At 49.6% G+C, this 71449-nt stretch overlaps 1 protein-coding gene across 1 annotated transcript; it reads right to left on the reverse strand.

Annotated features, from left to right (window-relative positions):
* Window positions 1-942: 942 nt before the first annotated feature.
* On the reverse strand, window positions 943-32184 carry LOC128831288 (interleukin-1 receptor antagonist protein-like). Its single transcript, XM_054017607.1, has 5 exons — window positions 32138-32184; window positions 17098-17312; window positions 14702-14881; window positions 3064-3215; window positions 943-1185 (listed from the first exon to the last, which is right to left on the reverse strand). The coding sequence occupies exons 1-5, from the start codon at window positions 32182-32184 to the stop codon at window positions 976-978; spliced, it is 804 nt and encodes a 267-aa protein (XP_053873582.1). The 3' UTR covers window positions 943-975.
* Between the last annotated feature and the right edge of the window lie 39265 nt (window positions 32185-71449).

The following is a 71449-nucleotide window of genomic DNA, read 5'->3' on the forward strand; positions in this document are numbered from 1 at the left end:
TTAACAATTTTTAAATACCAACTTTATAAAAAAATAAAGAAACAATAATAAATAATAATATAATTACTTATAATTATAGTTATAGTTATAATTACCGTAACTTAATTTCTACAAGATAACATGGCTACTTTATAACCCACATACTGTTGGGATTGACAATTTTGTAATAAATATATCACTACCTTAGAGTACTCAACCTGCAAGAAACTGTAAAAGAGTCCAACTTCCTATTCATGCTATTTACTTTCTCTTTGCATTTCAGTTCAGATAATAAGAAAAGACTAGTCAGTTACACATTAGTAACAAATCAGTTTCAAGCCAATTGCTTCTTCAGGTTTTCAATTCCCTAGACACCAGTTCTGGTTGCAAATACTGCAGGAGCTGGTTTATTTGCTTATAAGTACCCTCCCAAAAAACCTGTTTCCACTGGAATTTTAAAAGACAATTTTTTTTTCTGTTGATATTTTGTAAAAAAATATTTAAAACCCCACAAAACCTAACAATATTAGAGGCAGGAGTTGATCTAACAGCATCACTATAAATGATCAGGGAATAAAACTAATATGTATAGTGCCTAAAGTAATGAGACATCCCATTGTGGCTGGTGCCTCTAGATGCTACCGTAATAATAATAATAATAATAATAATAATAATAAATAAAACTGAATTAATATGGAATTAATGCTAATGTTTAAAATCAAATTTACACAAGTTAAGAAGGAAGGTACTGTACATCTGGGGTCAGGCTTGAGTTATGAGAGATTACAAGTATTGGTTACAAGGTTCACAAGATACATATAGTACAATTCAATTCATTAATTTAAATTAATAATTTAATTAATAAATTAACTTTAAAAACAGAATTAATAAAACTGAATTAATATGGAATTGCTGAGATCCCATAAATAGTTATGCTCCTACTGTATGTAGTACCTACAAGCATTTAGTTCTAAACCAGTAACTGCTGGCTAGGGATTAGATTTCAATGAAATAAAAATCAGTGATGGCCCGCTCTCCGGTTTGATTCACCATCCTGACAGGTTTGTCGTTCAGTTTTGAGGTGCTGAGGAACCAGCCTGGATGGGCAGCTGATTCAAAGCTGCAAGTGGAACCAGAAATGGTCTTGAAAAAGATGAAACGCTTCTGATCCTCGGTCCTGATGTCTTTCATAGGCCCCTTCACCTTCTGTGAGAAATAAGAGAGGCCAGTTAGAAACAGGGATGCTCTTTGGAAGGCTTCCATCCTGCAATGGGATGAATATGAGAAGGGGCTTCTAATTAGGACACAGAGCTAGTGTCCACTCTCATTTGTGCCTGTGCAACTGTTATGTGGGTATCTATCCCTGAGCAGAATTTGCTCCAAGGAAGCACTGAGCTTGACTCTCCCCTGCCTTCCACTTTGGGCTGTCATTTATACCAGTGAAAAGTGGGTGTGAAATGCTGGCCCTCTGATGGTAGTGAAAACACCTGGTGCACACAGACAGGAGAATCTGGCCCAGACACCACAGGTGTTCCATACACCTGAGAAAGACTGTCCACCAAACAAGGAACCTATTCCTGCTCCTATTGAATGGGATTTCAATGTAATAGGGATCAGGCCCAATGGTAGACAATAACTACATGGAAGCTGCAAAAGCATGGCTGCAGTTTTAATCCTTGATCACTAACGATACGTTTTCACTGCAGCTGGGAGCAAGCCCACCAGTACGGTAGACAGGCTTGCACTAGCTCTGCTCAAACTACCACTTTAAAAATAACTGTGTGGACATGGCAGCACCTCAGAGACTTGGGCTAGCCACTGTTGAGATGAGTTCCTGTCTGCATCCTGTAAAACTTGCCCATACCGGTATTGCCCTGGCCTCTTCTTATGTCATTCAGTGTTCCATGCATTCTAAAACAATATGCATTTCCTCACCTTTTGGGGGCGAAGCCAGACTTTGAGGCACCTGCTCCCCTACTTGGTGTACACTTTGCTTGTGCCAATCAGAAACGAACACAAACAGGTTTTGGGCCCCGTCACCTATGACACTTCTATGATGTCATAGTTGGTACTTTATGGGCCTGCCTGCCATGTGCAGGCAGGGAGAGGAGAAAGAAAAACGAATCCTGTGTATCCCGTGTACACCCGTAATCGAGCCTCATCACCTTGAAGCCTCTCTCTCAGCTCACGTGTTTCAAACAGAGTGTCTACGTTTGCCGGTCGTTATGTGTTGGTTTGTATTTGTAAGTATCAGTTATTACTAAATGCTGCATCTTTGTTTATAAATATTGTTAGTAGATATTTTAGTCATTGTGTGTTTTAAGTTTCATTAACTCTATTATCTAATCAAACACTGCTCCCTTACCCCTTGTAATTATCCCCAATAAAACTTTAAATTGATTAATTTTAGTTGTTTGTGTGTGTGTGTGTGTCTGCAGTTTGCATCGTGACCCATACTCTCCTTGCATCCCTTACCAATATAGTCTATTGCCACGTGCAGCCTGGTAAATAACAGGCCTGCATTTTCTTTCGTCCCTGTGTGCCCGTGGCAATCCACAGCCACCTGGGCTCAGAACCAGGGGGGCAGCTGGGTTTGGAGGCCCGAGCTCCCTTTTTTAGCGGAGTAGCTCAAACCCTGCTTGGGCAAGTCTGTCTACTCACACAAGGAGGCTCGCTGCCAGCTGCAGTATAGACATACCCCAAAGGCACAAGAGACAACATGATCTAATGAATTAGTGTGGTGCGATGGCCTGGGATTCAGGAGACCTGGGTTCCTGGGCAAGTCACTTCTTATCTCTGCTTCTCCTTCCACTCTTTGTCTTCTGTATTTAGATGATAAAATCTTTGAGGAAGGAACCTTCTTATTACGTGACTGCACAGTGCCTACCACAACAGGGCCTTGATCTTGAATGAAGAATCAAGGTGCTACTGTGATAGCACTAAATGATAATAGTAATCATAAACCGTATCGGGGGGAAAACAGTGACTCCCATGTAAAGGTATCAATAAAAACCAGAGATGTGGATTGAATTTCAGTCACTGTGGAGTTTGTGATGATGCTAAAGGTCTGCTAATCCCACTCACCTCCAGCTGCAGCACAGGGCTGCCTTTATCCTTCACACAGCACAGATACAGATTGTTTTCCGAAGCGTTGCTTTCCACAATGTTCATAGCAACAGGACTGATGCGCTTTGGGGAGATGTGTGGGGAGCGATATAAATCCAGGTTTAATTTCACTAGGAAGAGAAAAGCAAGAGGAAATCCAGACTCAATTACAATAAAAAAGGCAGCCCGTCTGTCTGTGAAGATCTGGGAAGCACCATCACTTATAAATAGTGAGTGAGGAACCTGAAATCCATGCACAATAGCTGCCATATCACTTTATCGGTGACATTGATGGCTCTTTTAAAAATAACTGCACATCAGAGATTCAGTTGTGCACTTTTACTCATCTGAGTAATGCCATCCACTTCAGTGGGACTGTGCCTGAAGACAAAATACTCCCAAGAAATAGGGGTTGGAAAATCAGATCTTAATAATTACGTGCAGAAAGTGACATTAAAAGAACATTAGAGGTGGCAAAGTCAAGCACTCCAAAGGTAGGAAATGCCAGAATGCCTGTTGCAATCTTAATTCGACCCCTGTGCCCATATCCATTATGACAGGCTTTAATTACCGGATCACATACTATTTTTTCCACAGGAGTCTTGCCTCATTCAGTACACAGGATGGACCTACTCTGAAGATTAATCAGGGCTGTGAATGACCCTTGTCCAGCCAGACCTTACTTTCCCACAGGAGACTGCTGCTCAGATAGAAGCTGATCAGAGAGCAGCTGTGCAGCAACCAGGAGGTGTCTGAGCACCAGGTTGTTATGGACTGGGATATAGGCTGTCTGGCCTAGGAGTCAGAGCAGGAGTCAGGTTCGGTGGGCAGAGCAGCCACACAGGCTGGGGAATAAAGCCAAGGGCACCAGAGTCAACTGCCAGTTATCAAAACCAGGGGGTCAAGCCTGAGTCAGAACTGGACATCGAAGTTGAGGGTCAGAGCCGGGGTCAGATACCAAATGTCAGAAGTCAGAGGCCAGAGCCAGGACTGGTCACCGAGGATTGGAGGCGAGGTGTGAGGGCAGGAACTGGAGGATAGGTGAGGATCGAGTGTGCAGCAGCCCGGCTGGGGAGCCAGGAGCAGGGCTTTCTTGTCAATTTCACGGCTCGGAGCCCATGTAAGGAACACAGTGTCTACACAGACACTGCGTCGCCCTAACGACACCAACATAAGCCCTACGCCTCTCGTGGAGGTGGAGTTATGTCGGTGTAGTAGGGCACTTACATCGGCGGGATCAAGGCTGTAGTGTAGACACTGACATAATTAGGTCAACCTAAGGCCTGGTCTACACTACACAGTTAGGTTGACATAAGGCAGGAGCAAAGGTAGGAGCCAGGAGCAGTGCAGGAGAAAGGCACAAGCAGTGTCCAATGTAGCCACAACAGGAAACCACCTTGTTTCTCAGACAAGCTTCCTGTGCTTCCTTCTGGCTTAGCATGGTTGGACCAAATGGTGGAGCCAGCCGAGCCTCCAATCAGGGCTCCCATGGGTGGAGTCTTGGCTGAGGTTATAGCCCTAGTAGCTCCTTGGCCCACGTGGGTTCAGTAGACTCTGGGTGGAGGCCAGGATGCAGCAGCTGTCTGGGCCTCCCAGGCCCGGCTTTGAGACCCGGCACATCATGCATTGCTCCTTCATCAATTTGGAGGTGAAGTTCTCCCTTGCTCTCTTAGGATTTCTCTGGGGAGCCCCACTTGGGCAAATACTTCTGTGAGTTCATTAGCATTGACAGCCACCATTGCTGGGAATGGGAATGGCCTCAGGGTAGCTGGTAGCATAGTCTAAAATTACAAGGCTATATTTGTGCTCCACTGCAGATTTCTCTAATGGGCCCCCCAAATCAGAGGGTACCCTACAATGGGTAGTGGTACTGGGGGGAACCTTTTTCTGACCTGTCCACTGGCACTCAGGGAATGATGCATAATAGTCCCACACCTCTGGATGGACGCCCAGCCAGAAGAACCTCATGGTCACTCTGTTACGAGTCTTCTCCCACCCCAATGACCCCCACATGGTGCTGCATGGCCAGCTGAAGCACCCCTCTTTGAAATTTCCTTGTCCCTCAGAGCTGCATTCTTACCTCCCCCATCTTGGGATCTTTCAATACCCGATACCCCCCTTCCTCTACCAGTTCGAAATGGGGCCACTGAACTTGGGTGAACTGCTGCATGACGCTCTTCCCTGCTACCTGAACTCCTAGGCATCCCTTGGGCTGGAGCCAGCGCCAGCCAAGATCCTTCAGATTATGGGCGACAGTCCGGGGTCCGGCTTTGGCTGGGAATTTCTCGCTGCAGAACTGCTACTGGTAGGTTTCAGGTGAGATGTTAAGGGTGTCTAGGATGGCTGCCTTGACATGAGTGTAGTCCTGTGCAGCTGCCGCACTGAGGCCCCAGTATGCTGCCTGGCCCAGCATGCTGTCAAGTAGTAGGCCAATAGGTTGGCCCAATTTCCCTTGAGGCATCGGGCTCTCGAATGTGGCAAGGAATGCCTCTGGGTTGTCTCTGGGACCCATTGTTGTCAGCTTTACTGGGATGGCTGGTACTGGGTCAGCAGCTCCCGCTCCCATGGTTAGACTCCATGGCTGTAGGAGTGTCGCCATCTGCTGGATGAGCCACTGCTGTGCTTCTACCATTTCCTTAATCAGCTGCTCCTCCCACTGCTGGGTCACCTGCTGCTGATGGTTCAGGAAAGCCCACTTCAGCAGTTTCTCAAAAACCTCTGGTTTTCGGTTTTTATCTCCCTCTTTCTCTGGCCTACCATCAGTGCCTAGTGTGCCTGCATTCTCCACCAGATGTAACAGAGTCCCCAGAAGACTAGGTGGCCTAGTGGGTAGCACACCCAGTTTCCAGTCTCAAACCTCCCAGCAGGAAGGGGTTTCAGTCCAGTTCCTTACTGTGGATGTGGCTTCACTTCAGGGTTTTCAACGTCCTCACCCTCCCCTTTCTTGGCGGGGGTAGAAATGAGATTTATGCACCAAATGCAGTTGGCAGGGGAGCCCAGGCCCTCCCACTCCCAGAGCCCCATGAGAGACAACAATGTCCAGAACTCTGGAGTGCCCTTGGAGCTGCCTGACTGGGTCACTTCCATCTCCTCCACACCTCCAAGTCCAATATAGGATAGCAAAAGAAAAGGAAAGATAACTAAAGCTTCAGCCCCAATGGGCTCAGCGTGCAGTTGTCTCTCTCATGGGTGGCTTCTTTGGTACCCTCAGAGTAGGTCCATCTTCCTCCCCAGCCTCCCCCTTCTGAGCTAGGTTGCGCCCTTGTACGTTTCCTCTCCAGTCGGCCCGTGCTCTGGGCCCAGTATTGCCCTTTAACCCCTTCTGGTCCAGCATGGGGTATGTACACCTTGTCACATACCCCAATGGGAGAACAAGAGGGCTGAACCCTAAAGAATAAGCAATTGAATCAACTGGTTGTGTGCAATGACATTGTGTGTAAATATATGTCAAGCAAGATCTTTTATGAAAGCCTGTAATGTTCCTAACTTGGTGGTCATTAAGAGATCTATAGCCAGGTTATGGCTGTGAATGTAACTGTGGTGCAGCTACAGCATCACCTCACCCCAGGCAGTGAAGCAATCAAGCAGGGCAGGGCACAGGGCCGGCGCTTCCATTAGGCCACCCTAGGTGGTCGCCTAGGGCGGTACGATTTGGGGGGCGGCATTTTGCCGTCCTTGGCGGAAATTCAGCGGTGGGGGGCTCCTTCCGCTCCGGGTCTTCAGCGGAAATTCGGTGGTGGGTCCTTCGCTTACTCTGGGAACCGCCACCGAAGTGCCCTGAAGACGCGGAGCAGAAGGACCCCTGCCGCTGAATGCTCAGAGGAGGAGTGCTGCCGCCTAGAGCGGCAAAAACCCTGGCGCCGCTCCTGGCAGGGCACCCCCCCCCCCCCCGGCTAGTTGTTTACACAAAACCAATATCAAGTACCCATCCATTGTCCAGCCAGGAAGACACAATGATGGGCCATTAAAGTAAATGGAAAGTCATTGAAGCCGAAAAGAAAATCATAGAATCATAGGGTTGGAAGGGACCTCAGGAGGTCATCTAGTCCAACTCCCTGCTCAAAGCAGGACCAATTCCCAACTAAATCATCCCAGCCAGGGCTTTGTCAAGCCTGACCTTAAAAACCTCTAAGGAAGGAGATTCCACCACCTCTCTAGGGGACTCATTCCTGTGCTTCACCACCCTCCTAGTGAAAAAGTTTTTCCTAATATCCAACCTAAACCTCCCCCACTGCAACTTGAGATCATTACTCCTTGTTCTGTCATCTGGTACCACTGAGAACAGTCTAGATCCATCCTCTTTGGAACCCCCTTTCAGGTAGTTGAAAGCAGCTATCAAATGCCCCCTCACTCTTCTCTTCTGCAGACTAAACAATCCCAGTTCCCTCAGCCTCTCCTCATAAGTCATGTGCCCCAGCCCCCTAATCATTTTCGTTGACCTCCGCTGGACTCTCTCCTATTTGTCCACATCCTTCTTGTAGTGGGGGGACCAAAACTGGACACAATACTCCAGATGTGGCCTCACCAATGCCGAATAGTGGGGAATAATCACTTCCCTTGATCTGCTGGCAATGCTCCTACTAATGCAGCCCAATGTGCCGTTAGCCTTCTTGGCCACAAGGGCACACTGTTGACTCATATCCAGCTTCTCGTCCACTGTAACCCCTAGGTCCTTTTCAGCAGCACTTCTGCCTAGCCATTCGGTCCCTAGTCTGTAGCAGTGCATGGGATTCTTCCGTCCTAAGTGCAGGACTCTGCACTTGTCCTTGTTGAACCTCATCAGGTTTCTTTTGGCCCAATCCTCTAATTTGTCTAGGTCCCTCTGTATCCTATCCCTACCCTCCAGCTTTAGCATCATCTGAAAACTTGCTGAGAGTGCAGTCCATGCCATCCTCCAGATCATTAATGAAGATATTGAACAAAACCGGCCCCAGGACCGACCCTTGGGGCACTCCGCTTGATACCGGCTGCCAACTAGACATGGAGCCATTGATCACTACCCGTTGAGCCCGACGATCTAGCCAGCTTTCTATCCACCTTATAGTCCATTCATCCAGCCCATACTTCTTTAAGTTACCGGCAAGAATACTGTGGGAGACCGTATCAAAAGCTTTGCTAAAGTCAAGGAATAACACGTCCACTGCTTTCCCCTCATCCACAGAGCCAGTAACCTAATTGCCTTCTAGGAGGAGATAAGTCAGGCATGACTTGCCCTTGGTGAATCCATGCTGACTGTTCCTGATCACTTTCCTCTCCTCTAAGTGCTTCAGAATTGATTCCTTGAGGTGAGACTGACTGGCCTGTAGTCCCCAGGCCTTGTCTACACTGCCATTTTACAGCGCTGCAACTTTCTCGCTCAGGGGGGTGAAAAAACACCCCCCTGAGCGCTGCAAGTTTCAGCACTGTAAAGTGCCAGTGTAGACCATGCACCAGCGCTGGGGGCAACTCCCCTCGTGTGGGTGTTTTTTTTACAGCGCTGGGAGAGAAATGGCTGGTGCTGCGATTACATACCCATGCGCTGCCATGGCAGCGCTTTAATGTTGCTAGTGAAAACATTCCCTCAGTCTTGGAAAACTGAGAAAGCAGTTATTTCACGCTGAATAACCATGAGTCATGCCAGAAGGAAGAGAAAAAATGCGGGGGAAAGAGAAAAGACTGGGCTGCATTACACAGTTAGGTCAGCGTAAGGCAGCTTAGGGCATGTCTATATTAGAAACTTAAGTTGACCTATATTAGGTTGATTTACAGCCAGCACACTACCCTCCTTGGGTCAGGGGTGTGCGTCCTCACCAGGAGCTCTTCCACCAGCTGAAGAGGGGCAGTGTGAGGAGCTGAAAGCATGGTCTCTCAGCTCCACTGGCAGCTCCCTGCCAGGAGCCTGGCTGACCTACAGGCTCCTGGGCTCCTGCCCTCTTCCCTCTCCATCCCTGCACTTGCTCCCACTGGGAGCCAGGCAGCCATGTCAATTTCAGGAAGCAGGGTCTGTGATGTTCTGTACCTCGTGGGAACACCCTGCACCCCATGTTCATCCTTATAAAGTGATTGTGGGATCCACCTAACAAAGAGAAGGAAGAGCTAGTGAGGAGGGCTTTAAACTAGGTTCGCCGGGTGATGGTGGCCCTGAGGTAAGGGGGGAAGAGGGATACCGGGAGGAAACACAAGGAGGAGCGTACAGGACAGGAAGCCTCCTGATTCATACTGAGAAAGCAGGGCAATCGACTAGTTATCTGAGGTGCATGTACATGAATGCAAGAAGCCTGGGAAACAAGCAGGAAGAATTGGAAGTCCTGGCACAGTGAAGGAACTATGATGTGATTGGAATAACAGAAACTTGGTGGGATAACTCACATGACTGGAGCACTGTCATGGATGGATATAAACTCTTCAGGAAGGACAGGCATGGGAGGAAAGGTGGAGGAGTTGCATTGTATGTAAGAATCATAGAAACATAGAATCATAGAATATCAGGGTTGGAAGGGACCTCAAGAGGTCATCTAGTCCAACCCCCTGCTCAAAGCAGGACCAACACCCAACTAAATCATCCCAGCCAGGGCGTTGTCAAGCCTGACCTTAAAAACCTCCAAGGAAGGAGACTCCACCTCCACAGGTAACCCATTCCAGTGCTTTACCACCCTCCTAGTGAAATAGTGTTTCCTAATATCCAACCTAGACCTCCCCCACTGCAACTTGAGACCATTGCTCCTTGTTCTGTCATCTGCCACCACTGAGAACAGCCGAGCTCCATCCTCTTTGGAACCCCCCTTCAGATAGTTGAAGGCTGCTATTAAATCCCCCCTCATTCTTCTCTTCTGGAGACTAAACAATTCCAGTTCCCTCAGCCTCTCCTCATAAGTCATGTGCTCCAGCCCCCTAATCATTTTTGTTGCCCTCCGCTGCACTCTTTCCAATTTTTCCACATCCTTCTTGTAGTGTGGGGCCCAAAACTGGACACAGGACTCCAGATGAGGCCTCACCAGTGTCGAATAGAGGGGAACGATCATGTCCCTTGATCTGCTGGCAATGCCCCTACTTATACAGCCCAAAATGCCGTTAGCCTTCTTGGCAACAAGAGCACACTGTTCACTCATATCCAGCTTCTCATCCACTGTGACCCTTAGGTCCTTTTCTGCATGGACACTTTTCAAAGACACCATAATAGAAGCCCAACTTAAATGTATACCCCAAATTAAAAATCACAGTAAAAGAACTAAAAAAGAGCCACCGTGTCTTAACAACCATGTAAAAGAAGCAGAGAGAGATAAAAAGGTATCTTTTCAAAAGTGGAAGTCAAATCTTAGTGAGGTAAATAGAAAGGAGCATAAACACTGCCAAATTAAGTGTAAAAAATGTAATAAGAAAAGCCAAAAAGGAGTTTGAAGAACAGCTAGCCAAAAATTCAAAAGGTAATAACAAAATGTTTTTTAAGTACATCAGAAGCAGGAAGCCTGTTAAACAACCAGTGGGGCTCCTGGATGATTGAGATACAAAAGGAGCACTTAAAGACGATAAAGTCATTGCAGAGAAACTAAATTAATTCTTTGCTTCAGTCTTCATGGCTGAGGATGTTAGGGAGATTCCCAAACCTGAGCCATCCTTTGTAGGTGACAAATCTGAGGAATTGTCACAGATTGAAGTGTCATTACAGGAGGTTTTGGAATTAATTGATAAATTTAACATTAACAAGTCACCGGGACCAGATGGCATTCACCCAAGAGTTCTGAAAGAACTCAAATGTGAAATTGCGGAACTATTAACTATGGTTTGTAACCTGTCCTTTAAATCGGCTTCTGTACCCAATGACTGGAAGATAGCTAATGTAATGCCAATATTTAAAAAGGGCTCTATAGGTGATCTCAGCAATTACAGACCGGTAAGTCTAACGTCAGTACCGGGCAAATTAGTTGAAACAATAGTAAAGAATAAAATTGTCAGACACATAGAAGAACATATAGTGTTGGGCAAAAGTCAACATGGTTTCTGTAAAGGGAAATCATGTCTTACTAATCTATTAGAGTTCTTTGAAGGGGTCAACAAACATGTGGACAAGGGGGAATCCAGTGGACATAGTGTACTTAGATTTCCAGAAAGCCTTTGACAAGGTTTCTCACCAAAGGCTCTTAAGTAAATTAAGTTGTCATGGGATAAGAGGGAAGATCCTTTCATGGATTTAGAACTGGTTAAAAGACAGGGAACAAAGGATAGGAATAAATGGTAAATTTTCAGAATGAAGAGGGGTAACTAGTGGTGTTCCCCAAGGGTCAGTCCTAGGACCAATGCTATTCAACTTATTCATAAATGATCTGGAGAAAGGGGTAAACAGTGAGGTGGCAAAGTTTGCAGATGATACTAAAGTGCTCAAGATAGTTAAGACCAAAGCAGACTGTGAAGAACTTCAAAAAGATCTCCCAAAACTAAGTGATTGGGCAACAAAATGGCAAATGAAATTTAATGTGGATAAATGTAAAGTAATGCACATTGGAAAAAATAACCCCAACTATACATACAATATGATGGGGGCTAATTTAGCTACAACTAATCAAGAAAGAGATCTTGGAGTCATCGTGGATAGTTCTCTGAAGACGTCCACGCAGTGTGCAGCGGCAGTCAAAAAAGCAAACAGGATGTTAGGCATCATTAAAAAAGGGATAGAGAATAAGACGGAGAATATCTTATTGCCCTTCTATAAATCAATGGTACGCCCACATCTCGAATACTGCGTACAGATGTGGTCTTCAAATCTCAAAAAAGATATACTGGCATTAGAAAAGGTTCAAAGAAGGGCAACTAAAATAATTAGGGGTTTGGAATGGGTCCCATATGAGGAGAGATTAGAGGCTAGGACTTTTCAGCTTGGAAAAGAGGAGACTAAGGGGGGATATGATAGAGGTATATAAAATCATGAGTGGTGTGGAGAAAGTGAATAAGGAAAAGTTATTTACTTGTTCCCATAATATAAGAACTAGAGGCCACCAAATGAAATTAATGGGCAGCAGGTTTAAAACAAATAAAAGGAAGTTCTTCTTCACACAGTGCAGAGTCAACCTGTGGAACTCCATGCCTGAGGAGGTTGTGAAGGCTAGGACTATAACAGGGTTTAAAAGAGAACTGGATAAATTCATGGAGGTTAAGTCCATTAATGGCTATTAGCAAGGATGGGTAAGGAATAGTGTCCCTAGCCTCAGTTTGTCAGAGGGTGGAGATGGAGCATTATTGTTATAGTAATGTTGTAGTAACTGTTGTTGTTATAGTAATGTTATAGGTTGTAATTTCATGTATCTAGTTATGAGGCTGAAAATGTGTCCTCATGGCTTAAAAACAGCCCAGGCAAAACTCTCCAAGAGCAGAGAGCAGTTCAGACCTCATCAGGGCATGGATGGGACAAACCCAGCCCAGCCTCACAGGAACAAAGGACACTGGCCTAGGCAGCAACAAAGGATCTGTTGGACTCTCAAGTGAGTCACCCCCCCACACCTTCCTTTGGTTAGTTTGGGACTACAATGAGGTAATGCTCACCTGACTCTGAAGGGGGCGGGGGGTGGGGGGCAAAGCCAAGAGGGAAGAAAGAACATGATAAAAGGGAGAGATGTTTTCCATGCTCTCTCTCTTCCACCTACATGTACAGACACCACACAAAGCGACTGAAGCGCTGATCAAAGGGGAGAGCCTGGCTGAAGGGCAACCAGCCAGCCTGTGGTGAGAAGCATCTAAGTTCGTAAGGGCACAGAAAATGTTAAGATCAGCTTAGAATGAGTTTTGCTTTTATTTCATTTGACCAAATCTGACTTCTTGTGCTTTGACTTAAAAATCACTTAAATCTACCTTTATAGTTAATAAATCTGTTTGTTTATTCTACCGGAAGCAGTGCGTTTGGTTTGAAGCATGTCAGAGACTCCCCTTGGGATAACAAGCCTGGTACAGATCAATTTCTTTGTTAAATTGACGAACTCATATAAGCTTGCAGCGTCCAGCGGGCATAACTGGGCACTGCAAGACGGAAGTTCCTAGGGGTTGTGTCTGGAACCGGAGATATTGACTAGTGTCATTCGGTTGCAAGTAGCTGGGAACAGCTTACATGCCAGAGGCTGTGTGTGAACAGCCCAGGAGTGGGGGTCTCACAGCAGAGCAGGGTAAGGCTGGCTCCCAGAGTCAAGGATTGGGGTGACCTAGCAGATCATCGGTCCAGATAACACCAGGGGAACGTCACATGGTCCTACTAGAGCAACTGGGTTCTAGCTGCCCCACTTCCTTGTCAGTTTCAGGGCTCCTGCTGTGAAATTGACAAGACGACCAACAGCCAATTTAAGGCTGTCTTGAAGACACTGACATAATTAGGTCCACATAAGCTGCCGAGAGGTGTAGGGCTTATGTCGGTGTCGTTAGTGCGACGCAGTGTCTGTGTAGACACTGTGTTCCTTACATGGGCTTGGAGCCATGAAATTGACAAGAAAGCCCTGCTCCTGGCTCCCACTGCTGGGTCTCTGCTCCAAGCCAGGCTGCCACCTAGGGTCCCGGTTTGGGCTGCCGGCCAGGCTCCCCACTGGGAGCCCTGCTGAGCACTGGGCTCTCGGCTCCCCGCCAGGAGCATGGCAGCCAACTGGACTCTGGATGCAGATCTCCCCACTGGAGGCGAGAAGCCCTGAGCAACTACCCCCCAGTTCCCGGCTGGGAGCAGGGAGGCAAGAAACCCAGGGAGCAGCTGGGCTCCCAGTGGGGAGCTGCATGGAGCTGACAGCTCTGGATCTCAACCCCTCCCCCATTGCCCCTTTTCAGTCAGTGAAAGTGCTCCTGGTGAGGATGAACACCACCAACAGAAGGAAGGTAGTGTGGATATCAGCCACCACAACTGAAGGTAACATAGGTTGACTTAAGATTGTAGTGTAGACATGCCCTTTTTATAAACAGGCTTGGGTTTGAGGTTTTTTATCCCGAAAGGGAGGGCTAACATTTAAGTGGGGTGCTGTCCACGAAACACTGTATCCTTTCTAGGACAGAGGGCACACTGTGAAAATGTTCAGAGGCACCAGGTAACTTGGATTAGAAAAGGGAATTGAGCCAATGTAGAAGTATAAAGCCCGAGACTGCGTCTTTACGTTTGTTTTCTGTGTAACTTGTCTGTGTTTGCTTTTCCGCACTATTCCATCTAGAAAGCTATGATTTTTCTATTCCATAAGCTGTTTGTTTATTTCTACCCCAGGCAGGTCTCTGGTGTCCAAACTGTGTGGAGTGTGGGTGTCCCAGAGTGAACTGATAATTGGGGGCAAGTTTTCACTGGTTGATGAACCAGAGTGGAAAAGTCCAAGTGCCTGTATTTAAGAACTCAGGGAGATGGATGTGGGGAAACTTGGGATCAGAAGGGGTTGCTGAGGTCACCCCGCAAGGAGTAAGTAGGCTGGTGGAAGTGAGTAACTAGGCTTGTGCTTGCAGGCCAGCTACTGGTGTCAGACTTCTCACCCATAGCAGCCAGCATTAAGGCCCCCAAAATTACCCAGGCAGGCGGTGACTGACTCCCTCGCTGGTCTGAGTGATCCCCAGAACCTCACACGTATATCAGCAGGTAACTGAGCAAGAGGAGATAAACTGGGGGGGGCCCAGAGGAAAGAACTATTTTGTAATTGACCTGCTTCACTGCTATTGGGGCCTTGTAAATGCACCGCCATCAGCTGGGCCTGGCCGGTGTGACGCCACAGGACAAAACTCTTGTGTTCCTCATCTTGGACTGTGTACAGCTTGGAGCGGGTGTATTTGTAGATGAAGGTCTCTGCATGCGTGAAGGAGTTGTTGCTGAAGGATACGGGATCTGAAAACATCAAACATCAAACCCGTTGGCAGTACCGGGTTTACCATGGCGCTGGGCCCAGAGTCAGAAGGGGCCCCGGCCAGCCAGATCCCCCGGCCAGCAGAGCCGGCCAGGAAAGCTTGGGCGAGGTCGCTCCACTTCCCACCGCTGGTGAGTGCTGGGGGGCGGTTTCCCCCTCCCCCAAAGTCCGGGAGCCAGGGGAGCAGAGCAGAGCGGGCTGGGGTTGGGTCACTCCACTTCCTGCCGTCCTATGAGTGCAGGGTCGGGACCACTCTGCAATCACCTGGCGGCAGGAAGTGGAGCGACCCGGCCCCAACCCGCTCCACTCCACCAGATCGTGCTGAGGGGTGGTTTCCCCGCTGGTCCCCAAACCTGGGGAGGAGATGGACCGGTGAGGAAGGGGCATGGGATGGGGAAGAGAAGGGGATGGAGGGAAGTGGGAGTGGTGGGAAGCAGGGGCGGGGGAAAGGAAGGGGGTAGGGTGGGGAGGAGATGGAGCGGTGGGGAAGGGGCATGGGATGGGGAAGAGAAGGGGGCTGGGGGAAGCGGGGGTTGGGGGAAAGAGGCAGTGGGGACAAAGGGGATGAGAAGGGGATGGGGGAAGTGGGGGCAGGAGCGAAGCTGGAGCCCAGCATGTGGCATCCCCTTGGCAGAAGCTGGGGCTCCCCTGTTAAGCAGGCCCATTGAACCCTCACCCTGACAAGCCCCACCTCCCCTGCAGCTGTACCTTCCTGATGAGCCCCCCCAGACACCCTCCCCACTGAGTCCCAACCACCTGCACCTGGACCCCCACCCAAATGAACCCCACCTCTCCTGCATCTAGACCCTGCTGAGCCCCAAACACCTTCACCTGGATCCCCTGCAGAGTCCCATTGCCCCTGCACCTGGAACCCCGCAATGAGCTTCTATGCATCCAGATCTCCCACTGAGCCACCCACACCCAGACTGCCCCACAGAGAACTCTCTTACCCCCACCTGGATCCCCCCCCCACACTAAGTCCCTCTGCACTTGGATCCTGCTGCCGGGCTGAGCCTGCTCACCCACACCTGGTGTGCCTGGCACAGGGGGGCAGAGCCCCAGGGTGTTTCTGGTGCAGGCCCAGCCCTTGCACTGTGTCAGGGTCGGGTGCCGCCTCACTGCCGAGTCCCTGTCCCAGGGTGGAGTGGGGGGAGGCTGCAGAGTGATCTCCCACCTCCATGCAACCAGTGGCCTGTGCTCCCCACTGCCATGTTGGAGCATCCACATTTATTTATTTACAAATAAAATTTGCAGAATTTTAAAATATTGTGCACAGAATTTTTAATTTTTTGGTGCAGAATCCCCTCAGGAATATGGGGTGCTGTGCCGCTGTGATGGTGGGACAGTGAGGAAGTTGGTGGGCAGTGGGGAGGTCTCTGGGCGGGGGGTGCTGGGCGAGCGGTGTGGTGTGTAGGGTACTATGCAGTTGCGGTGGGAGGCCAGTACAGGAGGTCTCTGGGAGGAGTGGGGGCTGGGCATAGAGATATGGGGTGGAGGTCTCTGGGCGATGGGGCACTGGGCATAAGGGTGGGGCACTGGGCAGGAGGGTGGTGTGGTGCGGACCCACCCTCAAGGGGCTGGCAGCACAGGGCTGGGCAGGCCAGTGTGTGTCTGACAGCTGCAGGTTTGTAAACAGTGCCCTCCTGCTGGGCTGCGCAGAGTGGGGCTGCTCCCGCCGCGCTGTGCCTTATTGCCCCCAGCCCGCCCTTCACTCTGGAGACTGACCAGCCTGCCCCCCGGCACCTTGCCCCCTGGGGGCCCACAAATATGTTTGGCGCCGGGCCCACAAAAAGTTATTCCGCCCCTGAATGTATGAGGACCAAGATCACAGAGTCACACGGACAGCAACTGCCAGATTCAGAGTTTACATCTGGCAAGAGGCACTTGTATCTGCTGCAGGGGCCCCAGGTTTCAAACTTGGGAGGCCCAATTCTTATCCCACTTAGCCCGGTAGGAATCTAGGAGCAGCTTGACTGAAGTCCATGGAGTTTGCATCGGTGTAAAATAGGTTTGAGGAGAGAATCAGGCCCTCCCCCTGGTTACCCATAGCACAAGAGCTGCAGAATTCCACACTTCTTCGGTCAGTAACAAAATCAGTGGAGTCTGAGTTTAGATCGAAGCTTCTCTGAGGCCTGGGAGTGCACAGATTATCTCTACTCAAACAGCGCGCAGAAAAGGAAGCAGTCTATATCCGTACCTTCCACCAGGGCACTGTTCAGCATCCTCATAAAGTCAATGTCCGTGAACGATTTGGCAAGCCGGTTCATCCCCCTTCTTGTCTCCCCTTGAGGCACCTCTGCAGCCCACCTTAAAGCCACTGAGTCGACTTCGTCAATGGCCTTCCAATGGCTGTCCAACTCCGGCAGAGAACGATTCCTGGGGAAGGGACAAGGGCTGGAGCCATAGAAGGAGCTTTGTGGGGCAATGAAGGAGTGATTTGAACAGCTAGAAAACAAGACACATCCCCTCACTTCTCTTGTGTGTGCGCTCATTCCGCTGCCTATGTGAGCTCCAACTAAATTTAATCTAGACATGCCCCAAGCCTCCCAGTCTGATCCACTATTTAGAGCCTTCCTTGCCTTTGATATCCACAGGGACAACCGACCTTCATCCGCAACAGCCTGCAGGGCTGAGACTGTCCCAGAGATGGGCCAGCAGAGCACCTTAACCTCTGCCACCAGGGGACCAGGATGACTGTGATCACTGCAAAGCTAACTGGCTACCCCGGTTAACCCTTTCATAGAATCCAAGACCAGAAGGGACCATTGTGAGTGTGACAGCGTACCCCATAAGGCTTTATGGGGGGACGTTTATAAATGTATGTATGATATAACTGGCCGCTGGTTAGGAAAGATAGAAAATGTGGCAAAAGACCACCTTGGCTTAACCACGAGATCTTGCACGATCTAAAAAATAAAAAGGAGTCATATAAAAAAATGGAAACTAGGACAGATTACAAAGGATGAATATAGGCAAACAACACAGGAATGCAGGGGCAAGATTAGAAAGGCAAAGGCACAAAATGAGCTCAAACTAGCTACGGGAATAAAAGGAAACAAGAAGACTTTTTATCAATACATTAGAAGCAAGAGGAAGACCAAAGACAGGGTAGGCCCACTGCTTAGTGAAGAGGGAGAAACAGTAACAGGAAACTTGGAAATGGCAGAGATGCTTAATGACTTCTTTGTTTCGGTCTTCACCGAGAAGTCTGAAGGAATGCCTAACATAGTGAATGCTAATGGGAAGGGGGTAGGTTTAGCGGATAAAATAAAAAAAGAACAAGTTAAAAATCACTTAGAAAAGTTAGATGCCTGCAAGTCACCCGGGCCTGATGAAATGCATCCTAGAATACTCAAGGAGCTAATAGAGGAGGTATCTGAGCCTCTAGCTATTATCTTTGGAAAGTCATGGGAGACGGGAGAGATTCCAGAAGACTGGAAAAGGGCAAATATAGTGCCCATCTATAAAAAGGGAACTAAAAACAACCCAGGTAACTACAGACCAGTTAGTTTAACTTCTGTGCCAGGGAAGATAATGGAGCAAGTAATTAAGGAAATCATCTGCCAACACTTGGAAGGTGGTAAGGTGATAGGGAATAGCCAGCATGGATTTGTGAAGAACAAATCATGTCAAACCAATCTGATAGCTTTCTTTGATAGGATAACGAGCCTTGTGGATAAGGGTGAAGCGGTGGATGTGGTATACCTAGACTTTAGTAAGGCATTTGATACGGTCTCGCATGATATTCTTATCGATAAACTAGGCAAATACAAATTAGATGGGGCTACTATAAGGTGGGTGCATAACTGGCTGGATAATCGTACTCAGAGAGTTGTTATTAATGGTTCCCAATCCTGCTGGAAAGGCGTAACGAGTGGGGTACCGCAGGGGTCTGTTTTGGGACCGGCTCTGTTCAATATCTTCATCAACGACTTAGATATTGGCATAGAAAGTACGCTTATTAAGTTTGCGGATGATACCAAACTGGGAGGGATTGCAACTGCTTTGGAGGACAGGGTCATAATTCAAAATGATCTGGACAAATTGGAGAAATGGTCTGAGTTAAACAGGATGAAGTTTAACAAAGACAAATGCAAAGTGCTCCACTTAGGAAGGAAAAATCAATTTCACACATACAGAATGGGAAAAGACTGTCTAGGAAGGAGTACGGCAGAAAGGGATCTAGGGGTTATAGTGGACCACAAGCTAAATATGAGTCAACAGTGTGATGCTGTTGCAAAAAAAGCAAACATGATTCTGGGATGCATTAACAGGTGTGTTGTGAGCAAGACACGAGAAGTCATTCTTCCGCTCTACTCTGCTCTGGTTAGGCCTCAGCTGGAGTATTGTGTCCAGTTCTGGGCGCCGCATTTTAAAAAAGATGTGGAGAAACTGGAAAGGGTCCAAAGAAGAGCAACAAGAATGATTAAAGGTCTTGAGAACATGACCTATGAAGGAAGGCTGAAAGAATTGGGTTTGTTTAGTTTGGAAAAGAGAAGACTGAGAGGGGACATGATAGCAGTTTTCAGGTATATAAAAGGGTGTCATAAGGAGGAGGGAGAGAACTTGTTCACCTTAGCCTCTAAGGATAGAACCAGAAACAATGGGTTTAAACTGCAGCAAGGGAGGTCTAGATTGGACATTAGGAAAAAGTTCCTAACTGTCAGGGTGGTTAAACACTGGAACAAATTGCCTAGGGAGGTTGTGGAATCTCCGTCTCTGGAGATATTTAAGGGTAGGTTAGATAAATGTCTACTAGGGATGGTCTAGGCAGTATTTGGTCCTGCCATGCGGGCAGGGGACTGGACTCGATGACCTCTCGAGGTCCCTTCCAGTCCTAGAATCTATGAATCTATGAATGAATCTATGGTTGCTTGATTTCTAAGTAAGCTCTGTGAGGCATTTGGTCAGCTTCTTTAGGAAGGAATTCACCAGGTTAAGTACCTGATCAGGAAACACTTGGGGAACAATGCATCTTGGAATGCTCCAATCCACATGAGAAGTCTTCCTGGAGACATGCAAGATGCCATGTGGACAATGGCGTCGGCCTGCAAAGACTGAGTCATGCAGGGGCATGTGACTTGCCCAGGTGACTCCAAAACTCCATCTTGGAGCTGGACTTTGCAGAGGAGGGAGGAGGGGGGTCTCCACCCACAAGAGAGAGTCTATTTAAACCCAGGGGAGACCCCTCCATTTTGTCTTCAGCTGGCTAAAGAAGGAGCCTCTCCACCCCCCCCCCCAGGATACTTGAAGGAGACTGAAACAAAGGACAGTAACTACAGGGGGTGTGAGTGATTGCTGGACCCAGGCTAAAAGGAGTTTAGCCTGTAAAAGGGAGCACTCTGGAACTGGTGAGGAAATTATCTGTATTCAGTTTGATTAGGCATAGATCTGCGCATTTTATTTTATTTTGCTTGGTGACTTACTTTGTTCTGTCTGTTACTACTTTGAACCACTTAAATCCTACTGTCTGTATTTAATAAAATCGCTTTCTATTTAGTAATTCACTCAGAGTATGTATTAATACCTGGGGGAGCAAACAACTGTGCATATCTCTCTATCAGTGTTATAGAGGGCGAACAATTTATGAGTTTGCCCTGCATAAGCTTTATGCAGGGTAAAACGGATTTATCTGGGTTTAAACCCCATTGGGAGTTGGGCATCCGAGTGCTAAAGACAAGCACGCTACTGCGAGCTGTTTTCAGGTAAACTTGCAGCTTTGGGACAAGTGATTCAGACCCTGGGTCTGTGTCTGGAGCCAGACGGGAGTGTCTGGCTCAGCAAGACAGGGTGCTGGATAGGGTTACCATTCGTCCAGATTTACCCGGACATGTCCTCCTTTTCGCGCTAAAAATAGCGTCCGGGGGGAATTTATAAAACATTCACAATGTCCGGGATTTCCCCCCTCCCCCGGCAGAGCGAGCGGCTGGGAGGGCTGCAGAAAAATCCCGGGCTGGACTCCTGAGCAGCTGTAGAGGAGCCGGAGCCGCCCTGCATTCTGAGTTGGCCTCTCCTGCAACCCGGTCCGGCAGCACTGTGCAGGGCCAGGGACCGGGTTTTGTTGTGCAGGGCCAGGGACCGGGTTTTGTTGTGCTGGGAAGCGCAGCCACGTGTCCGGCTCGGCTGCACAGAGCCCAACACCCTGTTCTGAGCAGCAGGGTAAGGGGGACCGGGGGCAGGAAGGTTCTGGAGGGGGCAGTCAAGAAACGGGGGGGGGCTTTTGGGGGGGGGTGGAGAAAGTTTTGGGCAGTCAGGGTACAGGTAGGGGATAGGGTCCTGGGGGGCAGTTGGGGGGGGTCTTAGGAGGGGGCAGTTAGGGGACAAGGAACAGGGAGGCTTAGGGGTGGGGTTCTGGAGGGCAGTTAGGAGCAGGGGTCCCAGGAAGGGGCAGTCAGGGGACAAGGAGCAGGGGGGTGGGGAGCTGGGAGTTCTGGGGGGGGGGGCTGTCAGGGGGCAGGAGTGGGGAGAGGGATCGGAGCAGTCAGGGGACAGGGAGCAGAGAGGTTTAGATGGGTTGCGAGTTCTGGGGGGGGCTGTCAGGGGGCAGGAGTGGGGAGAGGGATCGGAGCAGTCAGGGGACAGGGAGCAGAGGGGTTTAGATGGGTCGGGAGTTCTGGGGGGGGCTGTCAGGGGGCAGGGGTGGGGAGAGGGATCGGAGCAGTCAGGGGACAGGGAGCAGAGGGGTTTAGGTGGGTCGGGAGTTCTGGGGGGGCTGTCAGGGGGCAGGGGTGGGGAGAGGGATCGGATCAGTCAGGGGACAGGGAGCAGAGAGGTTTAGATGGGTTGCGAGTTCTGGGGGGGGCTGTCAGGGGGCAGGAGTGGGGAGAGGGATCGGAGCAGTCAGGGGACAGGGAGCAGAGAGGTTTAGATGGGTTGGGAGTTCTGGGGGGGGCTGTCAGGGGGCAGGAGTGGGGAGAGGGATCGGAGCAGTCAGGGGACAGGGAGCAGAGAGGTTTAGATGGGTTGGGAGTTCTGGGGGGGGCTGTCAAGGGGGCAGGAGTGGGGAGAGGGATCGGAGCAGTCAGGGGACAGGGAGCAGAGAGGTTTAGATGGGTTGGGAGTTCTGGGGGGGGGCTGTCAGGGGGCAGGAGTGGGGAGAGGGATCGGAGCAGTCAGGGGACAGGGAGCAGAGAGGTTTAGATGGGTTGGGAGTTCTGGGGGGGGCTGTCAGGGGGTGGGGAGTGGTTGGATGGGGCGTGGGAGTCCCAGGGGTCTGTCTGGGGGTGGGGGTGTGGATAAGGGTTGGGGCAGTCAGGGGACAAGAGGCAGGGAGGCTTAGATAGGGAGTGGAGTCCTGGGGGGCAGTTAGGGGCAGGGGTCCCAGGAGGGGGCAGTCAGGGGACAAGGAACGGGGGGAGGGTTGGGGGTTCTGGGGGGGCGGGAAGTGGGAGGGGCAGGGGCGGGGCTAGGGCGGGGCTCCTCCCGTCCTCTTTTTTGCTTGCTGAAATATGGTAACCCTAGTGCTGGAGTCCTGAGCTGGCAGGGAAAACCGGAGCAGGGGTAGTCTTTGCACATCGGGTGGCAGCTCCCAAGGGGGTTTCTGTGATCCAACCCGTCACAGTGAGCCTCTAGTCTGAGCTCCTGGATCACACAGGCCAGAGACCTGCGCCATTTGCTGCTGCTCCAGAGTGTTTCTGAGCATAGAGCCTTGAGTCTTCCCAAGACCGCTTTACTGCTCCTAAACCTTCCACATTAGGCAACAGCGTAGCATCAGTCTGGGGACCCCTTTGCAGGATAAGTGGGCAGCTCCTTTAGGCTGGGCCCTGGTTCTGGTTCCTGGGAGGATGGGAATCTGCACATCGTGCTCTGGATTCTGATCTAGTCACGGAACCATTTGTTTCTGTCCTCGTGGCTCTTTCGTTACTGTTAGTATCACCTTGTAAGTCTAGCCCAAAGACAATCCCATGAACTCCCAGGGCATTGCCAAGCACTCGCAGACTGGAAGGAACAGATAAGACCCTTCATGTAGCAGAGACAGCTACAAACAGTGGAGACCACCCAAGGCACATGAAAGGCCTGAGCAAAACTGAGAGTCGAGGGAATTCCCTGATTGCAAACACAAGGGCTAGGTTACTGGTTTTGCAGCCTGTGTGTAAGGCTTGTCTAATCCAGGCTAGCTATTCCTGAAAGTGGATTAAGCTAAACTGGAACAAGGCACTCATTCTGGAATAAGAGTGTCCTCACATGGAGTTAATCAGGAATAGTTATTGCACTTTAAATTCACACCCTACCTTAATCTGAATTAACTTTCAAGTGTAGACAAGCCCTTTCTTTTGTAATAAAGGGACTGCTCAGTGCACAAGAAGCATACCCAATAACTAAACAGGAAGTAAGTGAGGAGTGGAGTGTGACTGTGCTCTGACTAACCCAGCAAACCCCTTGATGACCACTTCACTACATCCTTCAAGGCAGAAAGCCTGGAGAAGCAGTCATAAGCGTTATTCTGAGAAGAAGCAGAGAGCAGAGCTTCATGGGCACAGAGCTCTCTGGAGGGGCAGACTTGGGAATTTCTCAGCAAGGAAGCTGCCTGCTTCCTTTTGTTTCTGTGGTGTTCAGGGAAACAGGAGTTTGGGTCCATTCTTTGAAAATATCCCAAATTACACCACCAAGAATATCCTGACTCGTATCATCCATTGATCATCTTAGCAGAAACAGCCCTGCATGCCCCTGAATATTGGCTGCCATTCATGCCAAAGGGAGAACATTATTATTTATTGTGGTAGCACCCAGAAGCCCTCCTTGGGAGTTGTCATGTGGGTGCTATACACACACATCAGGTCCTTCCCTGAAGCTAAATCAGAAATCACCCGGGATATTGAATCTTACAATCATCTTGAAATTAAATTTGGCTCTTTACCTCCATCCGGCAGGGACAGTCAACTTCATGGTGGTAACTATGGCGGGGAAAAAAGTAGACAAGCCACAGCACGATCTGTGCTAGCCTTGCTGAAATTGGCAATAAAAAAAGATGGTTTATTCGCCAAGGCTTTATCCATGTGGATCAAATGGGATCTACACATAGTGGGGCTCAAAGAAGAACCACAGTGACTGTGATATAAGTAACTGTTCTTTTTATCATCCAGACCTTCGGGACATTTGAATGGAGTCATCATTATTCCAGCACTGGAATGGGTTACCTGGGGAGGTGGTGGAATCTCCTTCCTTAGAGGTTTTTAAGGTCAGGCTTGACAAAGCCCTGGCTGGGATGATTTAGTTGGGGATTGGTCCTGCTTTGAGCAGGGGGTTGGACTAGATACCTCCTGAGGTCCCTTCCAACCCTGATATTCTATGATTCTATGATTGAGCACTGACAGGGAGCTCATTTCTGGACAAGACCAAATGGAGACAACTACCTGTCTAGACAAGAATGATACAAAGCTGGCAGAAGGCGGGCTTCCTGTGGGTGTGATGGGAAGAGCTTGGTTCTTCCCAGTCTGTAGCCGTAGGGCCTTCAGTCACTCATCATGCCCCAGCGTATTAAGGAGAGGCAATTTAATCTTAACCACAAGGCTCAAATTGGTGGCGTTTCCTTGTTGGACTCATGAAACCAAATTACCCCAATTAATTGAGTACCACTCCGTGACTTCATCGGCGTTCCACCCACATCACCCAAGAGGGATTTGACCATCGACTGCTACAGCGACTAATTGGCGTGCTCATCTAATGGTGCGCACAGCAACACAATTCCCATCAAAGGCAACGGGTCACCTTCATTCCTGTCTGTCCCTGGGTGAAGGCTGTTTATAGACTCTACGCACAACATCTGCTCATGGATGTGTGAAAGTGAAATGAATTATATTAAAGAAATAGAATGAATTAAAGAATGCTGTATGTGCCTTTAAGTAGAAATGAGAAATGCTGCAAGCCAGGGAGGCAGGAAAGCAGACATTAACTGCTTAACTTGCCATTTAAGGGCAATTGGTGAAGCATTAGCCTTAGATCGATAAGAGTTAATAAGGAAGCAGGATATGCATATTGTGCCCTATGCAAATTTTACAATTTTGCTCTCTCTGTCCCTTTGTTTAGTTCGCACCCTTTTATCTGTATAAATAAGACTGTTTGAATCTTGCATGGGGGCTCACATTATCTGAATGTATTAGCAGAGCGCTGTGCTAATAAAACAGAGTGGTCTGACAAACTATGAGTCCTGAGTCTAACTTTGACAATTTGGAGGTTCCACCGAGATGGCAACCGTCTTCACTGGGGCTGTGTGATTCCTGACCGTTTTTGTAGGACGACCGTGGTAGCCGGCACCTGGGCATTTGGCCTGAGCGGTCCTCCTCCTGAACGGAAGGGTGCACGACCACAGTGAGGTCTACGCCATCGAACCTGTTGGTTCCCACTCTGTTCTGGTAGGGATCCCGGGATCTGACATCAGGAATCTGGTCAGGTAATTATTTCTGTGTTTTGTCCGGACTGAGGACTGTCCTGTCTCTGTGTCTATCCGTCCTCCTGTGGAGTGTTTGAGTCTGGGTGCCATCTCCGTCCGGGGATCAGCCGACCAAGGGGTTCCTGTCCCCGCGGTCTGAGTGAGTGAAATCTGCACAATCGCAGCCGCACCGCACCTTGGGTAAAACCTTTGGTGTGAAAGCAAGGGTGATTGAGTCAGTAGCCTGTGGGCTCCTTTTGTGTGTTGCACCGGGCATTGCTCTGATGAACCCGAATTTCCTTCTTGTGTGATTGGTGTGTGTAAAGTCCTCCTGTATTGGTAACCAGACGTCTAAGTCGGGACAGTTCCCTAAAGGAACGCCAGCTCAGTTTTAGGAAGGGTCCGGACTCCTGTAAATTTCTGGAAAAATGGTCTAGGCTAACTCAGGGAGATCCCAAAACTCAGTGGCCACTGTTAAAACCTTGGAACAAGGACCGAGTGGACATCTTAAAAAACAAACTCAGCCAGCCTAAAACTAAATTGGCTAAAGGAGAGGTTAATTGTTTCATGCAGTGGTGGGAAGAGGCAAATCGTAGGTGGACAAAATCAAAACTCGCCTCTCTCAAATATTCAAATAATAAATTAAAAGCTTTATTAAAAGCCTCTTCTCCCACCACCAGACTGAGCACTCCCCTTCACCCTGTTCTCTGACAACAACAACAACAAAAAACCAACAACCCCGGATCGATCCCAACTCCCTTCATACTCCCCTCTGTATAAAGGATAAAATGCCCCTTGTTCTGTTCCCCTTCGTTGTCTGCCTCAGAAACTGATTCTTTAGTGTTCCATTACCAATTCAGCAAGGAGGGTGGGCTCCTCAACTAGCCCCTACCCTTCCTGGTCCCTTTCCTTAAGCATTTCTTTCAAAATTGTGAAATGACCACAATATCACTCACAAAAATGGTTCATTGGAAAAAGCAGGATTGGGCCCAGACAAGCAGGCAAGCAACAGATAAAGAAACTAAAAAAAAAAAAAAACAGGTTGGAAGCCCTAAGGGCATAGTGTCAGGAGTAAGTGCAAGTATGAACCCCTGGAACAATACTTAAAAGGGTGAAATGTGAGTTGATAAAGGTGTCATTTTGGGAAATAAACAAGTGATTTAAGGAAAGAGTGAAAAGTTAACTCTACAGAGGCTGGAGAGAATTAAACAGTTAAACTTTGTGAAAATGTTAAAAAGGATCTTGTTAAAAGAATTCTTGGTTTCTTTGCAGCCATTCTAAAGGAAAAATGGGCCCTTTTCCAGAGGAACGTCTTTAAATAATCCAGGTAAAGAGACTATCTAATTAAAATCATTTGACTATGGACAATTGAGTCAAATTTGCTAAAAGAACATGGGGGGGGGGGGTCTATTGGAACTTAACTGCCCCAAATGTATAAAGGTAATGTAATCTATGTACAGCTATGTAAAAACAAAGCAGTGTAAGAGGGATGTTAAGGGAGAGAAAATGTGTATGTATCTGTCTGTCTGTGGGAATATGTGAGGTTTGTAAAACTCCTGTTTTGTAAGTTTAAGATAAATTGGTTTGGTTTTGTTTTGTTTATAATCCCACTAAAAATCCATTTGACTCTTTAATTAAAAGTTGCAAAACTGACAGACCTTTTTGCCAGACACAGGTAATCAGTGTTGGTTAACTTTGAGATTTGGTATTTAACCCTTAAGGGGTAACTTGATTCTTTACAAAATTTAAATGTTTTCAAATAAAGACAGGTTTCAGAGTAGCAGCCGTGTTAGTCTATATCCGCAAAAAGAAGAACAGGAGTACTTGTGGCACCTTAGAGACTAACAAATTTATTAGAGCATTATTAGATGCATCCGAAGAAGTGGGCTGTAGTCCACGAAAGCTTATGCTCTAATAAATTTGTTAGTCTCTAAGGTGCCACAAGTACTCCTGTTCTTCTTTTTTCAAATAAAGACCAAGTCATGACTGCAGCAGGACAGTCAAAATCAGAAAAATAGGGAGAGATTCTGGATTCTGTTTGTTTGTTTGTTTTTGTAACAAAATAGCAAATGAAAGCTGTAGGAAAAAAATAGACAGTGCCCCTCTGAAGCAACAGCAGGGGTGAGGTGCACAAAACAAAAAGAAGCAATGTTAGAAACACTGAGCCTTAAAATGGCTCTGTGTAATCAGACTGTCACTTTGATAAGGGTACATAAAACTCTGTAAGAACAAAAGAAACAGTTGCACCTTATGTAAAAATTAATATGGCTAATGTTTTAAAAGTTAAAGTATAGAAGGAATGTGCAGACGTGTGCAGTGTATATTATAGAGGGGGTAAAAGAAATGCAAACGAAACATGCTACTTAATTAAAATCCTATTAGGGCTCCAAAGGAGCCACAATAGACTGTGTTTTCTTTTTCAGATCTGTGTGTGTTTTGGAAGCAAGAGTTAAAAGTAATCAAAACTCTGGTAAAAGTTAATTGTGTTCCTTTTAAGACAGAGTCGCTGAGCTCTGCTAATGGTTTTGAATCCAAAAGCCAAGCCTGTGTGGATGCAAATTATCTAACTGATAAAGGAAGTGAGAGAACTGCCAGCACAAAGAATAAATTTGTTAGTCTCTAAGGTGCCACAAGTACTCCTGTTCTTCTTTTTGCGGATACAGACTAACACGGCTGTTACTCTGAAACAGCACAAAGAGGTTGCAGATAAAGAACATACCTGGTCAGCAAACACATTGTCTAAATAAAAGGCACGGTATAACAAGATACCTTTTAATTAAAATAAATGTAATGTTAATAAGTACCCCTGTAACAATGTATAGTGTCTATGATTTTTGAAAAAAAAAAATCCTTTATGGTAATGATGCTTTTCAGCTGTTACCTGTGAACAAACTTAAAGCTTAATACAGCAGGAAAGACATTGTAACCTTGGTCTGCTGTAAAGGAAAAACTGAGGTACACCACCTCATGGATTTAATGACTGAACAGTGGGATAATTTCCCCATAACTCTTAAAAGATAGAAGCCATTAAAACCTGGCCTGCCTATAGAACAAAAACACAGGAAAATATGGAGGTAATTCCTCTTGTTTTGCCTGCAATCAGCAAGGGTATTTGTAAAAGAAAGGAATATTTTAAGCAATAATGAATGCCACCCCAAAAGGAGTAGAAAAAGGTTATTTTTGTCTTTCAGAAAAAGCTAATATCAGCTACAGGACAACCTAATAAGAAACAAATAAAAGTGGGTATGCTTATCCCTGCCTGTTGCTCCGAAGCCCTGTAGTAAAGACATCTCACTAGGATCCTGTATGTGGGATAAAATGAATAATGAGACCAAAGTGTATGTGTTAATTCTTGGGGGGGAAAAGTGTTTTAAAAGAATGGAAGTGTTAGCAACCTTCCAACAGACAAATGTAAATGTAATGTAAGTACTGTGTTTACAAAAGGTAAAAAGGTAACAGTTCCTAAAACAAACAAAAGGGCAATGTGGGAAACTGAATCATTCATATTATACATGCAAATGGCAACATGTTAAGAATTGCCACTGCAGAAAGACATAACAGCTTACCATTGGTATAATATATTTTCTGAATGGTCTCCCACAACTACTGGCATACTAATGTTACTAACCCTAATTGTTTTTGATTTTAAATTGTATGTGTTTAATTGTAACGTTTGAAATGTGCTGTTGGATAAAACAAATGTATGCAAAGCTAGAGCCACAGGCCCAAATCACCTCCCAGTATTTTCTATTACGTGGACTAAATAAGAAGTGACACTGGCGATTAATAATCTTAGTGTCAAAAGGGGGATATGTAGGAGCAGGAACTTATAATGTCCCATAAGAATTAATGTATGATTTGATTTCATCCTGTCAGCCACCCTTTTTGAATAGCAGAATGGAATGACAGACCAGAACAATCCTTATGACTGATTATGGTCACCCTTTTGTTTTAGAATAAGTTATAATGTCTACTATGGTTTCCTATATGTATTACAAAGTAGGCCTCTAGTTAAATATACATTTCTTTGTTTTAAGGTTTAGTAAGTAAGAAACAGGATTCTCTATTGTGTCTATGTTAAGTAGATTAGAGGAACATTGAAGGCCTGGGTCTCAATGTAAATTGTCTTGGTTATTGATTGTAAAACTTAGCAAGGTTTAATTTGCAATGCCTTTTTGCTCCATATAAAATACTACTGTTTGTATTCTCAATCTGTGTGAATAAGGAATGTATGCATCAGGAAAAGATAAGGTGTGAAGGCCGTTGTTATAGCCAGAGTCAAGGAAGAAGAAGTAAAGAGACTTAAAGGACATCAAAGAATCATCAAAAAGAAGAACAGGAGGATGCATCCGAAGAAGTGGGCTGTAGTCCACGAAAACTTATGCTCTAATAAATTTGTTAGTCTCTAAGGTGCCACAAGTACTCCTGTTCTTCTTTTTGCAGATACAGACTAACACGGCTGCTACTCTGAAAAGAATCATCAGGTACTGCTTACTATCCAGATGGCTGTTAAACTGTCTGGCATCACAGCGTGCATACATGCTTCGCAGTGTAAGAAGGCACCCCCCAGCAAACCAATCACCTCAGGACCACGCAGAGTCAATTTTGACTCCAGAAGAAGACGTAGAGGAACAGCCTGCAATACCTTACCATCTACGCTCTTGTAAGGGTTGCCAGAAGCAGACGAGGACCTAAAGCAAGGCCCAAAAAGAAGCAGTAGTGAGCCTAGCGCCTGCTGCCTGGTGAATGTAAAACCGTGACTGCGGTTCCCTCAGTTGAGGTTGTCAGAACCGGAAGGGCCTTGCCTCCAACATGAGCCTCTGGTGGCGCCTGTTCCTCGGCTGCTGGTGTCTTAAGGTCTGGGGAGTCCACAATGACAATTCTTTTATCCAGCAGCAAGTGTGGATAGCTCAGACTCTTAATATTTCTAATTGTGGGTCTGCAGCCACATCCCAGCTCACTCTCAAGCTGGTGTTCCTGTCCTGGCAATCCTACTCAATTCCCCAGACCTCACTGGAGGACCTCGTCCGATTAACAAAACATGGAACAATAATGACATTTGGGAAGCAGTGGGAATAAATGTATCTAAATGGATAAGTGTGGTGGAGAGAAAAGGTCATTGGTGTTGAGTGTGTAATGGACAGGGCTGGATCTGGGAAAAAGCCGTTGCCTTCAGCATATTGTGGCCAATGGTGTATGGGATTATTCGAACAAAACTAAAGAGTGGCGGGCCGGGTACGGGGATATGAATTTTTCTCGACCTGGGATCAAACAGAAAAAGCAATCTCATGTTCCCCCTACAGTAATCTTAGTGAAAACAATACAATCTTTCAATGCCATGCAAATAACACCACTCCTCGTAAGGAGAATTACCCTGTGCCCTTCGGAGGATATTACTCCTCCTTTGTAGGCACCTATGTGACAAATGGGTGCAACCGACCCTCCCCAGCCTTAATAGGCCATTATTGGGTTTGTGGGACCAAAGCTTATACTGTGTTACCAGCTAACTGGTCAGGTATCTGTTATCCCGCCGACTCTTCCCACAATTCCGAGTGCTAGGGTCCTTCCCACGAGAACGCCTTCGTAATTTCAGGCGAAAAAGAAGGGACTTATCAGATGCCCAATGGTATGTAAATAACATAAGCCCCTTGACCTGGAAAGAGGCCATTGGCGGTTCCCTTATCCCACTTGGGGGAATAATACACCATGCAAAAAGGCTCCTAAGGTTACAAGCAGTAGTTGAAATAATGGCAAATGAAACCGGAGAGAGTTTAAAGACCCTGGCCAAAGAAACAGGGGCGATCTGACAGATGGCCCTCCAAAACCATCAGGCATTGGACATAGTGCTGGCGGCCAAAGGAGGGACCTGTGCTCTCATTGGAAAAGAATGTTGTGTGTTCATACCTGACGACACCAATGAGGTAATAGATCGCGCTAGTCCCTTAGAACAAATCGCATATCTTCCCTATGAAGAACCGAGTTCTTTATGGAAGTGGCTAAGTAACCTATTCAATTTCTCTGGCATAGGAAACTGGTTGTTTCAGGGAGCCCTGACTATCCTGTGCGGAATCCTAATGATTTTTGTATGCTTTCAGTTAATCTCCTGTTGTATCCAGAATTGTGTAAGGTATGCCACCCAGGTGACTGCCCCAAAACAGAGTGCTAATATGATGATGTTAAATATCACTGATGAACGAAGAGATAAAGAACTATTAATATGTGGAACCCAGTAATTGTTGGTCTTTGCGTAAGCTTGACCAAAAGGAGGGATTCTGAAAGTGAAATGAATTATATTAAAGAAATAGAATGAATTAAAGAATGCTGTATGTACCTTTAAGTAGAAATGAGAAATGCTGCAAGCCAGGGGGGCAGGAAGCAGACATTAACTGCTTAACTTGCCACTTAAGGGCAATTGGTGAAGCATTAGTCTTAGATCGATTAAAGTTAATAAGGAAGCAGGATATGCATATTGTGGCCTATGCAAATTTTACAATTTTGCTCTCCCTGTCCCTTTGTTTAGTTCGCACCCTTTTATCTGTATAAATAAGACTGTTTGAATCTTGCATGGGGGCTCACATTATCTGAATGTATTAGCAGAGCGCTGTGCTAATAAAACAGAGTGGTCTGACAAACTATGAGTCCTGAGTCTAACTTTGACAGATGCAATGCCAGATCCTAATCACAACTGCACCAGTGTAAATCCAGACTGGCACCAATGGAATTACTCCATTGAAACCCATGGAATTACTCCAGCCTCACCTTAACCGAACTAAGAATCTGGCCCATAAACTCCTCTCTAAAGGCAGCCCAGTAACAACAGGGCAGACCTGAACCTGCAGTTTCTGAATGACTAGGAACTGGTAATTACCTGTCACATCCTTTCAGCTCAGGGAGCTGGTTGAATACTCTGGCCATGGCTGCTCCTGGAAGAGGAAAAACATTAGACTCAGCTCTAGGTATCATATTCCCATCTGAACAAGCTCCATCTAGTCCTCCTCATGCTATTCAGGAGCCAGCCCAGCAGGAAAACCTCCTCTGGTCGATTGGCTTCTGATTGGGAGCTACCAGACAGGCAACACTAAGTAACATTGCTATAACTAGAAATCAGGCTGTTCTCTGTTTTAACCTTTCAGTGGGAAACTTCCTCAAAAGACTGCACCACACAGACAACCAAGGGAGAAGAAAGGAAGAGGCCGCTGTCTGACGGACAGATGCCCCAGCTGAAAGGCACCACGGCAGAGAAATGTGATGACAATACCTGCGTCTGCACAACTTCTTCATGCAATTCAGGGTGTCTTCTGCTCCCTGTGGTTCTGAATGATTTCTTTGGAGTATGTCATCCAGCTTTATAGTGTCTCTAAAACTGGGAAATTCCCGGGGCTTAGTCTCTGACGCAGTTTCTCAGATTGCCTAATTCAAATGGGGCTGGATCTCCCACTCTAGTCCACAAGGGTGAATCCAGGGCCATCCTTAGGATTTATGGGGCCCTATGCACTAGCGTAGCTGCGGGGGAGCAGGGGAAGCGGCCGCTCCCCCACTGAGCACAAATCCAAAAGTGGCACCTTAGGCGCTGACTTGTGGGTGCTCCAAAATTTGGTGGGTGGGTGCAGAGCTGCGGGTGGCCGTGCCTGCAGACGGTCAATGTAAACACTGTCTCGCGGCCCGCCAGCAGATTACCCTGACTGGTCGCGTACGGCTCGCGGGCCACAGGTTGCCCACCACTGGTCTGGGCCCTTCCTGGAGGGATGCACTCAAGGATCAGTGATGGGGAAACTGCATCTCCACACCCTTTCCTTGTGGAGTCCCACCTGGATCAGTTCTCTCTCTGGTCCTATTCAACCTCTGCATGCAGCCATTAGGTGGCCTGGTTGGACGACGTGGACTCAGGTACCAGCAATATGCAGATGACACACAGCCCCACCTATCCGTCACCACATACAACCACACTGCTACCATCACGACAGATAAGATCAACTCTGGGCTGCAGAACAGCTGTCTGCAGCAAGGGAGAGGTGATACAGCTGAGGAGTTTGCAGCCACTGTGCAAGCTTCCTTGGGTGGAAGGTTCACACCCACAATTGGTCAGTTCAGTCCACAGTCTAAGAGGCCCCTGGATTCCTTGCTGATGCTCAGCTCTCACATCACTGCAGCTGTGAGTAATACGTTACCACTCCCAACTGTCTAGGAGACTCTGTCCCATCTTGGTGGACCATGACCTGGCCTCAGTTCTTCACATCTTCATCACCTCTTGGCTGGACTACAACCAGTGGTGCAAGTAGAAATAATTTCTTGCTGGTACACTGCACTCATGGGAGGGACACAAAGGGGGGGGGGGGCACATGATCTCCCCACATGACCCCCCACGTGACTCCTACCCTCCCCACCCTACCCCCAGTCCGGGGCCTCTGCACTTTCCCCATCCCCTCCCCATGATCCACATCCATCTCAGGTTACCTGGGGGCTCTGTCCTCCTCCTGCTGCGTGGGAGACTTCTGCTGTACAGACCCCAGAGAGGAGGACTCAGGAAACGCAGCTGATTGGAAGGACTGGGGGTGGGCTCCTCTTGTGTTTTTCCAGTATGCCGTGCTAGCTATAAATATCTTACTGCTATGGTGTACCGTATCACCATACTTGCACCCAGGGCTGTCCCTAGGGGGGTGCAGGGTCTGGGGCGGAAGTAACAGATTTGTCTCTTCCAGGACCAACCATGCCAGCCAATCACACCAGCCCACGGGGCTCCCCAAAACATGGGGCCCAGAGCGGTTGCCCCAATTCACCCTATCCAAGGGATAGCTCTGCTTGCACCACTGACTACAACAGTGTGACATACCTGGGCATGTCAACACAGAACACTTGAGAGCATCGCCTCAGCAACACAGGCTACTGGGAACACCTCACCCTTGTTCTTCACACCCTACGCTGGCTTCCCCTAGACTATGGAACCAAGTTCAAGGTCTTAGTCCTTATCTTCAAGATGCGCCACAGCCTCAATCCAGATTAATTAATTGCCATTATTATATTGTATGATATTAAAATTAAAAATATCCAAGTTATTTTTATATTATTTTAAAATTAGGGTTTCTTAATTCTTTTTCAATTATAAAATTAAATTAAATTAAAAATACAATAATTAAACCAATAGCATCCAATTAAATAAATTTTTAAGTAAAAAGATCATTTAAAGATAGAAAATCAAAACCGTCCCTTCAGAAAAGCTTCACTGTGATTTTTGTTCCCACAGAATCTTTCGCTCTCCCCCTCCTCCCGTTGCTGTCATCTACCGTCCACCAGCTCCTCCCCAATTTTGACTGCTGGCTCCCTTTCTTCATAGAATCAAATGTTGGGCTGGAAGAGACCTCGAGAGGCCATCAAATCCAACCCCCTGTGCTGAGGCAGTACCAAGTCAATCTAGACAAGGGGTTCTCAAACTGGGGGTCGGGACCTCTCAAGGGGTCATGAGGTTATTACATGGGGGTCGCGACCTGTCAGCCTCCACCCCAAACCCTGTTTTGCCTCCAGCATTTATAATGATAAATATATAAAAATGTGTTTTTAATGTATAAGGGGCGGTCGCACTCAGAGGTTTGCTGTGTGAAAGGGGTCACCGGTACAACAGTTTGAGAACCAGTGATCTAGACCATCCCTGACAGATGTTCATCCAACCTGTTCTTCAAAACCTCCAATGACAGGGATTCCACAACCTCCTTTGGAAGCCTGGTCCAGAGCTTAGCTATCTATAGAGTTAGACAGCTTCTCCTAATATCTAACCTAAATCTTCCTCGCTGCAGATTAAGCCTCTTTCATCTTGTCCTGCCTTCAGTGCACATGGAGAACAATTGATCGCTGCCCTCTCTATAACAGGCCTTAACATGTACTTTCCTAAAAGTAGTACTTTGCACTTGCCATTATTGAATTTCATCTTGCTGAATTCACACCAATGCTCCAATTTGACAAGGTCACTTTGAATTTTAAAGTGGCTGACTTAGAACAATGCTTCCTCAGCTCTCGTCCCCTAGTGCCCCTCCTCTACTTGCACTACACTGATGACATCTTCATCATATGGATCCACGGAAAGGAGGCCCTTGAAGAATTCCACCTGGATTTCAACAATTTCCACCCCACCATCAACCTCAGCCTGGACCAGTCCACACAAGAGATCCACTTCCTGGACACGACAATGCAAATAAGTGATGGTCACATAAACACCACCCTATACCGGAAACCTACTGACTGCTATACGTACCTACATGCCTCCAGCTTCCATCCAAGACACATCACACGATCCATTGTCTACAGTCAAGCCCTAAGATACAATCGAATTTAATCCAACCCCTCAGACAGAGACAAACACCTACAAGATCTTTATCAAGTATTCTTAAAACTACAAAACCCACCTGGGGAAGTGAGGAAACAGATTGACAGAGCAAGACGGGTACCCAGAAGTCACCTACTACAGAACAGGCCCAACAAAGAAAATAACAGAACATCACTGGCCATTACATATAGCCCCCAGCTAAAGCCTCTCCAGCACATCATCAACGATCTACAACCTATTCTGGAAAAGGATCCCTCACTCTCAGCCCTTGGGAGGCAGGCCAGTCCTCGCTTACAGACAGCTCCCCAAATACTCACCAGCTGATACACACCACACCACAGAAGCACTAACCCAGGAACCAATCCCTATAACAAATCTTGTTGCCTACTGTGTCCCCATATCTACTCTAGAGACACCATCAGAAGACCCAACCACACCAGCCACACCATCAGGGACTCATTCACCTGCACATCTACTAATGTGATATATGCCATCATGTGCCAGTAATGCTCCTCTGCCATGTACATTGGCCAAACCGGACAGTCTCTACGTAAAAGAATAAATGGACACAAATTGGACATCAGGAATGGTAACATACAAAAGCCAGTAGGAGAACACTTCAATCTCCCTGGACATTCAATAACAGATTTAAAAGTAGCCATCCTTCAACAAAAAAACTTCAGAAACAGACTTAAAGAGAAACTGCAGAGCTACAATTCATTTGCAAATTTAACATCGTTAATTTGGGCTCGAATAGGAACTGGGAGTGGCTGGCTCACTACAAAAGCAGCTTTGCCTCTCCTGGAATTGACATCTCCTCATCAATTATTGGGAGTGGATCACATCCACCCTGATCGAATTGGCCCTGTCAACACTGGTTCTCCACTTGTAAGGTAACTCCCTTCTCTTCATGTGTCATTATATAATGCCTGCATCTGTAATTTCCACTCCATGCATCTGAAGAAGTGGGTTTTTTACCCATGAAAGCTTATGTCCAAATAAATCTGTTAGTCTTTACGGTGCCACCAGACTCCTTGTTGGTTTTGAATTTTAAACCTGTCCCCTGAAGTGTTTGCAACCCCTCCCAGCTTGGTGTCATCTGCACATACTCTCCACTCCGTTGTCCAAGTCATTAGTGACAATATTTAATTGTACCAGATACAAGACTGAACCCTGCAGGAACCCACTAGAGATGGCCTCCTAGTTTGACAGTGAACCTTTGATAACTACTCTTCAAGTGTGGCCGTTCAACCAGTTCTGCACCCACCTTATAGTGATTTCATCTAGACCAGTGCTTCTAAAAGCAGGTCCGCCGCTTGTTCCGGGAAAGTCCCTGGCAGTCCGGGCTGGTTTGTGTACCTGCCACGTCCGCAGGTTTGGCCGATCGCGGCTCCCACTGGCCATGGTTTGCTGGGAAGCAGCGCGGGCCGAGGGACGTGCTGGCCGCCCTTCCTGCAGCCCCCATTGGCCTGGAGCGGCGAACCGCGGCCAGTGGGAGCCACGATCAGCCGAACCTGTGGACGCAGCAGGTAAACAAACCGGCCCGGCCCGCCAGGGGGTTTCCTGGAACAAGTGGCGGGCTGGCTTTGAGAAGCACTGATCTAGACCCCATTTCCCTAGTTTGTTTATGAGAATGTCTTGTGGGACTGTGACAAAGGCCTTACAAAAATCAAAACATATCACATCGTTTGCTTCCCCCCAGCCACTAGGCCAGTAATGTTATCAAAGAAAGACATGATTTTTTCTTGCTGACTATTTCTTATAGCCCTATTATCCTCTAGGTACTTACAAATTGACTGTTAAATTACTTGTTCCAGAGACTGTCTAGGATGGAGTACGGCAGAAAGGGATCTAGGGGTTATAGTGGACCACAAGCTAAATATGAGTCAACAGTGTGATGCTGTTGCAAAAAAAGCAAACAGGATTCTGGGATGTATTAACAGGTGTGTTGTGAGCAAGACACGAGAAGTCATTCTTCCGCTCTACTCTGCTCTGGTTAGGCCTCAGCTGGAGTATTGTGTCCAGTTCTGGGCACCGCATTTCAAGAAAGATGTGGAGAAATTGGAAAGGGTCCAGAGAAGAGCAACAAGAATGATTAAAGGTCTTGAGAACATGACCTATGAAGGAAGGCTGAAAGGATTGGGTTTGTTTAGTTTGGAAAAGAGAAGACTGAGAGGGGACATGATAGCAGTTTTCAGGTATCTAAAAGGGTGTCATAAGGAGGAGGGAGAAAACTTGTTCACTTTAGCCTCTAAGGATAGAACAAGAAGCAATGGGCTTAAACTGCAGCAAGGGAGGACTAGGTTGGACATTAGGAAAAAGTTCCTAACTGTCAGGATGGTTAAATACTGGAATAAATTGCCTAGGGAGGTTGTGGAATCTCATCTCTGGAGATATTTAAGAGTAGGTTAGATAAATGTCTATCAAGGATGGTCTAGACAGTATTTGGTCCTGCCATGCAGGCAGGGGACTGGACTCGATGACCTCTCGAGGTCCCTTCCAGTCCTAGAATCTATGAATCTATCTTTCCAGGCATTGAAGTTGGGCTGACCCGTCTATAATTTTCCAGGTCCTCTTTGTTCCCCTTTTTAAAGATTAGTCCTGAGTATGCCCTTCTGAGGCCAAACAAACAAACAAAATCCCCACAGGGTGATGAAGAGTCAGTAAACAATCCTTATTTCTCAGTGAGTCAGGTTCACTTCTTTATTTTTGTGGTGTCACGAAGCTAAGTCCTGAAGTTACTACATGGAACCTTCTAAGAAAATGAGAGGTCAGGTCAGACTAGCTGTAAAGGCTCCTTCTGGCCTTAGAATCTATACAACAAAAAGATGGTAAAGATCACAATTTCGAAGATAAAAACAAAAAGGTAGGCAGAAATAAAATCCACTCAGTCCTTCTTTATCAGACGTAAGGAAAGAGGCATGGGCTGTTTATTTCCTCATTGCAGCTCAGCCTCCAGGCAGATTCCACAGTGTTTCCCTTTGCCAAATACATTTGCATATTTCATCATAGGAAGTGTGACAGCCAAGAAAAGGGGGGCCTGAATGTGCCCAAGCAACTATGAGATCTGCAAAACACTGCCAGGCATTAATGAAATGTGTTAAGTTTCTTTTCTCACAGATAAAAGAAGTGCTACCCAAAGACCCTAGCAGCCCTGCCATTCATTGAAACAAGGAGACTGAGTCTACGTAAAGTCCATCAATGAAAGACTGCTTTGGCGCCACACTGGAAAGGCCCTTTCCAAGTTCTGTTAACCACCAACACCGCTGTGAAGTGCCAAGGACTACCTGCCTGGACCCAGGCTTCTCACTGTAAAAAGACCCCTCCACCTCGGGAGGACTCTCCGACTGATAAGCCTATTTCTCCTTCTAGCTCTGCTGTGCCTTCTGGACAGCAGGAAAAAGGAAAAAAGACAAGGTGAAGTGCTAGTAACCTCTCCCTTGTCCACTGACAGACCTACTGTGCCTTTGGATTTTTCTAGAAGAAGCAAAACCATTACAGGGTGATGTGCTAGTAACCTCTCCCCTGTATGATGTTAAACCACACTGTTTCAGGAAAAGAGAAGAAGGAACACTTGCTTCATTGAAACCACCAAAGTCCAGGGATTCCTGACTACAAGAGACATTAAGAACTGACCCTGGTGAAGAAACAAAGAATTATACACTGGCAGGAAGAAACTTGTGGGACCCATGCTTGGGAATGTGGTATAGTACTACACCAAAAAGAAATATATTAGGATATCAATGAACTGTGATTAACACTACACTAGGGACTGTTAAATTTTCATTACTCTTATTCAGTTTCCAGATCACCTCTACATACCCAAATCGCTCACAGGGGGCTGCCATTAGATTAGCACAACAGAGGGCTTGGGTTATTTCCTCTAGAAAGAAAAGTGACTTGACCAGATCCCTATGGGATGGGGCCAATAGTGCAGCAGCAGTTTGGAATATTTTTAAGAACCAAAACATGATGAGAAATTGGGGCACAGCTAACCCAGATACAGGCTGGAATTGGTGAGTTACATGTTATCTCCGCCCTTAGTTCTATGACCCAGAAGTTGCTGACAGAGATGGTATTGAATATCACTGAGGCTGGGAAGGTATTGCAGTAGGATCTAGCATGTTCAGAAATTCAGGATTTCCTGAATGACCAGCTAATGGCCATTCGGAATGATCTAGAGCATCAGGCTTGGCCCACTGGCCTTACAGACACATCAGGAGTACCATCTGATCTGTGGCCATGGAGACATACTTGGAAACTTTCTGGGTGGAAGTACAAACATTCTCAATGCTCCTTCCAAGCATATGAACCAATTGGGGGGGGACTTGTGCTCGCATCGGGGAAAAATGTTGTTTCTATGTGAATCATTCTGGCTTAATTGAGCAGGATTTACAAGCCATTAAGAATGCTGCTGTTGTTTTCCCTGCTTTATCTCTTGATCACACCTTTAATTTTGAGGACCTCCTTCCAGACCTTGGGTCATGGTTTACGGGGCTCTTTCAAACAATTGTTAAATGGATTCTTTTCTTCCTATGTGTAATTTGGACAATGATACAATGTGCCAAATGCCTGTGTAATGCTATGATCAAAAGCTCTGCTGTCCATAAGAAAACCCAGTATCTGTCCCTCCAGCTTGATTGCGTAACGGGCCTGACAATTTTTGAATTTGTCAGGCCCGAAGGGGGGAACTGTGAAAGTTACTAGTGACCCCCCCTTAACAGAGCAGCCTTTATGTCAACCAGTGGCCATTAAGGGGAAGCAGACACTTCAAGTACACAGTAGCCTAAACTTTTCAACTGTCTTCCCTTCAAGGCCTTAAGGTAGTTGGAGCTGGTCCCAAGCCGGTTTTCACTGACCAGATAGCAAAAGCACGGGTCTGACAACCACCAATCAAGTGTTAACACTGCAAGGACCTTTGTCTGAATGTGTATAAAGGATCTGTAAAATGTGTGTAAGACAGAGTTTTTGTACTAAGGTGCAAAGCTCTCCTTTCTTCTGCAGAATAAAGCAACTCTTCCTTATCCCTGTCTGGCTGTTATTGGCTCTCAGCAAGGTGGACCCGATATTTCAGTAACAGAAGGAACAACAATATGCAAAAACAGGAAGCAGAAACAAAAACCGGATGCTTCAACATGTCACAGACTGTGTCTGCATCAACTCTAATTGGGCTTCCCTGATTTCCCTGTGGCAGGCATAGTAAAGATCTGGGGGGCCGGAATTTCCCTGGGGCATAGCATGTTTCTGGAGAACCCATGATTTTGCTCCATGAAAATATTTACAGCTACGGTGAGGGCATATGCCTCTAATTACCAAATTGCACGGCTTTGTTTAAGGGTGTGGTTTAAAACAGTGCAAGTTTGCATATGAGTAAGAGTGGCTTATCTCCATTCAGCTTAATCTGACAAGAAACCCCTCACCCCTGGAATTATTTAAATCAGATCCGTTTTCTTGTGTAATAAATTATAAATAATAATAATACCACACTCTTTTATTGCACTTTTAGCCATAGATCGCAAAGCATTTTGTAAAAGTGGGTCAGTAGAACTATCCCCATGATATAGTTGGGGAAACTGAGGCACAGAGTGGGAAAGTGACTTGCCCACAGCCACCCAGCAGGGCAGTGGCAGAGTTGGAAATAGAATCCAGGTCTCCCGTATCCCCACCCAGTATAGTTAAACATAAGGTAAGGCCCGAGATAAACTGGGGAAACATCTGCGTGTAGACACAGCAAAGTGCTCCTTTAAACCACCAGAGCACTGGGGCAAGCAGAAAAGGGATAGAGGGAGAGATGCTTTGAACTGGGCCGTGCTTAGGCCGTGCTTAGGAGAAAGTTTGAACAATGGGACATGTGGATCCCCTGAGAGCGGCAGAGCTCACTTGGGGCATATGGCCTCATGCACAATGGCTTAGTGCCTCCTCGTTGGAGCAGCTGTTGCCCATGATCACGGGGTGGGGGGTTCAGGGGTCAGGGCAAAGGACTGGGTGTGTGTGGGGGGGTGCAGGGCAGAAGGCTGGGTGTGTGGGGAGTTCAGGGGTCAGGGCAGAAGGTTGGGAGGGTGTGGGGGGTTCAGGGGTCAGGACAGAGGGCTGGGGTGTGTGTGGGGGTGCAGGGCAGAAGGCTGGGTGTGTGGGGGGGTTCAGGGGTCAGGTCAGAAGGCTGTGTGTGGGGGGGGGAGTTCAGGGGTCAGGGCAGAAGGCTGGGTGTGTGTGGGGGTGCATGGCAGAAGACTAGGTGTGTGGGGGAGTTCAGAGGTCAGGGCAGAGGGCTGGGTGTGTGTGGGGGTACAGTGCAGAAGGCTGGGTGTGTGGGGGGGAGTTCAGGGGTGTGGAGGTGCAGGGCAGAAGGCTGGGTGTGTGGGGGGGTCAGGGCAGAGGGCTGGGGTGCTTGGCTCGTGGGGGTGCTCCCAGCCCCCTGCCCTGAGCGGCTCAGGGCAGGGGGCTGGAAGGGATATGTCCTGTTCCACCCCCTTCCCCAAGGTCCCGTCCCTACCTCTTCTCTGCCTCCTCTACGGAGCGGGGAGCATGCTGCCACTTGTCCCCCTCCCCCTCGCAAGGGCCATCAGGGAGGGGGAGGAGGGAGGGGCAGGAAAGCACCATGCTGGGAGAAGAAGCGGGGGAGGGGAGAAGCTTGGCTGCCACAGGACCAAACTTCTGCCTCCTGCCCCCACAGGGGAGAGCGGTGGGTGGGGGGGGCTGAGTGGGGCTGGGGGCCGGGACCTCGGCAGTGTGCCACTCAAAATCGGCTTGCGTGCCGTAGGTTGACAACCCCTGGACTAGTGTGTGGAGAGCTGTGGGATCCCAAAGGATGAATGGAGTGAGAGAAATGAGTGTGCATCTGCTGGATGGGACTGCTGGTCATTGGTATGTCACCCAAACCCTTGCTGGTGTAGGGGGCTCTCCATTAGCTGCATTGATTGGAGGAAAGGCTTTGAGCCGGGCCAACTGCTTTGAGCCAGCAGACTTATAAAAAGGCAGCCAGTTGCGAACTGAGTGAGCAACAAACAGAGGGAGTTTGCCTGGGAGTTCACCTCAGGGGAGTTCCCACAGAGTTTTTTTCCTTTCAGGCTTCTGTGAGCAGTAAATACAACATCTGAAGAGGCACTTAAAAGGAAGACAATATGCATATGAGCTATCAGCTGTTGTGACCTGCACAGAATGTGCCATTATGGAAGCAGAGAAAGAACTGACAGGAAGGGGCTTGCAATGCATGATAGTTTGTTAGCAAGAGTCAGGCTAATTGTAACTCTAATAACACGAGATTTGTAGAAGAGAGGATTGTGTGAGGCGAGTGGGAAAGAACTGTGTGAGAAGTTGTTGCGACCTTGTGTAGATAATGTGTAGATAAGATGGAATGTAGACTAGAGTCTAAATAAGTGAGAAAAATAAGATATCAGGATGACCTATGTATAAACAAAATGCAGCTATTGCTTATTATTGTCTGTAACAAAAGGTATAAATGCTTGCTGTAATTGTTTACCTGTAGAGAGACCTGCCTAGGAGGGGGAGACCCTGTGTCCTAGTGCATTGTCTCCCTCTACGCAATTGCTTGAGAAAATGAAGTATCTGACTTTGCTGTACCCAACCAAAAGAGTGAGAACTCTGTTATTCTCCGACACTATGTTTGTCTTTCTCCCAGAGGATAGAAGTGACTTTGTCTGTACGTCTGTATGAAGTGCAAGCTAGCCTCCATATTGGAAGAGAAGGTTAAAGTACTAGAGACCTAAGTACAACCCTGCTTTGCATCAGAGAAAATGAAGACTTTCTGGATAGAAGTCAGCATTTGGTTCTGGAGGCATAACATGCTGAAGAATCAGAGAGGGCAGTGCAGAACGGGGAAGAAAATTAGCAGCATATGACCTCCAGGAGAAGAATGAGGAGAACCCATGTACCCCCTATGCAGATAGAAATAAGAAACTGTTTCAGGCTCTCTGCACAGGTACTATTATGGAGAATGACTTGGAAGAGCCATCTGAGGGAAGAGATCAGAAGGAGACCCCGTTGACCAGAAGGCATGAGATGCATTAAAATGATATAAAGAGGTATACCAATCTCATAGAACTGAAAGGTCATTGAGTCCATCCCCCCTGTCTTCACCAGCAGGACCAAGTACTGATTTTGTCCCAGATTCCTAAATGGCCCCCTGAAGAATTGAACTCACAACCCTGGGTTTAGCAGGCCAATGCTCAAACCACTGAGCTATACTTCCTGCCCTACTTTAGCCTATGGATGGGGGTTCCCAAGAGGAGGCGACGGGTGGTGGTGGTCAGGGACTCCCTCCTAAGGGAGATGGAGTCATCCAACTGCCAACCAGACCAAGAGACTCGAGCTAGAAATCAGGATGTGACGGAGTGTCTGCCAAGACTGATCAAGCCTTCAGACTGCTACCCCTTCCGACTTCTCCACATGGGCACATGATACTGCCAAGAATGACCTTGAGCGGGTCACTGCAGACTATGTGGCTCTGGGAAGAAGGATAAAGGAGTTTGAGGTGCAAGTCATGTTCTCGTCCATCCTTCCTGTTGAAGGAAAAGGCTCAGGTAGGGACCATTGAATTGTGGAGGTAAATGCGTGGTTATGCAGGTGATGTCGGAGAGAGGACTTTGGATTCTTCAACCATGGGAAGTTGTTCCGGGAAAGATTGCTAGGAAGATGGGATCCACCTAACGAAGAGAGGGAAGAGTATCTTCGCAGGCAGGCTTGCTAACCTAGTGAGGAGGGCTTTAAACTAGGTTCGCTAGGGGACCGTGACCTAAGCCCTGAGGTAAGTGCGGAAGTGAGATACCGGGAGGAAACACAAGGAGGAGGGTGCAATGGGGGGGCCCTCCTGATTCAGACTGAGAAAGTAGGGCAATCAGCTAGTTATCTTAGGTGTATGTATACAAATGCAAGAAGCCTGGGAAACAAGCAGGAAATCCTGGCACAGTCAAAGAACTATGATGTGATTGGAATAACAGAGTCTTGGTGGAGTAGCTCACATGACTGGAGCACTGTCATGGATGGATGTCACTACATGCATCTGACAAAGTGGGCATTCACCCATGAAAGCTTATGCTCCAATCCATCTGTTAGTCTTTAAGGTGCCACAGGACTGTTTGTCGCTTTTTACAGATCCAGACTAACCCCTCTGATACTTGTCATGGATGGGTATAAACTGTTCAGGAAAGACAGGCAGGGGAAGAAAGATGGACAGGGCCGGCTTTAGCAAGAGCGGGGCCCGATTCCTAGGGGCGGGGCTTGCTGCAAGCCCCGCCCCCAGGAATCGAGCCGCGCTCCGGCCGGGGTTGCCGGGCTTGGGTCCGACCCGGAGCCGCACCGCGGGGACCGGGCCGGGGCCGGGCCGGAGCCGCGCCGCGGGGACTGGGCCAGGGCCGAGCCGGAGCCGCGCCGCAGGGACCGGGCCGGAGCCGCGCCGCGGGGGCCGGGCAGGACCCGAGCCGGGCCAGAGCCACTGGGGCCTGCGTGCTCGGCGGGAACGGGCGGCGCCTCCCCGGAGCCCTTCTCGCACCCCCACCACCCCAGCTTACCTTGTGCTGCCGGCCCCCCCCTGCTTCTTTTCAGACTTCCTGTGAATCAGAGATTCACGGGAAGCAGGGGAGGGGGCGGAGCGTTCAGGGGAGGGGAGGAGGGGGAAGTGAGCTGGGGGCGGGGTGGAGAGCTGCAGCACGGGGCCCTCTTGGCGCGGGGCCCAATTCAGCCAAATCGGCTGAATCGGCCTAAAGCCGGCCCTGAAGATGGAGGAGTTGCACTGTATGTAAGAGAGCGGTATGATTGCTCAGAGTTCCAGTATGAAACTGGAGAAAAGCCTGGGAGGCTAATATGAGGGGGAAAGGAGTCCAGGAGAGCTGGCTGTATTTTAAAGAAGCCTTACTGAGGGCGCAGGAACAAACCATTCCGATGTGCAGAAAGAATAGCAAATATGGCAGGCGACCAGCTTGGCTTAACAGTGAAATCTTCAGTGAACTTAAACACAAAAAAGAAGCTTACAAGAAGTGGGAACTTGGACAGATGACTAGGGAGGAGTATGAAAATATTGCTCGAGCATGCAGGGGAGTAATCAGGAAGGCCAAACCAGGGCCGGCTCTAGGATTTTTGCCGCCCCAAGCAAAAACAATTTTGGCTGATCCCCCCCCCCCGTTTTTTTCTTACCCCACCCCCGGCCCCGCCTCAACTCCACCCCTTCCCCAAATCCCTAGCCCTGCCTCCTCCCCCCAGGCTCTCAAGCCTAGGAGGGAGGGAGGGAGGAAGGGGGAGATCCCGAGTGGCCGCGGCGCGTGAAACAGCTGATTCGCGAGCCGCTGCTCCCCCTCCCTCCCAGGCTCTCAAACCTGGGAGGGAGGGGGAGATCCCGAGCAGCCGCGGCACTCGAATCAGCTGTTTCACGCGCCACGGCCGCTCGGGATCTCCCGCTCCCTCCCGGGTTTGAGAGCCTGGGAGGGAGGGTGAGCAGCGGCGCGCGAGCAGCAGCAGCGGAGGTGAGTTAGGGTGGCCGGGGCACATTTTTAGGGGCGGCATGGCCCGCGCCAGAATGCCGCCCCTAAAAATGTGCCGCCCCAAGCACCAGCTTGTTTTGCTGGTGCCTAGAGCCGGCCCTGGGCCAAACACAACTGGAGTTGCAGCTAGCAAGGGATGTGAAGGGTAACGAGAAGGGTTTCTACAGGTATGTTAGAAACAAGAAGGAGGTCAGAGAAAGTGTGGGACCCTTACTGAATGGGGGAGGCAACCTAATGATAGCTGATGTGGAAAAAGCTGAAGTACTCAATGCTTTTTTTGCTTCCTTCTTCACAGACAAGGTCAGCTCCCAGACTGCTGCAGTGGGTAGCACAGGATGGGGAGGAGGTGACCACCCTCTGTGGTGAAAGAACAGGTTAAGGACTATTTAGAAAAGCTGGACATGCACAATCCATAGGTCCAAATCTAATGTATCCGAGGATTCTGAGGGAGTTGGCGGATGTGATTGCAGAGCCATTGGCCATTATCTTTGAAAACTTGTGGCGATTGGGGGGGGGGGAAATTAGCAGGTGCTCGGCACCCACTGGTAGCCAAGCTCCCCCCTTCCCCACCTCACCTCCTCCCCCTTCCCAAGCGTGCCACGTCCCCGCTCCTCCCCCTCCCTCCCAGTGCTTCCCGCCCCCCCTCCGCCTAACAGCTTTTGGGCAGCACTTAGGACTTTCTTGGAGGGAGGGGAAGGAGTGGGGACACGGCACACTCAGGGGAGGAGGCAGAGAAGGGGCGGGGACTTGGGGGAAGGGGTGGAATGGGGGTGGGCGAGGGTGGTGCATGCGCGGGAGGAGGAGGGACAGGGGCGGGGACAGGGTTGGGGGGGTCAAGCACCCACCAGGCAGAGGGGAAGTCAGCGCCTATGTCATTGGCCATTATCTTTGAAAACTCATGGCAATCAGGGGAGGTCTCGGATGATTGGAAAAAGGCAAATATAGTGCCCGTCTTTAAAAAAGGGAACAAGGAGAACCCTGGGAACTACAGACCAAAAATCATGTAGCAGGTCCTCAAGGAAACCATTTTGAGGCACTTGGAGGAGAGGAAGGTGATCAGGAACAGTCAACATGGATTCACCAAGGGCAAGTCATGCCTGACCAACCTGATTGCCTTCTATGATGAGATAACTGTTTCTGTGGATATGGGGAAAGCAGTGGACATGATATATCTTGACTTTAGCAAAGCTTTTGATACGGTCTCCCACAGTATTCTTGCCAGCAAGTCAAAGAAGTATGGATTGGATGAATCGACTATAAGGTGGATAGAAAGCTGGCTAGATTGTTGGGCCTAATGGGTAGTGATCAACAGCTCGATGTCTAGTTGGCAGCCAGTATCAAGCGGAATGCCCCAGGGGTCAGTTCTGGGGCCGGTTTTGTTCAACATCTTTATTAATGATCTGGATGGTGGGATTAATTGCACCCTCAGCAAGTTCGCAGATGACACTAAGCTGGGGGGAGAGGTAGATACGCTGGGGTGTAGGGATAGGGTCCAGAGTGACCTAGACAAATTGGAGGATTGGTCCAAAAGAAATCTGATGAGGTTCAACAAGGACAAGTGCAGAGTCCTGCACTTAGGAAGGAAGCATCCCATGCACTGCTACAGGCTGAGGACCGAATGGCTAGGCAGCAGTGCTGCTGAAAAGAACCTGGGGATTACAGTGGATGAGAAGCTGGATATGATTCAGCAGTGTGCCCTTGTTGCAAAGAAGGCTAACGGCACATTGGGCTGCATTAGTAGGAGCATTGCCAGCAGATCAAGGGAAGTGATTATTCCCCAGTATTCGGCATTGGTGAGGCCACATCTGGAGTATTGTGTCCAGTTTTGGTCCCCCCACTACAAGAAGGATGTGGACAAATAGGAGAGAGTCCAGCGGAGGTCAACGAAAATGATTAGGGGGCTGGGGCACATGACTTATGAGGAGAGGCTGAGGGAACTGGGATTGTTTAGTCTGCAGAAGAGAAGAGTGAGGGGGGGATTTGATAACAGTCTTCAACTACCTGATGGGGGGTTCCAAAGAGGATGAATCTAGACTGTTCTCAGTGGTAGCAGATGACAGAACAAGGAGTAATGGTCTCAAGTTGCAGTGGGGAAGGTCTAGGTTGGATATTAGGAAACACTATTTCACTAGGAGGGTGGTGAAGCACTGGAATGGGTTGCCTAGGGAGGTGGTGGAATCTCCATCCTTAGGGGTTTTTAAGGTCAGGCTTGACAAAGCCCTGGCTGGGATGATTTAGTTGAGGATTGGTCCTGCTTTGAGCAGGGGGTTAGACTAGATGACCTTCTGAGGGCTCTTCCAACCCTGATATTCTATGATTCTATGACTTGGGAGCAGGAGGAGCTGGGGTCTGGCCCTGCTGCTACAATGCTCTATGTGAATCCAAGGGACAGCTGGGGAGTTCAGGCACACACAGATTTGCTTCAGAATTCTTAACTCTTAGTTCTGCTGCTTGGAGCTGCTTTATACACAAGGGAGTTCACCATCACTGCTTCTGAACATTGCTTCTATTTCCGGATGCCAGATATTTTGTTTACATGGGAGGTGGGGGGCTTTCCTGCCCTTATGTTAGGAGTTTAATAACCCTGCTCCATCCCTCAAACTCATGGCCCCATGACCATCGGAGCACACGACAATCATTAACGTGCACTTTGTCTCGGCACGGTAGGGAAATCTCATCAGCCCCATCTTACAGAGGGGGAACAGAAGCACTGAGAGACTAAGTGATGTGCCCAAGGAGTCTAAGACAGAGCAGGAAAATAAATGGGTTTCCCAAGCTGCAGGCTAGTGCTCTAACCACTGGGCCACCTTTCTCCCATTCAGAGCAGATGTTGGTCTATGGTCTGTGATGGCACCATATTCTGTGTTTGACAGCACCTAGCACAATGGGGCCCTGGGCCATGGATGAGATTGCTGTACACTGTCACCAAAATAAACAAGTACCATTGATAATCACACATTGAGGCAAACAGCCCATAACTATCTTCTTTCATGGAGTTTATGTGAAACAATAAAGGTGACACCTGCAAATGTCATTAATTACAGCCAGGTGATGAAATCATCAAACAGACAATTACGATCGCCATTCCAAATGTAACAGTTAAACAGATCCCAATGACATATGCACATGAAGTAGATAGTTAGCACGTTCACTAATAAATAGCCAGGTTATTTAGCACATAATAAATACCATGCATTTAAAAATCCAACATGATACATCGCAGGAAGAAGTGACATGATTTTAAGTTAGCAAAAATATATAAATACCATTAAATAATTAGATAATAATTAATACTATTTTTGTAAGGTCCCATCTCATCATATATCTAAGAGAGGGACAGACAAACAGAGGCAGAGACAGTCAGCTCAAGACCATGAAAGTTCTGTAGTTTTAATTTTGTTGTAAAGGTCAGGAGAATAGGAGACTACTGACTTAGTAGAATATTTGCCAGGTCATTTTTGTGACGAGTTTTGCAATATTCTTCTAATAAACTATTGGACAATTTTTGCTTATTGGCATGCTAGGAGCCAGGCCAATAGTTCACGAATACCAGGACAAGGATAGATTTTGCACAATTTCCCCACAAAAATAGTCACCGTTTTTTTTTTGGTGGGTGGAGGGTGGGGGGTTGGTTCATTATTCATCCAATGCCACAAAATACACTTGTGGGTCCTGTAAAGAGCTTGCTGCTGGGATAACTACAGCCACCAGGTGTCCCCATGGGAGATGGCAGCTTCGGAAGTGATGAGGAGCTGAGAAATAAAGATCAAGGGAAACTGGTTTTCTAACTTGCACATAAGGAATGGATAATGGCCCCTAACATCTGTATTTTAGATACTTGCATGATCCCCATTGCTCTGGTATCTGAGTGCCTCATGATCCCCTTATGAGGTATAGAAGTACCATGATCCCCAGTGGGAAATAAGACAAGTCACTAATGCCTGGTCTACACTACAGAGTTCACTGTGGACAGTCACTACGTAAAAGGATAAATGGACACAAGTCAGATATCAGGAATGGCAATATACAAAAACCTGTAGGAGAACACTTCAACCTCCCTGGCCACACAATACCAGAAGTAAAGGTAGCCATCTTACAGCAAAAAAACTTCAGGACCAGACTCCAAAGAGAAACTGCTGAGCTTCAGTTCATTTGCAAATTTGACACCATCAGATCAGGATTAAACAAAGACTGTGAATGGCTATCCAACTACAAAAGCAGTTTCTCCTCCCTTGGTGTTCACACCAACTGCTAGCAGAGCACCTCACCCTACCTGATTGAACTAACCTCGTTATCTCTAGACTGATTCTTGCATGCATATTTATACCTGCCTCTGGAAATTTCCATTACATGCATCTGACGAAGTGGGTATTCACCCACGAAAGCTTATGCTCCAATACATCTGTTAGTCTTAAAGGTGCCACAGGACTCTCTGTTGTTTTTTACAGATCCAGACTCACACGGCTACCCCTCTGATACTTGACTACAGAGTTCGGTGGACATAAGGCAGCTTACGGAGGCCTAAGTATGTCAATGTCAGTGTCGGTGTCATTAGGGTGTAGCACACAGACACTGTTCTTTACATCCCTTGTTGGCTGTCATTCTTGTCAATTTCACCGCTCTGCTGAAGCTGTGAAATTGACAAGAAAGCCCTACTCCTAGCTACCCAGCTGGCTGCTGCCGGGTCTCCGCTCCAAGCTGGGCTGCCCTCCATGCTCCCAACTTGGGCTGCCACCCGAGTTCCCCACTCCCTACTGGGAGCTGGGTATGGATCTACTTACCGGAGGTGAGAAGCCCTGGGCATTCCCCCCTCCCCTCCCCGCAGCTCGTGGCTGTGAGCAGGGAGGCGAAAAGCCCCAGGGGGCAGGTGAGCTCCTGGGGGGAGCTGTGCAGAGCTGAGAGCCCCTCCTTCAGTCAGTGGAAGGGCTCTTGGTGAGGACATGCACCACCAACAGAAGGAGGGTAGTGTGGACATCAGCCACCTCAGTAATTACTGCAGTGACTGTAAGTCAACCTAACCTAGATCAATTTAAGATTGTAGTGTAGACATGCCCTTAGAGCCAGACCCTCCAAGGTATTTAGAAGGCCAACACCTATTGATTTCAGGATTTTAAGGATCTGAGCCTAAGTATCTCTGTCAGGGCCAGCTGTAGCGTTTTTGCCGCACCAAGCAGCAAAAAAGATCGCCAGCAGCTCTACCGCCGCTTCATTCTACGGCGACAATTCGGCGGCAGGTCCTTCGCTCCCAGAGGGAGTAACGGCCCTGCCGCCAAATTGCCGCCGAATGGCTGGACATGCCGCCTCCCTCTTCATTGGCCGCCCCAGGCACCTCCTTGCTACGCTGGTGCCTGGAGCCACCCCTGATCTCTGTACCTTAGTTCCTCATCTGTAAAGTGGAGAGAATAGCACTGCGCTGCTCACACACTCTAGCAATCGGGGCTATATAGGCCCCAGGCACTCAGATACCACAGAATATGTTCTGAGGAGAAATCTGGGATACACCCCTTAACACAGTTGAAGCCGCCCTCACCAAACCAGGACACTCCACCAGAGAAGTAGGTCACATCATGGAACGAGCCACCCAAATATCCTGAGAGAACCCGCTTCAATACGGGGGGGGGAAATCCATCTGACTGCAAATGCCTAATTATCACCTACTATCCCATACAGGACCCAGATGGGGTATCATTAAACTATTACAATCCATACTCAATGGGGGACCACATCCTGAAAGAGATCTTCCCTGAACCCCCTCCGTGGCCTTCAAACAACCCCAAACATTGCCAAGCTTATCATTAGAAGCAAGCTCCCCACAGACCAGGATCCACCAATTCAAAGCGGCACCAGACCCTGCTAGAACAGCTGCAAAAGCTGTAGACATATCTCCACTGTTATGATGATCAACAAGCTCCACAACATACCACTCAAGATCTGTGGGTCCTACACATGCCAATCACAATATGTGGCTTACCTCATCCCATGCACTAAATACCACACTTACAGCTATGTGGGTGAAACCAGCCAGACAAATCGCTCTGCTCTCAAATGAACTCACACAGGAAAATGATAAAAAAACAAAAACACCAGATCATCCATGGGCGAATGCTCTTCACAAAAAGATGACTTCATATCTGACCTCTCAGTCCTCATCCTCCAGTCCAAGGAACTCTGCACACCACTTTCAAACAATGAGCCAGGGAGCTTACATTCATAACCTTGCTAGACACTATTAATACAGACACTGGATTTCTGTCTTATTAAAACACTCTGTAACCCATTAACCCCCCTTTTTTGTCCGATGGCTGCAGGGGTGTTAACTACCCACTTCACCTCGAATTCACTCCTTATGCTAAACAATCTGGTCCACCTTGAATTTAGCTGTGACACTCTGAGTAACTTCCCAGCCCTGAAGAAGAGCTCTGTGTAGCTCGAAAGCTTGTCTCTTTCGCCAACAGAAGTTGGTCCAATAAAAGATATTACCTCCCCCACCTTGTCTCTCTAATCGATAGACAAATTCAGGCTAGAAATAAGGAACAAACATTTAACAGTGAGGGGTAATTAACCATTGGAGCAGCTTACCTAGGGATGTGGTGGTATATTTGTCACTTACACTATTTAAAACAAAGTTGGACATCTTCCTGAAAGCCATGCCGTAGCCAAACCAGGCGTTCTGGATGCAGGAGTCACTGAGGGAGGTTCTCTGAGCTGGGCTCTGGAGGTGATCAGACCGGGAGATTGGAAAGGATCTGTCTGGCCTTGATTGTGATTCTGATGGTCCCCTTCGTTTGGCTTCAGGAGGATAAGGCTGGGACTGATTTCTCTGCAGCTCATGGCCTGCTTTTATAGCCCCCAAAATAAAGTGGATTCTTTCACAACCGGAAACGCTGTGATGGGTTTATTCACCCTTCCCACAACAGCTGCAGATGTGGATGTCACGTCAAGACAAGAGACACCCTGCTACGAGAATGAACTCGCTATGTGACCTTTGCAAGTTTAACGTGTGCCAGGGACCATATGTTATGAACTATGGATGAAGCACATGTAGGCTGGGACTGAACCCACAACCTTCAGCTCCAAAAAGGCATCTGATCTGCTCATGTGCCATGGGTAGATTACCAGGTTTTTGAGTGGATTGGGGGAGGAGAATGCTGGGCAGGGTGGGCTGGGCAATTCATTTGCAGTGCCAAAAATACTTCACAGGCCCCTTTGCATGATGGATAGGAAACTGTTAAAATGACAAGTTGTTGCTTTAAGTCTATAAGGGGATTCCTGGTCCTGCTGGCAGGTAGAGTGGTCTGCAGGGAAGCCTGTGATTGGGATCTCATGCAGTCAGTATGCAAAGAACCAGCCTAGAGTAAGGCAGGGTGAGTTGAGCCTCCCCACTGTAGGGAGCAGCCTGCTTTGTCTCCTCCTGCTTTTGCAATGACTGGGGCGTGGGTGGTCAAGCCTACTGGTTGGAGCAGAAGTCAGGCCTAGTGGTCGGAGCAGAGGGTCAAAACCAAAGACAGCATCAAATACCAAGCAGAATGTCAGAGTCAGAAGCCATGCCAGAGGTCAGAGCCAGAGATAACATCAAGTACCAGGGGTAAAGCAGAGGAGCAGGAGAGCAGGAACTGGGAGTAGATGGGTGTGTCGTTCCCCTCTGGTGTTGTCTGGGCTGGGGATCTGCTAGGTCACTCCAATCCTTGACTCTGGGAGCCAGGCTTACCCTGCTCTGCTGTGAGAACCCCACTCCTGGGCTGGTCACGCACAGCATCTGGCATGTAAGCCCCTCCCAACTACTTGCAAGTGAATGACACTAGTCAATATCTCCGGACCCAGACACAACCCTAGGAACCTCCGTCTTGCAGTGCCCAGTTATGCCCGCTGGACGCTGCAAGCTTATATGAGTTCATCAATTTAACAAAGAAATTGATCTGTACCAGGCTTGTTATCCCAAGGGGAATCTCTGACACGCTTCAACCCAAACGCACTGCTTCCGGTAGAACAAATAAACACATTAATTAACTACAAAAGGTAGATTTTAAGTGATTATAAGACAAAGAATAACAAGTCGGATTTGGTCAAATGAAATAAAAGCAAAACTCATTCTAAGCTGATCTGAACACTTTCAATGACCTCACAAACTTAGGCCTTGGCTACACTTGGGGATTCACAGCGCTGCCGCCAGTGTAGTCGCACCGCCAGCGCTGCGAGTGCTCCACCTCTCTGAGGAATAGCTTGCAGCGCAGCGAGCGAGTGTGCAGCGCTGCAGGCGCTGATTACACTGGTGCTTTACAGCGCTGCACTCGCTGTGCTCAGGGGGGGGAGGGGGTTTTCACACCCCTGAGCGCAGCAAGTTGCAGCGCTGTACAGCGCCAGTGTAGCCAAGGCCCCAGATGCTTCTCCCCACAGCCTGTCTGGCTGCTCTTCAGCCAGGCTCTCCCCTTTGATCAACGCTTCAGTCGCTTGGTGGTGGTGTCCACAGACTTTACATCTTTGTCCCATAGACACTGCTTTACATCCGCCTTACACATGCCTAGGAAATGCTCTTGAGCCACAAGATCCAACATTCCCTCAAAACTTGCCGTCTCCTGACCCCGCACCCATTTCCCCAACAAATCGATCATTTGGTTACATATTCCCCATTACTCATCCCAATAGCCCTCTTCAGATTCCTAAATGTAACTCGATATGTTTCAGGGGTAATCTGAAAACTTCGCAAAACAGTATCTTTAAATTTACGATAGACTAAAGCATCTTCAATAGGCATTCCACTGACTACATTTCGAGCTTTGCCAGTTAATTTCGCAATCAGGGTAGGAACTCTCTTATCAGGGATTTCATGTATTACACACAGCCTTTCAAAGGTACTGTCAGGACTGAGATCCCCACTTTGAACTTTAGGGTACAAATGTAGGGGCCTGCATAAAAACTTCTAAGCTTAATTACCAGCTTAGCTCTGGTTCGGCTGCCACCATTTTCAATGGATTCCCTCCCTGGGAAACCTTGAAAAACCTTCACCAAATCCCTGGTGAAAACAAATCCAACCCCTTGGATTTAAAACAAGGGGAAATTAACCATTCCCCTCCTTCCTCCCACCAACTCCTGGTGAATCAAGATCCAAAACCCCTTTGGATCTAAAACAAGGAAAAAATCAATCAGGTTCTTAAAAAGAAGGTTTTTAATTAAAGAAAAAGGTAAAAATCATCTCTGTAAAATCAGTATGGAAATCAACCTTACAGGGTAATCAAACTTAAAGAGCTCAGAGGACTCCCCTCTAGTCTCAGGTTCAAAGTACAGCAAACAAAGAGAAACACTCTAGTAAAAGGTACATTTACAAGTTGAGAAAACAAAGGAAAACTAACACGCCTTGCCTGGCTATTTACTTACAAGTTTGAAATAGGAGAGACTTGCTTAGAAAGATGTGGAGAACCTGGATTGATGTCTGGTCCCTCTCAGTCCCGGAGAACGAACACACTCCCAAACAAAGAACACAAACAAAAACCTCCCCCCCCCAAGATTTGAAAGTATCTTGTCCCCTTATTGGTCCTTTAGGTCAGATGCCAGCCAGGTTACCTGAGCTTCTTAACCCTTTACAGGGAAAAGGATTTTGGAGTCTCTGGCCAGGAGGGATTTATAGTACTGTACACAGGACAGCTATTACCCTTCCCTTTATAGTTATGACACGCCCCCCAAATCACAGATAGTGTTGGATGTTTGGTTCCACACTGGCTGTGATTTCTTCCTGGAGTTTTAGGAGAAACAGAGTTAATAAGACACATGTACCTTTAGACATACTACTGATTATATAAAAACTAACAATATGTTTCATTCCAAAAACAATTGTTAACCAGTTAACTCTGGGAAACTTTCCCGGGAGAGTGCATCAGCCACTTTGTTAGAAGCTCCCGAAATGTGTTGTATTTCAAAATCAAAATCTTGGAGAGCTAAACTCCACCGAAGAAGTTTTTTGTTATTTCCCTTGGCGGTATGAAGCCACTGTAGCGCAGCATGGTCTGTTTGTAGTTGGAAATGCCGTCCCCAAACATATGGGCGTAGCTTTTCCAGCGCATACACAATGGCATAGCATTCCTTTTCGCTGATTGACCAATGGCTTTCCCTCTCAGACAGTTTCTTACTGAGAAATACGACAGGATGGAATTCTTGATCCGGTCCTTCCTGCATTAAAACTGCTCCCACGCCTCACTCGGACGCATCTGTGGTTACTTGGAACGGTTTGTCAAAGTCTGGGGCCCTTAGCACAGGGTCAGACATGAGTGTTGCCTTAAGCTGGTTAAAGGCCTTTTGACACTCATTAGTCCACTGAACTGCATTTGGCTGTTTCTTTCTGGTTAGGTCTGTCAGCGGGGCGGCGATTTGGCTGTAGTGGGGTACAAATCGCCTATAATATCCAGCCAAGCCTAAGAAGGATTGGACCTGTTTCTTAGACTTTGGAACCGGCCACTTTTGGATAGCATCCACTTTGGCCTGTATGGGATTTATAGTTCCTTGACCCACCTGGTGCCCCAGGTAAGTCACTCTGTTTTGGCCTATTTGACACTTTTTAGCCTTAACAGTTAGTCCTGCCTGCTGGATGCGCTCGAAAACTTTTTCCAGGTGCTCCATGTGCTCTGCCCATGAATCAGAAAAAATGGCCACATCATCGAGGTAGGCAACTGCAGATTCTCCCAATCCCGCTAGGAGACCATCTACAAGTCTTTGGAAGGTGGCGGGTGCATTTCGCAACCCGAAAGGGAGTACATTGAATTCATACACCCCTGCCTGGGTGACGAAGGCTGACCTTTCCTTAGCGGGTTCATCTAGTGGTACTTGCCAGTACCCCTTGGTTAAGTCTAAAGTAGAGATGAATTGGGCATGTCCCAATTTCTCCAATAGCTCATCTGTGCGTGGCATTGGATAGTTGTCAGGACGAGTTACAGCATTTAGCTTACGGTAGTCCACGCAAAAGCGTATTTCCCCATCTGGTTTGGGAACTAGAACCACTGGAGATGCCCATGCACTCTTAGAGGGGCGGATTATACCCATCTGTAGCATGTCCTGGATCTCCCTTTGTATAGCAGTTTTGGCATGAGGTGACTCCTGGTAGGGTGGGGTTCTAATAGGGTGAGCATTACCTGTGTCAATAGAGTGGTATGCCCGTTCGGTCCATCCTGGAGTGGCTGAGAAAATTGGTGCAAAGCTTGTGCACAGCTCCTTGATCTGCTGTCGCTGCAGACGTCCAAGGGTCATGGAGAGGTTCACCTCTTCCACGCCACCATCCTTTTTTCCTTCGTAGTAGACACCTTCAGGCCACTCCGCGTCATCTGTTTCCTGGGCTGTAAACTGGCAAATGTTTAATTCTCTGGAATAAAAGGGCTTAAGAGAATTAACATGGTATACCTTAGGCTTTATGTTGGAGGTGGGGGAGGCTATGAGATAGTTAACAGCTCCTAGGCGCTCCTGGACCGTGAATGGTCCTTCCCACGACGCTTCCATTTTATGGGCCTGGATTGCCTTTAAGACCATGACTTGGTCTCCTACTTTGAAGGACCGTTCTCTGGAATGTTTATCATACCAGGCCTTTTGCTCTTCCTGAGCATCCTTTAGGTTTTCTTTAGCAAGGGCCAAAGAATGTCGGAGGGTGTTTTGTAGGTTGCTTACAAAGTCTAGCATGTTTGTTCCTGGAGAAGGCGTAAACCCCTCCCATTGCTGCTTCACCAACTGTAATGGCCCCTTAACCTCACGGCCATACACAAGTTCAAATGGTGAAAACCCTAAACTGGGATGTGGTACAGCCCTGTAGGCAAAAAGCAACTGCTGCAACACTAGGTCCCAATCATTGGAGTGTTCATTTACAAATTTACGTATCATGGCCCCCAAAGTTCCATTAAACCTCTCCACCAGGCCATTGGTTTCATGGTGGTAAGGGGTGGCAACCAAGTGATTCACCCCATGAGCTTCCCACAGGTTTTCCATGGTTCCTGCCAGGAAGTTAGTTCCCGAATCTGTAAGGATGTCGGAGGGCCAACCTACCCTGGCAAAATGTCTGTTAATGCCTGGCACACACTTTTAGCCCTGGTGTTGCTTAAGGGTACTGCTTCCGGCCATCGGGTAGCAAAATCCATGAAAGTCAGTACGTACTGCTTTCCTCTGGGTGTCTTCTTTGGGAAAGGACCCAGAATATCCACAGCTACGCGCTGAAATGGGACCTCAATTATGGGTAGTGGCTGGAGAGGGGCTTTAACCTGGTCTTGGGGTTTTCCCACTCGTTGGCACACCTCACAAGACCGGACATAATTAGCAACGTCCTTGCCCATTCCCTCCCAGTGGAAGGACTTCCCCAACCGGTCTTTGGTTCTGTTCACCCCAGAATGGCCACTGGGATGATCATGGGCTAAGCTCAAGAGCTTTACCCGATACTTAGTGGGAACTACCAACTGCCTTTGAGGATGCCAGTCTTCCTGGTGCCCACCAGAAAGAGTCTCCTTGTATAAAAGTCCTTGTTCTACAACAAACCGGGATCGGTTAGAAGAGCTGAGAGGCGGTGGGGTGCTCCGCGCCGCCGCCCAAGCTTTCTGAAGGCCGTCATCTGCTTCCTGCTCGGCCTGGAACTGTTCCCTTGATGCTGGAGACATCAGTTCCTCCTTGGACTGTGGACTGGGGCTTGGTCCCTCTGGAAGCGATGCAGGTGCTGGGGCTGTTTCCATTGACTGTGAACCGCTGTCCGCTGGTGCACTATGTGGTAACTCAGGCTCTGGCTGAGCCTCTTGGGTAGGGTTATCTGCTGCTTCTGCCAGTTCAGGCTCGCTGGTGCCCTCTGGCGTTGGAGTTGTAGACGGGTTTGCAAGCGCTGGACTCAGGGCTGGCAATGGTTCTGGTGCTGGTTGCGTTGCCAGTTCCGGTTCTGGGACTGGCTGTGGCTGGGTCTCTGGGATTGGATCCACTACGGCTGTTGCAGTCGTTGGCAGGGGATCCAGTTCCACCACCTTTGTCTGGGTCTCCGGTAACACAGACGGGGCCCTGGTGGACGGCTCAGGAACAGGGATGGGGGTGAAAGCTTGCTTAGCCTGACTGCGGGTGACTATTCCCACCCTCTTGGCTAGCTTCACGTGGTTGGCCAAGTCTTCCCCCAGCAGCATGGGAATGGGATAATTGTCATAGACTGCAAAAGTCCACATTCCTGACCAGCCCTTGTACTGGACATGCAACGTGGCTGTAGGCAAGGTTACAGATTGTGACACGAAGGGTTGAATTGTCACTGTAGCCTCTGGGTTGATGAGTTTGGGGTCCACTAGGGATTGGTGGATAGTTGACACTTGAGCCCCAGTGTCCCTCCAAGCGGTAACCTTCTTTCCGCCCACTCTCAAGGTTTCCCTTCGCTCCGAGGGTATGAGAGAGGCATCTGGGTTTGGGGATCTTTGGTGTGATTGGGGTGTAATGAACTGTAATCGGTTGGGGTTCTTGGGGCAGTGAGCCTTTATATGTCCCAGTTCATTACATTTAAAACATCGCCCTGCTAAGGTATCACTGGGACGAGGTTGGTTGGTGGAGACTGGTGTGGTGGGGTGAGAAGGCGTCTGGGGTTTCCCTTGGGATGTGGGTGGGGCCTTGGGTTGTCCCCGGTGGTAAGGTTTTGTTTCGGATTGCCCCTTCTGATATTCGCTCCAACTGCTACTAGTTTTTTTCTTTTCTGCCACCTCCACCCATTGGGCTCCAATCTCCCCCGCCTCAGTTACAGTTTTGGGCTTCCTATCTAGGATGTACCTTTCTATTTCCTCAGGAACACCCTCTAAAAACTGCTCCATTTTTACTAGGGAAAGCAGATCTTCCAGAGATTTAACATTTGCTCCTGATACCCAGGCATCACAATTTTTGTCAGTGTGGTAGGCATGACGGGTAAATGACACATCCGGTTTCCACTTTAGGGCTCTGAACCGCCGACGGGCATGCTCGGGTGTTAGCCCCATTCTGAGTCTGGCCTTGTTTTTAAAAAGTTCATAACTGTTCATGTGTTCCTTAGGCATTTCAGCCGCCACCTCTGCTAAGGGTCCACTGAGCTGCGGCCTCAGCTCTACCATGTACTGGTCTGCAGTGATGCTGTATCCAAGGCAGGCCCTTTCAAAATTTTCTAAGAAGGCCTCAGTATCATCGCCTGCCTTGTAGATGGGGAATTTTCTGGGATGGGAAGTGGTACCTGGAGGGGGGTTGTTAGCATTGGCTGGTGCATCCTGCTTAGCCTTTGCTACTTCCAAGGATGTAAAAAGAAAAAAAAACAATTCAGCTTGTAAATACCTTTTACCAGTCATTTGCTAATTGAACCCTTCTCTTAACAAAGGACCTGTAAAAAAAACTTAACACCTCTGCCTTCAGGCAAGGAGAGATAAGATATGCATCTATCTACTTCCAGCTCGGCTTTCCAAGCAGCTAGAAGGAAAAAAAAATCTCACTGGCTTTTGGGTTTAAAATGATCCCACCGCTATTCACCATGTCAGGACTGAGATCCCCACTTTGAACTTTAGGGTACAAATGTAGGGGCCTGCATAAAAACTTCTAAGCTTAATTACCAGCTTAGCTCTGGTTCGGCTGCCACCATTTTCAATGGATTCCCTCCCTGGGAAACCTTGAAAAACCTTCACCAAATCCCTGGTGAAAACAAATCCAACCCCTTGGATTTAAAACAAGGGGAAATTAACCATTCCCCTCCTTCCTCCCACCAACTCCTGGTGAATCAAGATCCAAAACCCCTTTGGATCTAAAACAAGGAAAAAATCAATCAGGTTCTTAAAAAGAAGGTTTTTAATTAAAGAAAAAGGTAAAAATCATCTCTGTAAAATCAGTATGGAAATCAACCTTACAGGGTAATCAAACTTAAAGAGCTCAGAGGACTCCCCTCTAGTCTCAGGTTCAAAGTACAGCAAACAAAGAGAAACACTCTAGTAAAAGGTACATTTACAAGTTGAGAAAACAAAGGAAAACTAACACGCCTTGCCTGGCTATTTATTTACAAGTTTGAAATAGGAGAGACTTGCTTAGAAAGATGTGGAGAACCTGGACTGATGTCTGGTCCCTCTCAGTCCCGGAGAACGAACACACTCCCAAACAAAGAACACAAACAAAAACCTCCCCCCCCCAAGATTTGAAAGTATCTTGTCCCCTTATTGGTCCTTTAGGTCAGATGCCAGCCAGGTTACCTGAGCTTCTTAACCCTTTACAGGGAAAAGGATTTTGGAGTCTCTGGCCAGGAGGGATTTATAGTACTGTACACAGGACAGCTATTACCCTTCCCTTTATAGTTATGACAGGTACTCAGATATTCAACAATATCATCGTCCTCACTGTATGCAGGACATAAATGTTCCCACTTGTGAATTTTTGGAGTGATGGGAGTCGTTGGGTTTTGGGGGGGGAAAAGGTTCTGGTTCTGCTTCTCTAGCTGGTCCAGTTGGTGTTTTCGCTCTCTTTCCCTTTCTTCCTGCTCTCTCTCTTTTTCTTCCATGGCCCTGCTGTGTGCAGCCTCCTCTCTGGCTGCTTCCCTGGCTGCCTCTGCCTCCATAGTTTCCCTGGCCACAGATGCTTCTTTGAGCAGAGGGGCACTGCTGGCACATATCACATTAGTAGATGTGCAGGTGACAAACCTGTAACAAACCCCACTGCTTCTGCCCCCAGTTGCCTTCTCTGTTCCCATATCTACTCTAGCAACATCATCAGAGGACCCAACCCAGGGCTGGTGCAAGGATGTTTCTCGCCCTAGGCGAAACTTCCACCTTGTGCCCCCCTCCTCCCTGAGCCCTGTGGCAGCTGTCCGCCCCCTCCCACTCCCGAGGAGCCGGAATAGGGGCTGCAGCCTGGCGCACTCCAGGTAAACATGCGCCAGGGTCTCCCTCACGCCGCAGAAGGGGCAGGTGTCTGGGATAGGGGTAAACCGCACCAAGTACACGCCCGTGCTCACGGCCCCATGCAGGAGCCACCAACTGATGTCCCCGGCAGGCCTTGGGATCAAAGTAGAGTAAAGACTGGCCCACTGGGGCTCCTTACCCTCCAGGAGGTCCTGCCACTTTGTGTCAGGGCAGGACGCAAGGGTGAGGACATGAAGGACATGGAGCATGAGCGTGTATAGATGTTTCCTTGGCACAGTCTGAAACAGAACCGGCTGCAGATCATGCAGTTGGCTCATGGCGAAGGAACGGGGGGTGGGGCAGTTGGGTCCACGGGGCAGGGGCCCGATGAAAAGGTCTGGAGGCTCGGAGTGGAGGGTGGGCAGGGCGTGCCCTCTCGCAGGACCCGGTCGAGATAGACCCGAGCAACGGGCGGCAAAGCAGCCTTCACCTCCTGAAGTACGCGCCGGGGAGTACAAGGTCTGGAGAGCCCCATGCGCCAAGCAAGCATCAGGGGATCCAGCCAGTCTCCCTGGTCGTAGTCCAGGAGGTCTCCGACTTTGGTGACTTCTGCCAGGACCAACCTCTGGTGCACCGAGGGGGACTCCGCCACCTGCACACGGAGCAGGGGGTTGTGTATCAGGGGCTCCGCGAGGAACTCTGCCCCCACGGTGGCCGCCACGGACCTGGTCACTGAGAACAGTTTCCAGGTCTGCAGGAGATCCTGGTAGAAGACCGGCAACCCAGAGAGGGCTCGCGGAAGACCTCTTGGATGGAGACAAAGGAGCTGCCGGTCATATTGGAGCCCTCGGAAGCAGCGCAAGAAGGCATGTGCCAATTCGCTCCAAGCCGGACTACCTGCACCATAAAGGAGCCTCTGCAGGGCCTGGAGGTGGAAGACGTGGACCTGAGAGTGCAGACACTTCAGGCCCTGCCCTCCCTCCTCCAGGGGTAGATGGAGAAACCCCGCAGAGACCCAGTGCAGTCCTGACCAGAAGAACTCCAGAATTGATGTCCGGAGGTTGGCCAGGAAACCCGGGGCCGGGACCAGGGTGTTGAGCTGGTACCAGAGCATGGACAGGACTGGTAGATTGAGCACCAGTGCTCTCCCTCGAAGGGAGAGACACCGGAGTAGTCCTGTCCATTTCCGGAGCCGCTCCGACACCCTGACCTCTAAACCTTGCCAGTTCTCCAGTGGAGACGGATGCGTGGCAGAAAGGTAAACGCCCAGGTAGAGCAGTGTACCCGCACTCCACCGATCGGCCTGAAGGGCGGGTAGGAGGGAGCTCGCCTGCCACCCGTCCCCTGCCACCAGGCCAGAGCTCTTGACCCAGTTGACCCTGGTGGAGGAGGCTGCCGAATAGATGGTCTGGCAAGCCTCCACCTGCACTAAGTCGCCCGGGTCCTGGACCACGAGGAGCACGTCGTCGGCATACGCTGACAGGACCAGCCGCAGCTTTGGCTCCCGCAGCACCAACCCCGTCAACCTCCTACGGAGGAGACAGAGGAAGGGCTCGATCACCAGAGCATACAATTGGCCTGAGAGGGGGCACCTTTGACGTACTCCTCACCCGAAGCTGACCGGTTCAGTCAAGGTACAGTTGAGCCTGACCAAAACACTCTGCGGAGGCATACAGCACCTGGAGAAAACCCACAAACTGGGGCCCCAAAGCCAAATGCTCAGGAGATACCCGTGGTCCACCCTGTTGAATGCCTTCTCCTGATCCAGGGACAGGAGGGCGAACAACCATCCCTATACCCGAGTTTCAAGAGGTCCCGGACCAGATACAAGTTGTCAAAGATGGTGTGGCCTGGGAGGGTGTAGGTCTGGTCTGGGTGGATCACGTCCGCCAGCATGGACCTTAGCCGCAGCGAGATGGCCTTCGCCACGACTTTATAGTCCGTGCTGAGGAGCGAGATGGGACGCTAATTCTGTAAATCGCGGCGGTCCCCCTTCTTCAGCAATAAGGCGAGCACGGCTCGCCTGCACGAAAGAGGGAGGACCCGACCCTGCAAGGCCTCGGCCCAGACGGTGACAAGGTCCGGGCCAAGGACGTCCCAAAACACGCGGTAGAACTCCACGGTCAGCCCGTCCATGCCCGGAGATTTATTGGTGGGCATGCGGCGGAGGGCTTCCGAGAACTCGGCTAGAGTGAGAGGCTGCTCTAGCCGGTCTCGGTCGCCCGCGCTGACCGTTGGGAGTTCATCCCAGAGCATTCTGCAAGCGATAGGATCGGTCGGATCTGGGGAGAAAAGGCCTGCGTAGAAGGCCCTGGCCCTCCCTCACATCTCCACTGGATCTGTGAGGGGGGTGCTGTCCTCGGCTAGAAGGCAGGTGACGTGTTTCTTGGCCCCCCTCTTTTTCTCCAGGATGTAGAAGAAGCGGGAGCCGTGATCCATCTCCCGAAGGAGGCGGATGCGGGATCGAACAAAGGCACCTCGGGCTCAATGGTCCTCTGGGTCCAGAGCTCCTCCCGCTTCTCCCGGCACACTCCGCAGAGGGATGGATCACCGGGATGGCAGCCAGACACCTCTCCAGCTCTAAGACCTCCCGTTCCAACTGCCCTATCGCCGCATCCCTCCGTCGTCTGGCGCCCCGGGTGTAGTCACGGCAGAAGAGCCGGGCGCGCACCTTCCCTAGGTCCCACCACTGCCGCGCCAAGGAAAAGGCACACCGCTGTCCTCGCCAGGCCAGCCAGAACTCCCGGAAGGATGCCACAAAGCCCACATCCTCCAACAAGCTATTATTAAAGTGCCAATAGACCGGCCCCAGCCTCTCTGTGCAGAAAGAGCTGTCATGGTGGGCAGATGGTGATCTGAAAAAGGGGCCGGCCGGATGCTGGAGAAGTGGGCCCGTGAAAGATGGAAGCGTGACAAATAGATGCGGTCCAACCGGGAGTGATGCGACCGATGGACCTCCACCCAGACAAAGGTGAACGTCGAAATGTCATCCGGGTGGTGGTCGCGTCAGACGTCCACCAGGGAGTGATGTTTGATGATCTCCCAGAGGACGTCCGCAGTGGCCGGGCACTGTTCGGTTCCCAAGCGGTCCCGTTCCTCGAGGGTGATGTTAAAGTCCCCGCCCAGGACCAGGCACTCGCAAAGATCCAAAGTGCCGAGGAAGGCAGACGCCTGCTGATAAAAACGCAACCTCTCCGGGCCCGAGGGTGTAAACGTTGATGAGATTGACCACAAGCGCTTTGGCCACAGCCTCGGCGACCCCCAGCACCTCGGGCCATAGGTCGGGGGAGAACAGGGTCGCCACTCTAGCCATACGAACTGTGAGGTGGCTAAAGTAGACCCTATCCCCCCACTCCAGCCACCAGCCAGCTTCAGCGGCCGGATCCGTATGGGTCTCCTGCAGGAAAATCACAGAGTACCCCCACTCCCGAAGGAAGGAGAGCACCTGGCTCCTGCGGAGACCCATCCTACAGCCCCGGGTGTTCAATGTTGTGAAGATGATCGGTGCCATACGGAGGGCTGTGGGGGATCCTCACTGGCAGAGATGCCCACGGCCTCCTTCGGGCAGCGCAACAAACCGTGACCTACCCCATGGGCGATTAAGGAGTCTCGGAAGAGGCGGACCCACTGGTAGACCACGGCGGCCTGCTTCCCGGTCCTCTTACCCTCCCCCATGAGGGCCCTCGCGGCCCGGAGGATCTGATGGAAATCCCCTCATCGCTGGAGTGCAAGCTCTACCTTGTGACGGGAGCCACGGACGTCCTCAAGGAACTCCCATAGCTCCTCTCTCAGCGTATGGGGGGGCGGGGTTACCGATCTATGACTTTCCCCCAGTGGGGCCCCTGTCACAGCCCCATGGCCCATTGAGATGGGCAAGCAGGGGGCAGACCCTTGATGTGGCATCCAATGGGCCGACGCCACATGGTCTGCCCCGTTCCCCGGTTCAACAGGGGACGTGGAGGGAAAATAGCAGCCCCTGGTGGGTTGGGACAGGGAAAAACAAAGGCTGCTCCTTGGGGGTCATCCTCTAGGATATGGAAGGAGACAGCCCCGGGGTGGTAATAGCCTCACGGGAAGTGGAGGGGATAGGGAAGGGGTTGGTATCAGGGGCAGGGCCAGGGTTAGGAATAGGGACAGGGGAAGGGGCGATAGTGGGATCGGGGGCCCCAGCAGCCAGGCTACTGGGGGGTGGCACCTCACAGGTGGGCTCAGGGATCTGCAGGGTGGGAGGGGGCCCTCAGCGATGCCAGGCTCGTGCTCCAAGGCAGATGGTAAGGCCATGGCATCCGTAGGTGGAGAATCAATGATGGGATCCCCACCCGGAAAGGAGGTCGGCTGTCCCTCAGCCATGAGGGAGTCCCCTGGCGACTCGGGTCCCGGTCGCCTGGCACTGGCTGTCGCCTCAAGAGGCTCGGCAGCCGCTAGCGGGGTGCCATCTGCGGCCGGGTTAGTGGAAGAGTCCAGGGGCTCCTTGGAGGCGGGAGCGGAAGCAGCGGGTAGGGGGACAGAACATGGGGAAAGGGAGGCCGAGGCGAGGTCGCTCAGATCGAGGCCCGCTGGCAGAGGGTCGTCCTCCCCCTGGGTAACCAGGGTCAGACCCAGGGCCTCGATCTCCTCATAAGTGGAGGGGAAGATCACCATCCACCACCCCAGGGCTCTCCCCGCCAGCACCCGAAGCGACGCTCGCCTTGGTGCTTGCAGGGGCTTCAGATTGTAAGGGGGCGAGAGGGGCTCCATCAGGGGCTTCCATAGGAAGGGACTCCGGAGGAGGGGCAGTGTTATCCTCTGGTGCTGCCCCGTCTTCCCCAGCCGGCAATGGTGGACAAAATTCACCTGGGGGCAAAGTGGAATGCTCAGCAGTGGTGCCCTCTTTCCTGGTCTTCCGGGGGGCTTCCGCATCAGATGGGATGAGAGGAGCTCGAGCCTTCCGCTTGCCCTGCTTCTCCCGTGCTAAGGGCCAGCCCTCCATGGCATCATCCGGGGGCTGGCTAACAGGGGTCGGGTCAGGGAGCAAGGGCAATGGCTCAGGGACTCGGGGAAGTAAAGGTGGGACAGCATGTAGGAGGGAAGAATCTCCTTGGGGCGGGCTCTCTGCTATGCCCGGCGGTATCCCTACCTCACCCTCCTCCACAGGCCCCGCCAGATCGCAGGCAGCAGAGGCAGGGCCTTGCTGCTTGTCTGGGTGCACTGGGGGAGATACCCCTTGGGCCCAAGTGGGAGTGTTGGTGGGCCGGAAAGGAGGAGGGGCAGCTTCGGGTGCCGGGCAGCCAGGGGCACCAGCGGTGATGGGGCCAGCGCCCTGCCGGGGGCTCGGGGGTCCCGGATGCCCCTCCGTGCCGGGCCAAGGGGCAGTCCCTTTGGACGTGTCCCATTTCCCGGCAGAGGTAGCACCAGGCCTCCCCCGTTGAATAATGCACCCAGTAGCGGGCCCCCTGATAGGGGACCAAGAAGGACCCCTCGAGCGCCTCACCATCACGCGCCACCAGCGGCAGTTGTAACTGTACCTGCCGGCAGAACGAGAGGACATGACGGAGGGCGGGGTCTTTGCAGCCCAATGGGAAAGGGCTGACCACAGAGATCGGCCTTCCCAGGGTAGAGAGGGCGGGTAACAGGGCGGCATTAGGAAGGAAGGGAGGGACAGAGGTCAGGACCAGTCAGGCGCCCAGGTCTTCTAGAGGCTCCAGGGGGACGAAAACACCACTCACCGCCAGGCCCTTCTCCACTGCCTCCTGGGCGTCGGCCTCCAATGCTAGGAAGAATACGACCTTTCCGTACATCTTGGAGGCCGCCACAGTGGCCATGGGCCCCACCACCCTCGCCAACGCCTGCACGTAGGTCTCCACGTGGGGCGAGGCGGGTACCAGGAGGCAACGGACGCCGTGCTTCCTGGTCAAGATGGGGAAGGGGCCCCGGCCGCTATAGATGGTAGCAGAGGCAGTGGTTGGTTGAGATGATGATGCAGCGGCAGGTGGGGGGGCCCCGCCGCAACAGTGGGGGAAGCCCCCGCCATGGAGGGCCTGGCCTTTTTGGCGGGGCCTTTATCTTTACCTTTCTTTGTGCCCTGGCTAAGGTTACCATACGTCCAGATTTTCCCAGACACGTCCGGCTTTTTGGGCCTCAAATCCCCGTCTGGGGGGAAATCCCAAAAAGCTGAACATGTCTGGGAAAATAGGGACATGCGGGGCCGGGGGGTGCTGGGCTGGGGGCCGGCTGTGCGGGGCTGGGGGTGCTGAGCCGGGGGCCGGCTGTGCGGGGCCCGAGCCGAGCCAGGCTGGAGATGCCGGGGCTGGGGCCAGAGGGAGCCGCTCGGTTGGGGGGGCCAGACTGGGCTGCGCCTCCTCCCCCCACCCCAGCTTACTTGCTGCCTGCTTCAGGCTTCCCGTGCATCAAATGTTCGTTGGAAGCAGGGGAGGGGGCAGAGTTGGGGCGGGGACTTTGGGAAGGGGTGGAGTTGGGGTGGGGGCTGGATACGGGGTTGGGGCCCCGTGGAGTGTCCTCTTTTTGGACACTCAAAATATGGTAACCCTAGCCCTTCCTGTCGGCTGGGGGGGCTCCCCCAGAGTCGGAGGGGGCAAGGGATGTGGCTGAGTGCTACGGGCTTTGGGCAGCCCCCATACCTCCGGACCCTGCGCCGCCGGAGCCCGGGAGGGGAAGTGCCCGGCCGGGGGCGCAGGGTCTGGAGGCATGGGAGCTGCCTGAAGCCGGTAGCGCTCTGGCAGCCTGGCTCTTAAACAGAGCCGAAGAGCAGGAGAGGAGCAGAGCCTCCAGCCGCGGCGGCTCTGCTCCTCTCCGACTCTTCGGCTCTGTTTAAGAGCCGGGCGCTATGGGCTTTGGGCAGCCCCCATGCCTCCGGACCCTGCGCCGCCGGAGCCCAGGAGGGGAAGTGCCCGGCTGGGGGCGCAGGGTCCGGAGGCAAGGGGGCTGCCCGAAGCCCAAGCGCTACCAGCTTCACGGTTTGCCGGGCAGCCTCCAGATCCTGCGCCCCCTGTTGGGCGCTTCCCCTCCCGGGCTCCAGCTGCGCTGGGGAAGCGCCAGCCGGGGCCGCAGGGTCTGGGGGCTGCCCGGCAAACCGTGAAGCCGGTAGTGCTCGGGCAGCCCTTTCCGTGTGGCTGGGAGTGAGGGGGAGGAGGGGGCGGAGTTAGGGCGGGGAAGGGGCAGAGTTGGGGCGGGGCTGGGGGTGGGGAAATGGGCGGGGCCGGGGCCCGTGGAGGGTCCTCTTTTTTTATTTGCTAGATATGGTAACCCTAGATTAAATTAAATAAGAACAGGATGATTTAGTTGGTGGTGGTCCTGCTTTGAGCAGGGGGTTGAACTAAATACCTCCTGAGGTCTCTTCCAACCCTGATAATCTTTGATTCTAAGGACAAATGCAAAGTACTCCATGTAGGAAGGGACAATCAGTTGCACAAATACAAAATGGGAAATGACTGTCTAGGAAGGAGAACTGCAGAAAGGGATCTGGGGGTCATAATAAATCACAAGCTAAATATGAGTCAACAGTGTCACACTGTTGCAAAACAAAAAAGCAAACATCATTCTGGGCTGAATTAGCAGGAGTGTTGTAAGCCAGACATGAAGTAATTATTCTGCTCTACTCCATGCTGATTAGGCCTCAACTGGAGTATTGTGTCCAGTTCTGGGCACCACATTTCAGGAAGTATGTGAACAAATTGGAGAAAGTCCAGAGAAGAGCAACAAAAATGATTAAAGGTCTAGAAAACATGAGCTATGAGGGAAGATTGATAAAATTTGGTTTGTTTAGTCTGGAAAAGAGAAGACTGAGAGGTGACATGATAACAGTTTTCAAGTACATAAAAGGCTGTTACAAGGAGGAGGGAGAAATTTTTTTCTCATTAACTTCTGAGGATAGGACAAGAAGCAATGGGCTTAAATTGCAGTGAGGACGGTTTAGGTTGGACATTAGGAAAAACTTCCTAACTGTCATAGAATCATAGAATATCAGGGTTGGAAGGGACCTCAAGAGGTCATCTAGTCCAACCCCCTGCTCAAAGCAGGACCAATTCCCAACTAAATCATCCCAGCCAGGGCTTTGGCAAGCCGGGCCTTAAAAACCTCCAAGGAAGGAGATTCCACCACCTCCCTAGGTAACCCATTCCAGTGCTTCACCACCCTCCTAGTGAAATAGTGTTTCCTAATATCCAACCTGGACCTCCCTCACTGCAACTTGAGACCATTGCTCCTTGTTCTGTCATCTGCCACCACTGAGAACAGCCGAGCTCCATCCTCTTTGGAACCCCCTTCAGGTAGTTGAAGGCTGCTATCAAATCCCCCCTCATTCTTCTCTTCTGGAGACTAAACAATCCCGGTTCCCCCAGCCTCTCCTCATAAATAAGGTGCTCCAGCCCCCTAATCATTTTTGTTGCCCTCTGCTGGACTCTTTCCAATTTTTCCACATCCTTCTTGTAGTGTGGGGCCCAAAACTGGACACAGTACTCCAGATGAGGCCTCACCAATGTCGAATAAAGGGGAACGATCACGTTCCTCGATCTGCTGGCAATGCCCCTACTTATACAGCTCAAAATGCCGTTTGCCTTCTTGGCAACAAGAGCACACTGTTGACTCATATCCAGCTTCTCGTCCACTGTGACCCCTAGGTCCTTTTCTGCAGAACTGCTACCTAGCCATTCGGTCCCTAGTCTGTAGCAGGGTGGCTAAGCACTGGAATAAATTGCCTAGAGAGGTTGTGGAATGTACATCACTGGAGATTTTTAGGAGCAGGTTAAACAAACACCTGTCATGGATGGTCTAGATAATACTCAGGGCCGGCTCCAGGCACCAGGCAACTAAGCACGTGCTTGGGGCGGCACCTGGTAAGGGGCGGCCAATCTTGGGATGGCGGGGGGCAACGTGGCGCGGCGCTCGGCAGGGGGGGGTTCCGGTGGCGCGGTGCTCAGCGGGGCGTGTTTGGCGGTGCTCCGTGTGGGGGGGCTTCAGCAGTGCAGCGCTGCGCGGGGGGGGCGGAGGTGTTCGGCGCTCGGTGGGGGTTTCGGCGGCGTGGCGCTCTACGGGGGGTGAGGGTGTTCAGCAGCGGGCGAGGGGTGTTCGGTAGCGCGTCGGGGGGCTGTTCAGCAGCGCTCCGCGCGGGGGGCTTCAGCAGCGCAGCGGGGGGTGGCGGTTGTTCAGCAGCGCTCGGTGGGGGGGGGCGTTTGGCGGCGTGGCACTCGGGGGGGGGGTGTTACGGCGGGCCAGCGCTTTTTTTGCTGCTTGGGGCGGCAAAAAAGTTAGAGCCGGCCCTGATAATACTTAGTCCTGCCATGAGTGCAGGGGACTGGACAAGATGACCTCTCGAGGTCCCTTCCAGTTCTGTGATTCTAAAACCACAGCCTGTATTCAGATCTCCTAATGACCATCAATTTCAGAACATTACAAGCTTTCGTTGATGAGGTTGTGAAATTGATGGTCATTAGGAGCCCAGTATACAGGCTGTGGTTATGAATGTATGCATGTGTGTACAAAGTTGAAGTTATAACTGTGATTCAATAAGCAATTGAATCACTGGTTATTCTTTGCCGTTCAGACCCGCTGTTTTCCCC

Source organism: Malaclemys terrapin, chromosome 2 (genome assembly GCF_027887155.1).
Source record: "Malaclemys terrapin pileata isolate rMalTer1 chromosome 2, rMalTer1.hap1, whole genome shotgun sequence".
In the NCBI taxonomy this organism is placed as follows: domain Eukaryota; kingdom Metazoa; phylum Chordata; order Testudines; family Emydidae; genus Malaclemys; species Malaclemys terrapin.

Coding starts and splice junctions, on each gene's coding strand:
- LOC128831288 (XM_054017607.1), bottom strand. CDS start 32,184: ATGGCCAGAGTATTCAACCAGCTCCCTGAGCTGAAAGGATGTGACAG. Junction 14,882..17,097: donor GAACAGTGCCCTGGTGGAAG/GTACGGATATAG, acceptor TGATGTTTTCAG/ATCCCGTATCCTTCAGCAAC. Junction 1,186..3,063: donor GCCCTGTGCTGCAGCTGGAG/GTGAGTGGGATT, acceptor TATTTCTCACAG/AAGGTGAAGGGGCCTATGAA.